The following is a 70,306-nucleotide window of genomic DNA, read 5'->3' on the forward strand; positions in this document are numbered from 1 at the left end:
ACCTGTGGTCCCAGCTACTCAGGAGGCTCAGGAGGGATTGTTTGAACCCAGGGGGTTGAGGCTGCAGTAAGCTATGATCACACCACTATACTCCAGCCTGGGTGACAGAGCAAGACCTTGTCTCAAATAAAAAAATAAATAAAATAAGATAAAATAAAATCTCTCTGGAGTGATGGCCAGAACATATTGTCTAGTGAAAAGTGTGAGGTAGGGAAGTGACTCTAACATGCTACCATTTATCTAATACAGAGACAGGATACACACATACATGAACCAGCTTATATTAAAAATGGAAAAGGAAGGGTGTTCTAATTACCTGAAGCAGCATAACAAACTACTTTTTGGTGGGTCTGAACAATGATTTTATTGCATAAATGATTATTTGGGTCAGGAGTTCAGGCAGGGCTGGCTGGGTGGTTTTTCTTTCCCATGCGGCGTTGACGGAGATCACTCATTGACATCCAGTTGGAGGATGGGCTGATCTGGAGGCTCCATGATGGCTTCACTCACACAGCAGTGTTTGGTGGGACATCTGGAAGGCTGGGCTCAGCGGATGGACCCAGGTGCCTACACGCGGCCTCTCCAAAAAGGGGTCTTGGAGTGACTGGACTTCTTCACGTGATGGCTCAGGCGGCTCCAAGCATGAATGCCCCAGGTGAGCTGGGTGGAGTCTCTAAGGCATTTTACAACCCACCTCAGAAGTTTCTGAGCATCATTTCTGCCACAGTTAAAGCTAAAGCAGTCACAAATCCTCCAGATGCAAGCAGAGGAACATAGACCACATCTCTTAATGGGATGACTATCCAAGGATTTGTGGCCATGTTTTACAAATGCCATGAAGGATAAACTGTATATTGTGTATAATGGTTACATATGGGGAAGAGTGGGGACAGGGTGGGACAGACAGGGATAGAAGTTAGGCTTCTCTGAATATAAGTCATTCTGTAGATTTGATTTTAGAAACATGTAAGTATGTCATATAATTATAAAAGTTTTACAAATCCCCTAAACGTTGAAAGCAAAAGGGAACAAATGAACCTCTATATACACTTTTTTTTTTTTTTTTTTTTGAGACAGAGTCTTGCTCTGTCACCCAGGCTGGAGTACAGTGACACCATCTCAGCTCACTGCAACCTCCACCTCCTAGGTTCAAGCAATTCTTCTGCCCCAGTCTCCTGAATAGCTGGGACTACAGGCATGAGCCACCACGCCCGGCTAATTTTTGTATTTTTGGTAGAGACGGGGTGTCACCATATTGACCAAGCTGGTGTCAAACTCCTGACCTCGTGATCCGTCTGCCTCAGCCTCTCAAAGTGCTGGGATTACAGGTGTGAGCCACCGTGCCCGGCCTGTGTATACACATTTTACAACCACATTGAGAGGAAGTATTCCAAGGAACTTTAAAATACCATAATTTGACTATACGTTTCTAGTGCAATATGCCCTAAAGACAAAAAGAAAAAAATCATTTTAAACTGTTTCAATCACTGCATTATGCTGATGATGGTGCTGGTATTCTGATATCATTGTGTGTGTACAGTGGCTTCATGCAAATGATTTTCTTACTCTGTTAATATGTGTCATTGAGAACCAGATTCTTTCCTAGAGAAAATGAATACAAATAAATGATAGAAGTTAAGTGAAAGCCCTGCGGTCCTAAATTTGAATGGGAAGTATCATTATGATTTAATGATGTAGAAATACTGACCACAGGCTGGGCGTGGTGGCTCAAGCCTGTAATCCCAACACTTTGAGAAGCCGAGGTGGGCAGATCACTTGAGGTCAGGAATTCAAGACCAGCCAGGCCAACATGGTAAAACTCCGTCTCTACTAACAAAACAAAAATTAGCCAGGTGTGGTACTGCACACCTGTAATCCCAGCTACTCGGGAGGTTGAGGCCAGAGAATCGTTGGAACCCGAGAGGCAGAGGTTGCAGTAAGCGGAGATCATGCCACTGCACTCCAGCCTGGACAACAGAGGGAGACTGTCTCAAAAAAGGAGGGGAGGAGGGGGAGGAGAAGGGAGGGGGAGGAAGGGGAGGGGGAGGAAGGGGAGGAAGGGGAGGGGGGAGGGGGAGGGGGGAGGAGGGGGGAGGAGGGGGGAGGGGGGAGGAGGGGGGAGGAGGGGGAGGGGGGAGGAGGGGGGAGGAGGGGGGGAGGGGGGAGGAGGGAGGGGAGGGGGAGGGGGAGGGGGAGGGGGGAGGGGGAGGGGAGAGAGGGAGGAGGGGGAGGAGGAGGAAGAAGAAGTACTGACCACAGCAGCACTGTGACCACAGCAGCAATGTGCACCCCTGGTACCCAAGTTGTGGGTTTTTTAAATTTTATTTTCCTTTTTTTATATTTTGTTTTACATGCTATTTTGACAAAGGTTGTGGTTTCTAAACAACATTTCTCACTAAAAGGAACTAGGGCTCCTGGGAGAAATGGCTGACTCCAGGTCTAGAGCAGTAAATGCACACAATAAACCTGCAGCATCTTGCCAAACCAGAGAGCAAGTACATTCTCAAAGACCACTGGGGTCATGTCCAAAGTACACAATAGCCAGCTTGAAAGACGGGACAATTTGAACTTCAATAAGGGCAATTAATGCAATCAATTAAAACACATAAAATGTCTTTGAACTCACAAGTTTGTACTTTTTTTTTATCCCTACTTGATCACCGTTGGAAGAACAATTTAATTTAGAAAACTGTTAGAGGAACCAGATCAAGCATATATCACTTTATAAACTGTACCTCCAGGTAGCCAGCCAGGTAGCCAAATAGCAGAAGTTTGGTTGAGGGGAAGTTTCTCTCTATAGAAACACTTCAGCGAATACACGAAGGAATGACAGAATATCACCGTTATGCAACCACTAATTTGTTTTAAATTTATTTGCAACCACTAATAAATTAATGAGTCCAGGCACTGAGCATCAGCAGCTGCTAATACCACAAAGAGAGGACAGAACACTGCCTCCCAACAGAAGAGCACAGAACTCTGCACCAAGCGTTCTTGCCAAAAAAAAAAAAAAAAAAAGTCCAACCTGATCTGGTCAAGTCACTAGACCAGCTACTGATTTACCAGAAATACAGATTATGGGAAACTCTACAATCTAACAACCCAGTTTCTTCAACAAATAAATTATGAGGAAGAAAACAGGGAGGGGCAACCACTAAATGAAAGACACCAAGGCAATCCATCAGCCAGCCGAGACGTGGGGTCTTATTCAGATACCAAATCAAACCATTCTTTTGTTAATTCTATTATTTATGAGACATTTGGAAATTTGAACAGAGACTGGATGGTTGGTGATATTATGGGATGGTTGTTACTTGTGCAAATACTAAAGACTGTTATTGTCATTTTTTAAGATCCTAATCATCCAGAGCTATGCTCTGAAATATTTGTGAATTAAATTATGCTGTGTCTGGGATGAATGGAACCAATGTTTAGATAATTTGGGAGTGGAAGTAGCTGAGGGTAGAGATGAGACAGGACCGTGTGCGGGCATCACTGCAGCAGCTGGTGCTGGCTTCCTGAAGGTTCTTTATGTGACTCTCTGTTTCTGTGTATGTCTTAACCTTTCATAATAAAAGGCTCGTGTATGTAAATTTTCACACAATAAAAAATTTATATTTAGAAAAAAGGCTAGAAGGATATAAATCAACATGCTAGCAGACAGGATTACAGGTAAAATTACTTTTTAAATTGCTTAGTATCTTCAACAGTACTTTAAAAATCTGGGTAAGAGATGAAACCAAACTATCCCACCCTTCCCCGAGGAAGGTTTTGCCCGTGCTCTGCAGGTGGTCGAGTACATTGGCACCACTGGACCAGGCAGACATTTGGCTGTACCAACCACGGCCCTTACAGGCAAATGCACTTCCCCTACCCGACTTCTCTTCTGGGAATCATGCCCGAGGAAATCATCTCAAATCTGAAATGCCAACAAAGCTGCCTGCGCAAGGTGTCCACGTCGGGGCTATTTACTGGAGTGGAGGCTGGAGTCAGAGGCCGCATCCAGGGCGGGGAGTGTCTCGGGGAAGCCAGGGAAAACGGTAACCACGGGGCAGAAGGCTGCAGACTATGCTGGGGCGCCAGGGATGTGCATTGCACATCTGACACATTCGTTTTGCAAACACGTGTGGGAAATGCACGGGAGCCAGTTATCAGCCTCCCGGGACATCCTGCTAATATTTAAAATGGAAACGCCTCTGACCCCTCCTGGGGGAACCTGGCTTTCTCAAACTGCCCCGGAAGTTCCCAGGAGGCCTAGGGTCCCTCACCCCACTGCTGCCATGTTCCGTGTCGTTACACTCGCGACCTAGCTTTATCGTTTTCTACTTGTCCCTGCCCGCCTGGAGGGCTCCGTCTACACCCGCTCCTTCTCCCCACCTCCGACGCCCCTCCCAGGCTGCTGTCTGTGTCCACTTTCCCTGAAGATGGAAGAAGGTCGGGTTTCCCTAGGAGGGTCCTCATAGGACCTGCCTGGCCACTCCTTGCCCCAGGACGCCCTGGGCTGGGCACCTCCAGAAACATGTTCCCGCATCCCCGGCAAGAGCTCCGTTTCCACGCCCACAGAATCCTCTGCATATTTTCTTACATGAAGACCATTCTTTCTAAAAGAATCTTGTCCCCGCTTTAAAGTTTGTGCTCCCTCCCTGCAGACGGAATGACAGCCCCCACCCCTAATCCCCTCCCGCAGCCATGGACCCCACTGTCCCGAGAGCGGCTGGCTCCCTTATAAAGACTACATTTCCCAACCTCCTTTGCGGCCACGGCTGGCCATGTGACCCAATACTGCCAATGGGGTGCGAGTGGCGCGAGGAAAGGGATGAACCCACACCCCGCAGGGCAGAAGGGGGATGGAACCCAGCCCGCCGTCGCCACTGTGCACCGCTGACTGCTACAGGAGCGAATAATCGTCTACCTTGTTTAAACCATCATTAACTTGGGTTTTGGTGTGTGTTTGTTTGTTTTTCGAGACGGAGCCTCGCTTGGTCGCCCAGGCTGGAGTGCAGTGGCGCGATCTGGGCTCACTGCAACCTCCGTCCCCGGGTTCAAGCAATTTCTCCCTGCCTCAGCCTCCCGAGTAGCTGGGATTACAGGCACCGGAAACCACGCTTGGCTAATTTTTGTATTTTTTAGTAGAGACAGGGTTTCATCATGTTGGCCAGGCTGGTCTTGAACTCCTGACCTCAAGTGATCCGCCCGCCTCGGCCTCCCAAAGTGCTGGGATTACAGGCTTGAAATACTGCGCCCGGCAGGTTTTGTTTTTTAATAAGTAACCAAGCGTGCATTCTAACCAATAAACTCTATTAAAACCCGCCTATGGTGCCCAGGGCCAGCAGGTTGTCTCATGTCAGGTTCTCCCAGAAGCCGAGCCTGAGAGCAGGATTCAGGTGCAAATGTTTCCCTAGGGAGTTTCTCCCAGCTGAAACCAGCGAGGGACCCAGGGAAAAAGAAGGAGAAGACAAGCAAGGGTTTCTTCAATTTCCATCCCTGCCGTGGCCTGAGCCCAAGGGAGCTCTGCAGCACAAATTATGCCTCTGAGTTTGTCCTGCCTTAAGGCAAGGGGCTAGGCTTTCCTGCTGCATACTTCCCTGAAGCAGGTTTGAGATGCAAGGGTTAGCAGCACAGCACAGAGCAGGCGGGGAGCTGGCTTGTCCCAGTAAGGAGGTCTGCAGGCTCTGGTCAAGGCATCAACATTACTCTATGCCCAGGAGTCCCAGACTCTTCGCAGCAGCTTTCCAGGCCCTCTGTGATTTCCACACCTGTCAACTTCCCCCACCCACCTCGGCCTACCTCCTCACACCTTGGCCTAACAAGATGAATGACTGATAGCCCCACAAACACTTCCCCAGGACCTTCAACCAGGAATGCAATACCCCCACCCCAGCAGCCTTCGTCCCCAGGACCTCCAGCCAGGCACACTAACCCCCAGGCCTTCATCCTCTGCCTCCCAGAGATTTCTGGCAGATGCCACAAGACCTGGGATAGGACTGCTTAGCAAAGCATGCTGGCATTTGCCCAGAGAGGGTGTCAGGTCCCAGCCAGGGGGCTGAGAACGTGGAGAATCAGAGAGGTGCAGTGGCTTGCCCAGGGCCACACAGCTAACAGGAGGGAGGAGCTGAGATGGTGAGGAGAGGAGAAAGCAGTGCCACAGAGAAGTCTAAATGTGCGAGAGAAGCTGGGGGATGTAGACCTCAGACTCTGTGGGGAACCACCAGCGGCTGGTGTGGAGGACGTGGTCCAGTGGGGCAGCAAGGATCCTTGTAACATCAGGCGTCATTTGCCAAGCCCTTTGTCGTCAGGTCCTGTACTCCCCACCATGATTCTCAGAGGCGCTGCCTCCTTGGGTTCTCCCAGTACACTCTCAGACACTGAGAAGCTTTGGACTCAAGTAAATCCTAGGAAATACCCAAAGGGAAGTGGAGAAGTGAGACAGGGAAGAGCCAACCAAGGCCATGTCATCAACAGAGCTACGGCTGGGTGCAACTGGAGCTCCATCCCTTGGAGATGGTGCAGAATATACACTTCCAGGTCTCCTCTCTCGGCTGGACGGATGCTCCTGAGGAACACCAGCCTCAGCTGGCTGGCTTTGCACTCACGCAAGCAGCCTTGACCCCTCCGCTCCACTTCACAGCAACCAAACCGTGAGGGAAAGTCATCCACAGACAGAAGGGACCAAGTGGGCCCCAAGAGGGGGTCTGGGTACCTGGCCAGGCTCTGCCCTAGATCCAATCAGGGCTCCAGGACTCCAAGATGGCAGGTCTGTGCCCACTTACAAGCACAGCCTGTGAAATCTCAGAGTCCCAGGACAGATGCCTCCAGCATCCTAGCCCAAGGTTTAAGGACAAGCCCAGCTCTGCCATGGATGTGCATCCTGAGGGACCCCACGGGGACAGATCGTAGTTGAAGGCGACTATAGGAAGCAGAATAAACTTGGGTTTGGCCCAAGAGGAGGCAGTGGAGGCAGGGACCAGGGGGACAGCATTATTCATGGAGTGCCTACTGTGTGCCAGCCTGTTCCATGCTGCAGGGTTCTGTTGAAACCATCTGCAATCCTGCCCCAATTTGCAGATGAGGAAACAGTCTCTGAGAGGTGCAGTGACATCTTCAAGGTCATACAACCTGGGGTGAAAGTGTCAAATTCAAGGTTGTCTGACCCAAGGGCTGGGGACAGTGGGGGCTGAAGAGGCACAGAGTAGGGCTTTGAGGGCAAACAGGCGTGATCTTGCTGCTGCTGTTGTTCTTAATGCAATCAGATGACATCTCTCCCAGGCTCACAGCCCTCCAGTGACTTTTGCCCTGAATATGAAGTTCAGCCTCTCTGCCGTGGCCTGCAGGGCCCGTGCCATCTGTCCTTCAACCCCTTGGTCTCTTGGGTGGCACGAAATCCCTGTCTGCCCCAGGGGCTTTTAAATTCAAATGTAAAAAATTTAATTAATTAAATGTAATCATTTAATGGTAATTAAGCTTAACTAGTTTAAATGACTTTGCTAATTAACTTAGATAGAGTTCCCTGCTTCTCCTTAGGGAGTGATCATGGGGTGATGCTGGAAGAATGCAGGGAGCACGGCTTTCCGCGAAGGTGAGTGCCTCCTCCCTGCCTGACGCCCTGGCTGAGCAGGTCCAAGTCTGTCTGAGCCCCGCTACAGCTCTGGTTCTAGAACACAACGTGGCACATAGAAGGTGCTCAGATAACGCGTGCCATGGGCCAAGCCCTGTGGAGAACAACCCAGATAAGGCCCTGCTGTCAAGTTCATGCTCTGCCTCCTTTTCCTTGGATGTTGTGGGAATAGGGAGCCATGGACGGTTTGGGAGGCAGATAAGGAAAGAATTTCCTAGGCCAGTTCACAGAGCAACTCCCCCATCCCCAACCAGAGCTTGCAGCTGCTGCTGCCTCCCCAGGCCTCCCCAACTCAAGTCCCCAATAAGGCTGGCCCAGAACAGGAATAGAGCAGCCCACGGCTTCTGCGAGGACAGAGGGGGTGGCTGCAGCTAAACCTGGCTTGGCAGGTGGCTCATAGGGGCTGGGCAGAGCCTCAGCTGGGGGTAGGGACTAGGGGCAGGACACCTGGGTTTCTGGGCTTCCCTGGCTCTGCCTCACTCTCTGGTGGCCCCAGGAGGGGTCAGAGCCTCGCTGAGCCTCTGTAACCTCCAGGAGAAGCCGGCTGCCCTGGGCATGAAGATACACAAGCTCTGATAAACATAGTACAGCCAATGTATATATAGACCCTCCCACCTGGTTTCCAAAAGGATTTGCAACAGCTTTCACAAGAGGCGAAGAAATGAGCATTGAGAGTGAGCCAGGGTTTACACATGGGCCCCTCACGTCACAGGCCTGGGGAACTAGAACAGGGACAAAAAGATGGAGCCCAGATCCCTCCAGGAATCACGTCTGTATGGGAATGAGCTCCCCATCAGGGCTGGTATGCAAGCAGAGGCTGGCAGGCCTTGGTGGGGGTGTAGTCGAGGGGATTGGTGCATCAGGGAGAGGTGTGGTCAGATGCGAAGCCCCTGTTGGAAGATGAGGTGACTGGTCCTGCCTGCCCACCACAGCCCCCGCCCACAGGGAAACCAGGATGAGATAATGCTGGTGTTGGGGGCCTGTATTCATCTGTTTCATTGTTGCTATAACAAAATACCACAAACTGGATGATTTCTTCTTATTTTTTCTTTTTCTAAATCAAGACAGGGTCTCAATCTGTCACCCAGGCTGGAGTGCAGTGGCAATCACCACTCATTGCAGCCTCGAACTCCTGGGCTCAAGCAATCCTCCCACTTCAGCTCCTGGAGTAGCTGGGACTACAGACATGCACCACCACACCTGGCTTTTTTGTACAGATGAGGTGTTGCTATGTTGCCCCAGATGGTCTCGAGTTCCTGGCCTTAAGCGATCCTCCCACCTTGGCCTCCCAAAGTGCTGGGATTACAAGTGTGAGCCATGTGCCCAGCCCAGACTGGGTACTTTCTAAACAACAGAAATTTCTCAGGGTTCTGGAGGCTGGGAAATCAAGATCCAGGCCGGCATCTGACAAGGCCTCCCTGCTGTGTCCTCCCATGGCAGAAGGAAGGCCGAAAGGCAAGAGAGTGCTGGAGGGAGCAGGGGAGGACAAAACGCCCTTTTATTACAACCAACCCCCTCAGTAACTGACCCACTGGGAGATGGCTGGCAGCATTCATCCATTCAGGAGTGCGGGCCCCCAGGACCTAATCCTGCTGCGAGGCCCCACCTCCAAACACAGCAGCTTGGGGGACACATTCAATCCTTCTGGCCCCTGCCCATTCCCTGGGGGAAGAGGGACTTGACCACAGTTTCGGGGCTGCTGGAGCCTGAGCAGCCAGGTGGGCAGCACGGGCCTCCTTGGGCTCTGCCCTCAGAAGCAGAGCTCGGCCCCGAGGGAGGGCATGGGAGCGGGAGCGCAGCCGGGACGCTAACCCCCGGCATGGGTGCTGCCTGCTGTTTGACTTGGAGCTCCTGGCTTCCCTTCTCGAGGTGCAGAGTCCTCAGCCAGCACAACGCGCGTATCGGCTCAGTATCGGCTCGCTCCTGGAGAGCCTTCCCAGGGCAGAACCCCGGAATAAACAGAATGGCAGCACCGTCCCAGACCACCTCCTGCACAGCCCTGCTGCCTGCTGCCTGCGCTGGGCCTTGCAGCAGCCTTCCTGCACCTGCCCTGTCTCCTGTGAGCAAGGCCGGCTCCTCCTGGTCTTGCGGGGGAGGTGGCCAGTGGGCAAGAATGAAAATAAATAAATGTGAAGAAAGTGCTGCAGGACAAGGGTGGTCAGGGAGGCATCTGAGCAGACCCCTGAGCGGGAGCACACCTGGGGAAGAGCGTTCCGGGAGGAGAACAAGACAGCTCGTGCAGAGGCCCTGAGCCGACAGGCTCGGGGTGAAGCGCAGGGAGCCAGGTGCAGGGTACAGGGGAGGCAGGGGCGGGCGCCTGGGGTGGGGCACTGTGGACCATGAGAAGTCCCCCACCGAAGACCGGAGCTGCAGCAGGGATCTGGAGGAGAGGCTTCCTGCCCTGGCTTCTAGAAGGGAATTCGCCAAATCCTCCCTCCGCAGCCTCCCTGCTCCTGAGCAGGCCTGTCTGCTGCATTTTTCTTTTTCTTTTTTTTTTTCTGAGACGGAGTGTCACTCTGCCACCCAGGCTGGCGTGCAGCAGCTTGATCTCAGCTCACTGCAACCTCTGCCTCCCAGGTTCAAGCGATTCTCTTGCCTCAGCCTCCCAAATAGCTTGGATTACAGACGTGCGCCACCACGCCCGTCTAATTTTTGTATTTTTTTTAAGTAGAGACGCAGTTTCACCATCTTGGCCAGCCTGGTCTCGAACTTCCGACCTCAGGTGATCCACCTACCTCGGTCTCCCAAAGTGCTGGGATCACAGGCGTGAGCCAACACACCCGGCCTGTCTGCTGCATTTTTAGTGCTGCCTGATGAGGAGGCTCTCACGGCTGTAATTGAACAAAGTCCACATGCCTCTGCCATCTCCCAGTTCAGAGACTCATTAATCCCGGGCCTGGAAGAGGCGCCTGCCTGAACCCTGCTGCCTGACAGGAAATGCGGGCGTCCGGCGTCGGGGGAGGGGGTGCCCGGCCGCTCCCCATCCCCATTCCCCCACCTCACGGACAGGGAACAGGAGAGAGGCGCCCTGCCTCTTGAGACCTCCACGGAGGCCCGGGCTTTGTAAATGTTAGTGATCTGTACACTGGCTTCCCCACTCTGATGGCTGGACACGCTCTGTAAAAGCCAAAGGGTCCTATAAATGGCAAGGGAACTGCAAACGACTGGGGCTGCAGCCGTGCGCGGAGGAGCCTGCTCTCTGTGAAGGGCTGAGGCATTCAGCCAGGCCTGCAGCGTCCAGCCAGGCCTGCGAGCCGCGAGGGGCGTGGTGAGCTGCGGGGCTCTGGGTAACCTCACGGGCGCGCATGGTAAATCGCTAGGCGTTGGGTCTGCTGCTGTCTGCAGGCTGCAGAGTCCCCGGAAGCCCCGAGGGCCGGGCCGGGGGGTGCACACGGGCAGGACAGCCGCGGAGACCGAGAACTGGGCTGACGCGTGGCAAGCCCGCGGCCTCCAGCTGCGCCGAGGACTCACGAGGACGCGGACAGGCGCTCGGGGCCGGGCGGGGCTCCAGGGCAAGCGGTTGAAGCCGAGCTCTACCGCCCCCTGGCGGCTACAGGAGACGGAGCCTGGGGCCGCGCCCCGGCAAGGGATTCATTCCCTTCCTCCCCCCTTCCCTCCCTCCTGCTCATTCATTCTTTCATGTGTTCATTCAGCATAAGCCGAGCGCTCCCTCGGTGTCGGCAGCATTCTCAGCGCTGACGACACAACAGTGACAAGTCAGGTTTCGGCCTGGATAACCCAGGATAATAAACTAGATTGTCTAAGCCTAGTGGGCGGAGGCTATTTGAGCCAGAGTGGTCCTGGAAGACCTCGCTGAGGAGGTGACATGGGAGACCGGGATGGGGTTGAGGGGAGCCAGCCACAGGAAGACGGGGGAGGGGGTGTTCTATGCAGAGGGGACAGCCAGTGCAAAGGCCCTGGGGTGAAAACAAGTCTTCATGATTGAAGGATGGAGGGAGGGAGACAACAGCTCCCAGGACCTGTTAGCCCCTGTGCCAGGGAAGGGTTAGTGGGCAGAGACCTGTCCCAGACTGGGGCTGGAGGACAGGAGGAGTGCAGAGACAGACAGACTCCATGGGGACCCTTCTCCTGGGGACACACCCTAAGCTTCCTCAGAGGACCACAGAGACCCCGCTCTCAGACCTTGAGCTGTAGTGGGCTGAGTCCTCTCATGCCTGACCTGACCTGAGCTGTCACACCCACCCTCCTGGCCTGGGGATGAATTCGACTCCTTCCCAGCTGGTAAGAGCCAGTCCTGGGACTTCAGGAGTACCCTGGGCACGGTGTGCCGAGCTCTTGGAGTCCCTGGGTCCTGACTGGTCCCCATGAGGGGGTGAACCTGAGACCGATGAACAGCCAAGGTGGACGCAAGTCCTTCAGGCCATCAGCTGAACTTCGAACCCAACGGTACCTGAAGCTGAGCACACCCGGCTTACGTGAGCAAATTCCCTGCTGCCCCAGCCACGCTGCCAGCGTCACAGGGCCAGACTGCAAGGGCGCCTTCATCAGGCTGCCCCCACTCCCCTCGGAGCCTTCTCCGGAGCCCACCACCTGTCCCCAAGTCTGTTTTTCTGTCTTATAAGCTGTGTGGCTTTGGGCAAGTGATGTCAGCTCTCTGGGTCTGTTTTCCCATCTGTAAACTGGAGGTCACGTAACCTCCATGAGGTCACCGCGTCCAGCCTAGGCACAGTGTGTGGGGTGCTCGCTGCTCTGTGCACCTGGCTGTCATCACTACTCCAGGACAGTGGGATGGGTGGCCGCCACCAGCAGACTGGACCTGTGTGTTCGCTGCTCTGTCCAGCGTCAGTACAGGGCCTGGTGCCTGGATGATCACAGGATGTTACCTCGTCACAGCCCTCTGGGGGCCTCTGTGTCCTCAGATGTAGAAGGGCCTGGTGGGTCAGCAGTCCTCCCTCCCCTGAGCACGACACCCTGCCCCTGGCCCAGAGACAAGGGTCCCTCGAGGGGCCACAACCTTCCCCAAGTAAGAGGGGGGCTCACAGGTGTCATACACAATCTCACACAACCTTTAGTCCTTTTTTTTTTTTTAATTAAAACAGCAACCAGGTAACTGCCCCAACCCATCAGGGAAAGGACCCGGGATGGGCAGTCATTTTTTCAAAAAAATATATTTTCTTTTTTAAAAAACGCCACCAAAGCAAACCCATAGCCCCTGTCAAGCCAGTCCTCAGGGACAGTGAGCTGGAAGGCTCCCCCTGCACCTCTCTGAGCAGAGACCTTGGGCCCCTCCCACTGGACCCCAGCCTGAGCAGAGGGCAAGGCTCTGCCTGCTGGTACCCTAGGGGGTGGGGGAGAAGCAATCAGCTCCAAACCATGCAAGAAAAATAAGCCAAACCCATAAAGCAAAAGAAAAAATCAACAGAGGATAAATTAAAAAAAAAAAACAGAAAATGTGAATGACACCGATAACAGTGGCGGGCAAGACTGGGTGACCCAGTGTGCCCCACAGAGGCCCTGTTTGCCAGTGCCAGGGGAAGGCCTTGGGCGGCTCATGGCATCTCCCTCATGGGAGTCTTGGGGTATTCACACAACTCATCCCCTCTTGTGTACCCCGCACCAAAGCCGGGATAGAGGTGTGGCCACCCTGGGCCAAAGTGTGCAAAGTCCATTCAGTCGAGAGATTAAAAAAATATACAACTTGGATGGCATCCAGGCTGGGCAAAGCAGTGGCCCATCCACCCAGGCACCAGTGGCCCTGCTGTGCAGGGGCAGCAGCATCCACAGGGGGCATCCAGGCCCCTCAGTCCAGGATCTCAGCAGCTGGAGACGGGTCCTTGGAGCAGCAGGGAGAGGCACTGGTGGGGCCAACAAGGGCCTGGCTGGGAGCCCCGATGGTCTGCTTCTTTGGCACTTGGGACAAATGGCTCGCCACAGAGCCAGGTGAGAGCAGCGCCCTCAGTTCCTCCCAGATGCCCTGGGCCAGGATGGCAGTAGCTTATGATGTGGGTGAGCACTGCCCCCGCAGATGGGGCTGTGGGGCTCTGGAGGGCCGGAGTGGGGTCCGAGGCTCAGCCCCTATGAGTCTTCTCCCAGGATCTCCTTCACGAAGGCAGCAATGTCCGTCTTCTTGGTTTTGTGCAAGGTGAAGAAGGGGTGCTCCTGGGGGTGACAGAAGGCACAGTCACCATGGAGGGGTAGCGGGAGGGGGAGGTGGCCACTCCTCCCCAACCAGCTCCAGCCCAAGTGTTCTCCTGACTGGCAAAATCCTACTCATCCTTCTAGGACCTCCACCCCCAGGAGGCCCTCCATGACTGTCACAGATGGCATCTGTGGCTCCTCCTCAGCTCTCTTGTGGTCACTCTCCAGCCACACTAACCTCCCTTTCCCCCCATACGTCAGGCCTCTGCCCATGCTGCACCTTCTTCTTGGGACAGCCTCTCCCTCAGGAGATAACCCTTATTCATCCTTCCAGGCTCAGTTCAAATGGTACCTCCTCCATGAAGCCTTCCCTGATGCCACCCTTGGCCCCTCTGCCCCATTCTGTCACACACCGCCTGTGTACCCTTCCCAGGGCCTGGCATGCAGGAAGGAGGGAAGAGGGAGCCAGGTATGCAGGAGCAAACAAATGACCAAGCACCTAAAGGAGAGAACGTGGGGCCAGCCAGACGAGCCACCCATCTGTGTGCAGGATGCAGCCCTCTCCCCAGAGCCCTACCCAGCCCCAGGCAGCCCTGAAGAGCAGGGCAGGCACCTCCCGCCCATACTCACCATCAGCTCCAGGTAGCTCATACGCTCTGCAGGGTTCTTCCTCAGGCTAGGAGAGAATAGTGCAGCTGTGGCCAGGCTGGCAGGGAGGAAGGAAGCCTGGCCCCCAAGGGCCAGCCAAGCCACCCCAGGATTGCCCCAGGCCTGGCAGCAGGGGACACATGCACCCAGGGAAGAAGGGACAGGACTGTCCAGGGCTTCTTCCAGGGTGGAGGGGCATTCATAGGAGCAAACTAGAGACTTGCAGCAAGTTTCTCTGGCTCTTGGGATCCTGGTTTTCTTGTCTCCATAGTGACCTAAGAATTTCCATATCAACACCAAAATGGGACTGCAATGCTCTGCCTAACAATCACACACTTGGTATCCTTAATCAGGAGAGAAAACTCCTTATCATGGGTTCTGGGAGATGTTAGTCCACAATTAAAGGGGTCAGACTGCCCAGGGACTCTGCTGGACTCCTCTGTTGCTGATTATGGTCAACAATAAAAGTGCTGGGACCATGGGTGTGAGCCACCGCACCCGACCGCTTCTTCCTTACCCAGTTCTTGCTCTATTTAATTATGGTCAGAGAAGTTGCCCTCTTCCTTATCCCTTCTGTAACCTTAAACATGATTTTTTTTTTTTTTTTTGAGACAGTCTTGCTCTGTCGCCCATGCTGGAGTGCAGTGGCATGATCTCGGCGCAGGCTCACTGCAACCTCCGGCTCCCAGGTTCAAGCGACTCTCCTGCTTCAGCCTCCTGAGTAGCTGGGATTACAGGCATGCGCCACCACGCCTGGCTAATTTTCCTATTTTTAGTAGAGTCGGGGTTTCACCATGTTGGTCAGGCTGGTCTCCAACTCCTGACCTTGGGATCCACCTGCCTCGGTCTCCCAAAGTGCTGGGATTACAGGCGTGAGCCACCGTGCCTGGCCTCTCAAACATTATTTTTATAAGGCTCCTATGGGGCATTCTTTAATTTGGTACAAAGTTCTAGATATCAATAAAAGCAAACTTGTTTTTTGTGTTCAAATTTTCCATATACTTTGTTCTCTTTTTCAGTCTATCTGATTTGTCCACTTCTGGAAGAACTGTATTAAAATCTCCCAAGACCATCGTTTTGTCAAATGCTCCTCATGCTCCAGCTGTTTCTCCCTTACATATTTGGATGCCAAGTCATCTGGGGGTTTATTTGCTAAAGGAATAAAGGAACAGGGCCCAGGAAGGTGCAGGGATCTGGCCACGGAGGGGCAGTGGCAGGCGCTCAGCAGCACCCAAGACTCACCACTGAGCAGTGAAGTCCACAAACTCGGGGGAGAAACGGTCGGCTGGGAGCTGGGGGGACGGCTCCTCCACCACCTGCTTCAGCTGCTGGAATGGGGTCCCCCAGGACTCGTAAGGGAACCGCAGGATGGCCATCTCAATCTGCAGCGGGGACAGGGGGGTCAGAGGCCCTGGCCCCAGATACACCCACAGTCTGCACCCAGGAGCGAGGGTTGGGGGCTCCCACCCATCCTGGTACCAGAGCCAGGCCTCAAAGCTGCACAGCTGATCTCCCTACCACATCCCAGCAGAACAAAGGCGAGAAAGCCGGGGATGCCAGCTCTTAGCTTCTCCGACACAGCCAGCAGGACCCAGCTCAGGAAGCAGATACAGCCCACGCTGGGACTGGTGGGGCCATCACTGGGTTTTCAGAAAACCTGAATTCTGAAGATTTTACAAAACAATGCAGGTTCCAGCTGCTCTGGAAAAATCTGAGGAGCTGGCAACCTTGGGCTGCAGCCTCATGAGCCAGGTGGGCAGGTCCCAGGTGGTCACAGCCAATCCCCTTCCCAATATCTGACCATCTCAGACTTCAGCATCTGCTGTCATTTATTTGGGCTGCTGTTTTCACAGAGGAGGCACATGAGAAATGCTACACACACACACACACACACACACACACACAGCTGTCTCCAAGGCCGCGGACAGAGTGTGAGACCATGAGGCTGCTTCGCCTCTGCACCCGTGAGCCTGCAGCCTCATCTTCTGCAGGGCCCCAGCAGTTTCCCTCCTAGACAGGTGGCCTGTGTGGCCACATGTGCCCTGCTGGATCCAGATTTCCTGTGGGTGACATCAGGCCGGTGGGTCTCTGTCCTCGCTCCAAGCTCCCAGCCCTGTGGTTGGGAGGAAGTCATCATGGAAGGGACGGACTAGCTAGCTTACAACCAACTCTGGGCCCCAATCATAATGACTGGATGGGAAAAACAAGTCATGACAGCCCTGGCCCCAGCCTGGAAGAACAGAGAATTCCGAGGCTCCAGCACAAGGGCCCTCGCTGCCGGCCGTCATCACCATGATGAACGGAAGAGACCTCAGCACAAACACCTGGCGCTGGCAACTGGAGCCCGGACAAGACCCTAAGGAGTGTGCTGAGAATGTGCCTCCCATCAGTCTAGAGGCCCTTTCCAGCTCAGACAAACACACCCACACAGGCAGGGCCCACTGCGTGCATGTGCATGTGTGCACGCGTGTTCACAGGACAAAACCGTACCAATTTGGGGGGCTTTTCTCTTAGAATTTTCACTGACTGCAATATGTAGAGCAAGTACCCCATATGAGCTACAGGAGAAGGACCAGCGGCCATGAGAGTTATAATTAGAAAAGCAGAAGTGTGCAAACCTTCAACCTCGTACTCCTTTATTTTTTCTAAAGAGCTCAAAAAATGAAAAACAACAAAAATAGCCTCCGGCACAAAGATGTGCCATATGGTGTTATCTGCCAGGAAATGTGAAGAAGCCTGAATGTCCAGCGCCAGGGGCCGGCCCCACCACGGGGGCGGAGACCCAGCCAGGACAGTAGTCGAACCCCTGTGACTCCCCAGCAACAACACTAATGGGCCAGCACCCAGTCAGCACTCACTCCTGGCCAAGGGCCATCCCCGGCATGACCCCTGTCTGTTCTGGGTGATTCCCACTGGCACCCTGAGGCTTGTGCATTGAGTGGGAAAAAGCCAACGCCAAGAGAGCTCTGGGGCCCTTGCAGGAATGGGGGGAGGCCGAGACCAGAGCCCCACCCAGGGGGACTCTCCCGACTGTTTCACCAGTCACTCCCCCAGGACCGCTGAGAATTTGAAATGGAAGGAAAACGTCAGGAACAAGGGAAACATCCCACACCAGAGGACAGGGTGAGTGAATGGTGGCAGATGGTTATGGAGTCTTTGGAAGGGATACATACAGGAGTCTATTATAATTTAGAGAAATTGGCCAGGTGCGGTAGCTCACACCTATAATCTAAGCACTTTGGCAGGCCAAGGCAGGCAGATCACTTGAGGTCGGGGGTTCGAGACCAGCCTGACCAAAATGGAAAAACCCCATCTCTACTAAAAATACAAAATTAGCTGGATGTGGTGGCGCACACCTGTAATCCCAGCTACTTGGGAGGCTGAGTGAGGCAGGAGAATCACTTGAACCTGGGAGGCAGAGGTTGTGATGAGCCAAGATTGCACCACTGCACTCCAGCCTGGGCAACAAGAGCAAAACTACGTCTAAAAAAAAAAAAAAAAAAAAAAAAAAAAAGAGAGAGAGAGAGAGAAAAATATGAACAATGTGTAATGCTACGAAATTTTTAAAAAGTTTTTTAAAAAGAAGCATTACAAGGCCAGGCGCAGTGGCTCACACCTGTAATCCCAGCACTTTGGAAGGCCAAGGTGGGTGGATCACGAGTTTGAGACCTGCCTGGCCAACATGGTGAAACCCCATCTCTACGAAAAATACAAAAATTAGCCAGGCATGGTGGTGCACGCCTGTAGTCCCAGCTACTCAGGAGCCTGAGGCAGGAGAATCACTTGAATCTGGGAGGCAGAGGTCGCAGTAAGCTGAGATCGCACCACTGCACTCCAGCCTGGGTGACAGAGCAAGTATCTGTTTCAACAACAAAAAAGAGAAGCATTACATATTGTTCATATTTCTCTAAATTATAATAAAATGTATTTATTATATATAATAAAAATATTATATATATAATATAATGCACATGTTGGCACTGAAACGGGGCAAGAGGTGTCTCTAGGTAGAATAACTACAGTCATTTTCCCCTTACTTTGCCTCTGTATTTTTATGTTAGGTTTCCACTACTTTTGTAACTTGTGAGAGGAAAACCTAACCTGTGCCTAAAGTGGCCACCTCCACCTCCCACTGTGTGCACCTGCCAATCCTCCATCAAGCTGGGAGCATTCCCTGCCCTTGAACCTGGGCTGGCCTGTGACTCGCCGACCAACACAATGAGGCAGAAATGATGCTGTGCCAGTTCCAGGCCTAGCACTTCAGAGAACTTCCTTTTAGATGCCAGCCATCATGAAAGAACTCCAACTCTGCTGACACTGCCATGCTCTAAAGCCCAGAGAGCACGCCAATGTGAGTAAGTCACATGGAGAGGCCAGGCATAGGAGGCCCATGTTTGTGAGGTTGTCTTGGGCCTTCCAGACCAGCCCAGCCCAGCCAGGACCCCAGCCAGTCCCAGGTACAGCAGAAGAGCCATCCAACTGAGCCCAGCCACAATGGTGGAAACATGAGAAATAAGAAACTGCTGTTGGTTTGGGTCACTAGGTTCTGGGGTGGTTTGCTATGCAATATTTGATAACTGAAATATGCACTTAGCACACACTTGTCCAAGTTCCACCAGTCACATCAGAAGGCCACTAGCCATGGTGGGCCCAACAATGATGATGGATGGACAGATAGAAGGGAGACAGGGAGGTGGGGAAGGGACATAAGGGTGTGTGTATGTGTGAGGTAGTCATGAGCGGGGTCTCTAATATCCAACCAGTTCTGTGCAGTCTAAATACAGCAAGAACTTGTCCTTTGCATCAAACTTAGGACTTGGAAAACTGTTATTGCAGATACAGCACCTGCCTTCAGGCTGAATATTCCTCTCCACCTCAAAAAAAAAAAAGTTTAATTGAAAAATTACATGTCACCAATTAAAACTGAAGGTATGGCCCAGTCCCACCTCTCTGACAAAATTATTTCGACTTTGAGTCTTTCCCAGTCTACAGATACACTGTTTATAAAGTTACAGCCACAAGCCAGGCGCAGTGGCTCAAGGCTGGGTGTGGTGGCTCACCTGAGGTCAGGAGTTCGAGACCAGCCTGGCCAACATGGCAAAACCCCGTCTCTACTAAAAATACAAAAATTAGCTGGGCGTGGTGGCAGATGCCTGTAATCCCAGCTACTCGAGAGGCTGAGGCAAGAGAATTGCTTGAACCTGGGAGGCAGAGGTTGCAGTGAGCTGAGATTGTGCCATTGCACTCTAGCCTGGTCAACAGAGTGAGACGCCCTCAAAAAAAAAAAAAAAAAAAAAAAGGCCAGGCACGGTGGCTCACGCCTGTAATCCTAGCACTTTGGGAGGCAGAGGCAGGCAGATCACCTGAGGTCAGGAATTTGAGACCAGCCTGGCCAACATGGTGAAACCCCATCTCTTCTAAAAATACAAAAATTTGCCAGGTGTGGTGGCTCACGCCTATAATCCTAGCTACTGGAGAGGCTGAGGCAGGAGAATTGCCTGAACGTGAGAGGCAGAGGTTGCAGTGAGCTGAGATTGTGCCATTGCACTTCAGCTTGGGCGACAGAGTGCAACTCTGTCTCAAAAAAAAAAAAAAAAAAGATAGCCAGGCATGGTGGCACGAGCCTGTAATCTCAGTTACTCAGGAGGCTGAGACTGGAGAATCACTTGAACCTAGGAGGCAGAGGTTGCAGTGAGCCGAGATCGTCCCACTGCACTCCAGCTTGGGCGACAGAGTGAGACTCCATCTCAAAAAAATAAAAATTAGAAATAAAGTTACAACCACACTGATGATGATAACAACGGTAGCAGCAACACCAGTAAAACCCACAACACCCGCGTCAACTCGCTACCCACCAGACACTTCTCTTCCCTCGCTCCCAACCCTCCCTCCCTCTCCTCTGACCCGGCCACCCAGGCACACAGCAGGCACATCCCCACCTCAGGGCCTTTGTACTTGCACCCCCTGGTCTACCCTGCCCTCAGGTCAGCAGGGTGCCCTCCTTGCAGAGGCCTCCACATCTGCAACAGTGGCCTTCCACCTGTCCCCAGAGCCACCCCCACCTGCTCCACTCTTCTCCATCCCTGTGGCATAAAAAGAAATTTATTTGGTCTTTGTTCCTGGCATGGAGCTCCTAAAACCCTTGGAATTTCCTGAGTGACAGGAGTGGCTTTGTTATCCACAAGGAGCCTGAGTTTATGCTAATGAGGTGACTCAGGGTAAGGCCCCTAGACAGCCTCAGGATGGGGCTGCTCCCCAGAAAACCCAGCTGATTATAGAGGGTGGGAACTCTCAGCATCACCCGCCAACTGATGCTGAGAGGAGGGGAGCCTGGAGACTGTGCTCTATAAAAACTTTCAGTGGGTGCGGTAGCTTGTGCCTATAATCCCAGCACTTTGGGAGGCCAAGGTAGGCAGATTGCTTGAGCCCAGGATTTCAAGACCAGCCTGGGCAACATAGTGAGACCCTTTCTCTACAAAACATTAAAAAAGTAGCTGGGCGTGGGGGCACACACCTACCTGTAGTTCCAGCTACTCAGGAGACTGAGGTGGGGGGATGGCTTGAGCCTGGGAGTTCAAGGCTGCAGTGAGCTGCGATCATACCACTGCACTCCAGCCTGAGCAACAGAGTGAGACCCTCTCTCACAGAAAACCTCTCCATGTGAGGCTGGGTGTGGTGGCTCATGCCTGTAATCCCAGCACTTTGGGAGGCTGAGGCAGGCAGATCACTTGAGGTCAGGAGTTCAAGACCAGCCTGACCAATATGGCAAAACCCCATCTCCACTAAAAATACAAAAATCAGCTGGGCATGGTGGTGCCTGTAATCCCAGCTACTCGGGAGGCTAAGGCACAAGAATCGCTTGAACCCAGGAGGCAGAGGTTACGGTGAGCTGAGATTGTGCTACTGCACTCCAGCCTGGGTGACAGAGTGAGACTCTGTGTCAAAAACAACAAAATTCCATGAGCTTGAGAAGCCTGTAGATTGGCAAGCACAGGGAGGTACCAGGAGGGCACCAGGCCCCGAGAGGGCACGGCAGCTCTGCACCCCACACTCACACCCCTCCCCCTGTGACATCTGGCTGGTCCTGAGTTATATCCTTTCTGATAAACCAGTAAACACAAATAAAGTGTTGTCCTGAGTTTTGTGAGCCATTCTAGGAAATTATCAAACTTTAGCAGAGGGTCGTGGGGACCCCCAATTTGTAGCTGGTCAGTCCAGTAGTATGGGAGACCTGCTACTTCCAACTGGTGTGTGACATTGGGGGCAGTCTGGTGGGACAGAGCCCTTAACCTGTGGGGTCTGTGCGAACTCCAGGTAGCATCAGAACCAAACAGAACTGCAGGGCACTGGGTGGGTGTCTGGAGAATCCGAGAATGGGTTGTGGTGTTGGAAAACACCCCGCCAACGCTTCTCACCATATCTTACTGATTTCATCTGACGGCCTCATCCCCAACACCAAACAGTCAAAGGGACTAGGGACAAGCAGGAATGTCCTGGGCCAGGCTTCTCTGGGCAGGGAAGGAGCTGACACCCAGGACACTCCATTGGTCCCAAGCCACTCAGCTGGCCAAGGCCACCAGCCTGAACCCTACCTGCTGATGGCATTGTCCTTCCACATGTCTCCTGCACAGCTTCCTAGCCCTGGCTGGGGGACACATCCTGGTGGTCTTCCCATCCCTCCAATCCACTGTCCACAGGGGAGCCAGAGCGGGCTCACCCACACCTTGACCTGAGCGCCAACACAGAAGGCAAGGGGTTCTGCCAGGCAACTCCAGAAGCAACTGCTCCGGGCCCATCCCTACACCTGGACTGCTGCCACATCTGCCCTCACCCTACCCAAGCCAGGGATGCCTTTGGCCTCCGCAGGCCCAAGATTGAGAGCCCACCCATCCCTCCTACCACCCCACAGCAATGTACCAGGACGCCACTGGCAACAAACCTTCTGCCATGAAATATTTCTGAAAAGATCTTTACCATCTTGCTTTTGCATGATTTACATACCAGGAACTCACGTAATTTGGGATTGGCTGTGATTTCTCAACAAGCACCAAGAACTCCAGAGAAAGCCCTGTGGCCACCATATCACAAAGCACCCAGGACTTCACGATCAGTGACCCTGACCCTAGGATGTTCCCTTAAATAGATGGTAATTTCTGATGGCACATTTTCTTCTCAGATTTTGAAGCCAATACTTCTTTCCAGAACCAAAACTATTTGATGAGTCCCCCAAAAGCTCAAGGCCCCAGGCATGGCTCTACCCACCCCACCTGACCACCAGGGGCAGGCCCTGGCCCCACACAGTACCATGGTGATGCCCAGGCTCCAGACGTCGGACTTGACATTGTAGCCCTTCTGGTTCAGCTCCGGGTTGATCCTCTCAGGCTGCAGGAGGGAACAGTGAAGCGTCAACACCCACCCCAGGTAAGCTCCCATGGCTAGGCCTTGCCTCCCAATCCCCAAACTGAGTGCTCAGCTTAGCCCACCTGCCCCTGTGACGGGGGAGGAAACTGGGGCTAGGAGGGCCTGGGTCATGCTTAGAAGGCCCAACCCTTGCCTCGGGCTGACCCTACCTGGGAGCAGGCCCCTAAGGCCCTCCTGACAATAGGGTGGGGCGCGACCTGCACAGCCCACCGGTGTCCCCCGCGGAGGTTGTCCATGAGCTTACCACCCAACTGGGGCGCTGTGGGGGTCAGTTAACTACGGGGTACATAAGGGCTGCCCCTGGGCAGCAAGACACAGGTGGCCCCACTATGGTAGGAAATGCAGTGTGGGGAGGCTCTGCCCCTATGGACAGAGGGCATGGCCGGGGTGGCCAGCCTGGGCAGATCTCTCCCCGCCCCATCCTCTCCTGAGCCTGGGGGGCTTGGGGACCACTCACAGCCATGTAGGGCTTGCAGCCGGCATCCATCGTCTTGGCCACAGAGTCCACCAAGTAGCCACTGATGCCAAAGTCACACATCTTCACATGGCCCTCCTTGTTGATAAGGACATTGGAGGGCTTCACATCTGCCAGGGAGGGACATGCCTCAGCCACATCTGTGGAGCACGACTGGAGGCAGGTGCCATGCTCTGCATGGCTGTGCCCCCCTCCCTCACCCAAGACCCCTCCTGTGCCCCCTACCATGCCCCAGTGGGCAGGTTCCACCAGGGTCCCAAGGGTCGGACCAGGGAACTGAGGCTACAAGAGGTTCCGGGCCAGCTGAGAGTCATACTTGGTCCTCAGGGAACAGCCAGGACGTGCCCAGCCTGGCCCGGCCACTGCAAGGAAGGCAGGACTCTAGGTGCTTTGCTGGGGGTGCCACGCCTGCATCTGCCCTCCAGACATGAGGTCCAGTGAGAGCCTGGCTTGTGTGGGTGCTCCCAGAGGGCAGCAGGATCAATTAAAGCCTGGGAGGCAGGATCTGCGTGTTTGGACATGGAGTCCCCACAGACCAGCACGGGAGACCAGCCCAGCAGGGATTCTCCACGCAAATGCGCACAGGACACTCGCATCCCCCTGCCCTCCATGGGGATGTGTGTAAAGACGGAAATGCACATAAAAAGGACCAGAAGGTTCCGTGCCAACCACCAACCACAGTGACCTGGGGGCGGGGGCTGGGATGGGCACCCAGTGGCCAACGGGAACTAAGCCTAATTCATTTTTTGAAAAGCAGTAAATCTGGAAAAATAGACTTGTGCTTAGCAGCAAAAAGGAGCAAACCGAGACCACACCAGACCCAGGGGGTCCAGAAACATCAAGTGAGGCTGATGTTCCAGAAAGGGTGAAACCAACCCACCGTGGGGAAACCAGACTTGTGGGTGCCTTAGGCACATGGGGGATGGCAGGGAAGGAGCCCAAGAGAATATTCTGGGCGGGGGTGAGAGAATCGTCTCGCATCTTGGAGGGAGGTGGTTGCATGGGTGTGAACGTGATTACACACACTCTATGCTGGAGTTTCACGATTTGTAAACTATACATTAGAACAGAATCCAGTCCACCTTTCTCAGGACAGAGGTCAAGCCAGTCCTTGCTTCAAGCACCAGCAAACCTGAGGGGAGGCAGCTGCAGGGCTGCAGGTGGAAAGTGGCTGGGACCCCATCAGGCACGGAGCCTCAGTTGCTCATAGGGGGACGTCCACCCGTCTTGGCCTGGGATCCCTCCCACTGGCCACACCGTGCCTGGGTGGCTGCCAGGCACTGACCTCTGTGGATCACCGACAGCTTGCTGTGCAGATGCTCCAGGGCCCGCACGATCTGGCGGTGGGGTGGGGAGGAGGGAAGAGACAGGACTCTGTTATCCCTGGTCACGTCAACAACCACAGAGCAGTAAGACCCCATCCATGTCCACCTGTCTCCCGCTCCCGCTGCACAGGCTAGGCACCCTCTCACTCCAGCCTCCTGCCCTGTCCTGGCATTTGCCCCAGCATCCTAACAATCCTGGGGCAGACACACTCAGCCTCCTGCCTCCTCTCACCCTCTCGGGCTCACCTCCCAGGGAGCCATCATCACTGCCTGCCAGGCTCTTCTTGGGTAAAACCCAGCTCTTGGCAGCCTCCCTATCCCATCTCCCCTCCCATGGCAGAACCGGTATTCTAGCAGCTTGGAGCCATTTCCCTTGGGAAGGCTGGGTGGGGATCAGGGGTTTATTGTAAATGTTTCCAGATGCAGTGCGGATTGAACCAGTGTCACTGGTTCTATTTTCCTTTTTCCTTTGGCTACTGGGATGCTCAAGCCCAGTGTTGCTGTCCTCCCTCAAGGACTTTTTAGACTCAAAAAGCACACATTTTGGATGCTAACCTTTCCCCCAACTTAGCTTGTACCTCTGTGAGCTGCCCGGGGGCATTTTTAGTATGACGCTGTTGTAATAAATTCCTTTTTTGAAAAATGGTCTGGAACTCAAGAGTTGGAATCGATGGCTCAGACACCTGGATCTGCCAAATCTGTGGGGCTCCAGGAGCCCCAGGAGCTGAGGACTCCTAAGCACAAAGGCTCTGGTCTGGGGTGAAGGGCCTATGCAGGGCAGCTGCCCAGGTTCAGGGGGCACATTGATGCCCAGCTCTGCCCAAGACACCATCATCAGGCAGGCTCTGTGCCTGCTGGCAGGGCTGTGCCTCTGCCTATGCACCTGAGACCCCCAGCCCACCCAGGCCACTCACAGACACAGCAATCTCCCCAAGGATGTCCTCTGGAATTGTCATGTTTTTATCCAGCACTTTCCGGTAGAACTTGTCCAGGGATGTGTCCATGAGCTCCATGCAGATCCACACGTCTCCCTGTGGGTGACACCCAGTGCTCAGCCAGGCTGCCAGGCTGCCCGAGTCTGCACCACCTGCACTGCCTGCCCCAGCACCAGCCCCAGCCCCCTCCTCGATGTGTGCCCACCCACTCAGCCACAGTTCACCGGGCTCCCACCCACCACCCCACTTGCCCGCTTCCCCCCCACCCTCCAGCTCTGCCGGTGCTGCCAGGTTCGGGCGCCAGCCTCCTCCATCTGATCCTTAATTCCAGGTGTCTCCAGGGAGGAGGATTAGCACACAGCCTCGCCGGGTCCCTCCACCAGAGCTTCAGGATGCACCTGCACCAGCTCCATGGCAACAGCCGGCCCTGCTGACCAACAGACACCCTCGTGCCAGCTGACCCTGGCAGATGGCTCCCTGCCTGCAAGGACCTGCTCCCTCTTCCCCAGTGAACTCCTGAGGACCCTCCTGACAGCAAGATTGGGAGATGCGCAGGGGGCACCCGCAGGCTGCAGTGTCCCCATCGGCTAGGAGCTGGCACAGAGGATGCTGAGCTCTTCATGAGTGAAGAGTGAGGACAGGTGAGACAGCCCTGACCTTGCCCGACTGCTGGACTCAGACGCCCTGACCTTGCCACAGCTCCTTGAGGGGAAGGTGACCAGTATGAGCCCAGAATCGCCCAGGCTCCCGGCCTCCCTTCTCACCCACACCCACCCGGCTTGGCGGAAGGCAGCTCCGCCCTTCCAGCCTCAGTCACTCTCTCAGCACACACCCCATCCTGCCCACAAACCTAGAACCCAGAATCCAGATCTCATATCTCCATGGCCGCTGCCTGCTCGGGCACCCCATGCCCCATATGCCATGCCCACGCCCTGTATGCCATGGGGATGCGAATGGTCACACAGACAGAACTGAGTGCAGCCGAATGCCAGGCCCCAGGCCATGTCATTTAACTTCCATGTCAACTTTAGGAGGCACCCACAACCACCGGCCTCATTTGACTGACAAGGAAACTGAGGCACTGAGCAGGACAGTAACAGCCAGGAGGCGGGGGAGCCTGGTGGTCTGGCAGGGCCGGTGCCCCTGGGAGCTGTGCTGGCCCCAGGTGGCTCCCAGTGTCCCCAGCACCTGGCATACTGGAGGGACTGAGTGACAGTGGGTTGCAGGCGACTGATGGGTGGGAGGTGGAGCTCCCCAGCTGCACCACACGAGGACGCACCTCTCTGAATAGTGCCCCGTAGAAGGTGACAGTGTAGAAGCAGTCGACCGTGCGCATGTTGATGTCCAGGTCCATGAGCAGCCGCTTCTGCTCCTGTGAATTCACGGTGGCCCGGATCCGCTGCAGGGAAGGACTGCCATTCAGAGGTTGCCGTGGCAGAGGCCAACACCCACACTCATGACCACACTCAGGGGGCCACTGCCCAGTGTGCCCCAAAAAGCCTAGCCTCGGTACTGATCACTGAGAGGGATAGGCAGGGCCCCATGGCAGAGCTCAGCCCGCCTCCTCCAGGGAGCCCTCCCAGCTGCCTCCAGGCCCTGCTCACCTTCACGGCCATGATGGTGCCGCTCTGGGCGTGCCGCACCTTCTCTACCACCCCATAGGCTCCACGGCCCAGTTCCGAGATGGTCACCAAGTCATCAGCCTCCACCTCAAAGTTCTTGAAGGATGGAAAAGAGAGTCAGTGGCCACCAAGCTGGAAGCCAGTCCTCACCCCACGCCCAGTGGAGATACCTGGGCAGCATGAAGAGGACCAGCTGATTAGATCTGGGCTCAAACCTCATATCCACTGCTCCCTGCTGTGTGACCCTCAGCAAGTCATTTAAACTCTCTGAGCCTCACGTTGCCCTCTATAAAACAGGCACAGTGCCAACACCCCAAGGCTGCTGTGGAGTGTGACTGAGACGAAATGCCCTGCCAGCAGGCACAGCTCTGAGAAAGAGGTGCCCCGTCCCTCTTTTCCTGACCCCACTCAGCTGGCTGGAATGAGTCACTCATTCAGAAACTGTTTACCAAGCATCCACAATGTGTTTTAGGCACTGGAGACACAGTAACAACAAAACAAAAGTATTGCCTTCACAGATGTTTCCCTCTCTTGGGAGGGACACAAAAAGGAATAAGCAAGTAGATGAACAGGACAGCAGATGGTGAGTGTCAGCGAGTGCGACAGCCTGGAGGGAGTGTCATCAAGGACAGGCCTAGGGAATGGGGTTTATTTTTTTTAGACAGAGTGTACTCTCATCACCCAGGCTGGAATGCAATGGGGTAATCTTGGCTCACTGCAACCTCCACCTCCCGGATTCAAGCGATTCTCCTGCATCAGCCTCCTGAATAGCTGGGATTATAGGCGCCTGCCACCACACTGGGCTAATTTTTGTATTTTAGTAGAGACAGGGTTTCACCACGTTAGCTAGGCTGGTCTTGAACTCCTGACCTCAGGTGATCTACCCACCTCAGCCTCCCAAAGTGCTGGGCTTACAGGCGTGAGCCACCGCGCCCAGCTCTTTTTTTTTTTTTTTTTTTTAAACGGGATCTCACTCTGTCACCCAGGCTGGAGGGCAGTGGCACGATCATGGCTCACTGCAACGTCCACCTCCTGGGCCCAAGCAATCCTCCCACCTCATACTCTCAAGTAGCTGGGACCACAGGCACGTACCGCCACACTAATTTTTTGTATTTGTGTACAGACAGGGTTTCGCCATGTTGCCCAGGCCTGGTCCCGAGCTCCTAGGCTCAAGTGATCCTCCTGCCTCGGCCTCCCAAACTGTTGGGATTACAGGTGTGAGCCACTGCACCTGGCCTGGAAGTAGGGTTTCTGTTGGGAGGAACTGGGTATAGCACGGTCCCTGAGCCAGGATTCTGAATGGCTAGTGCCCTTCCGAGGCTTCTGGAAGCATAAAATGCAGATTTCCCAGGTGCTGGCCTGAGGGAATGATCCAGCGGGTCCAGGGCAGCCTAGGAGCCTGCATGTTCAATACTCTCCCCTAGGGCTAGGATGTGGTGCAGGGCCTTGCTGTCAGCTCAGAAACCTTCCTACCAGCTCTGGGCTCACCAAGCTCTAGTCCGGCAGCCGATGGTCCTCATTCCCACCAGGAAGGTCAAAGAGTGGGTGGCCCAGGGCCACACAGCCAGCAGCACAGGACAAGGCTCTTCTCCAGAGCCTGACCCTCTCTGACCCCTCAGTCACCTCCCCCCAGAGTGGCCCTGCAGGGTCAGCTCTACCCGCTCGTCAGGTGAAGTGAGAGGCCCTGCAGGGGTGGCAGCTGGCACCTACTCTGTCTCCAATGGTGATGAAGGTCCGGGAGTCCAGGTTCCGGGGGGGTCTGTGGAGAAAGAAGACTCCGTGAGCTGCAGAGAGAACCACACCCTTCCCCAAGTGCAGCAGTAGATGGGCCAGTGTGGGGCCTGGCGTGGGGACGAGATGCCTCCTGCCCCAGAGGTGCCTCCTGCCCCGGAGGTGCCTCCTCGGGCCACCTCCTCTCACTGGCTGCTGAGCATCTACACTGAGCTGGGCATGGCCTCATCGAGCCTCCAAGACAGGGTGAGAAGCGAGCAGAGCACAGCAAATGGTGCTGCATGAACCCGCAGCAGCTATTGCCTAGCTGTACGTACAGCAGGGGCTGCCCAGGACAGGACCAGGCAAAGCAGGGCTGGCCCCACCTGCCTCTCACTCCTTCCACTGAGTCCTGTTCGGGAAGCCTCTCCAGGGTGAGCCAGGGAGAAACTGAGGCAGACTCACGTGGGGTTGGGTGCGGGTGGCTTGGACATGCAGGATATCCGTAGATCCTTCTTCCTCTTGGATTTTCCTAGAATGGAGAGAAGATAAGGCGTCTGGCCTATCCCTCGGTCATCAATGTCCCCTGCACTCCCGAGTCATCAGGCCCTGGCCCACAAGGGTGCCAGCCTCTGCCATCACCCACGCCAGGGGCCCCCTCTCTCCAAGCCAGGCCGTTAGGCCTTCAAAGGGGGAAAGAGGCCCGCCAGCCCTGCAGGGGAGCGGAGCAGGACAGACCCAGGCCTGGAGGCTGGACTCCAGGGCCTTATCTCAGTCCTGCCCACTGGGCACATCTTGAGTACCTCCCTGGGCCTCAGTTTCCCCATCTGTGAGGTGTCCTCACTGCCCTGCCTGACTAGCCAACAGGATGTGGGGTGAGAAGGGGCCCAGCGGGGGTCCAGCCAGCACCTGCCGCAGCCACTGTGCAGGGGCTTCATGGCTGCAGGTAGCAGGATGGGGCTCATACTACATCCAAGATGAGGAAGGCCAGGCCCCCAGAGAGGGCAACAGGCAGTGGAGCAGGTGGGGACTCCAGCCCGGGCTGCCCTCCAGGCTAGCTCTGCTGGGCCCTGCTCACCCTGGAGGCCGACACCTGATGCCTGTTTCTCTCCCTCCCCTGAAAAGCGCTGGCTCTCTCCCCTCCCCTGCACCGGGCAGGCCAGAGTCCCAGGGCAGTACCTTCCTCACTCCACCCCTGGGGACAGGCGAGAGGCCCCAGTGTCCACACCTCTCAGGCTGGCTACAGGAGCCTGGCCAGGTGCACAGCACTCAGCTGGTACTAACAGAGGGTCAGCATTTCTGGGGCTCCAGGCACGGTGGGGCTGGCATGCTGAGGGAACTCCCTGTAGTCAGGGCCGCCCTTTGAAGAAGGCATAGCTGCCATTCCACAGGCAGGAGAAGCAAGGATCAGAGATGCCAGGGTCACCTGGTGCTCTGGCACCATCAGGCAGCAGGGCTGGGAGTGAAACGACTCCCAGAGACCACCCAGTACAGACATGCTGGCCACATGCCTGCCCTTGTGGGAGCTTCTGCCTCATCATTTCCCAAGCATGATCCTGCCACACCTTGGCCCTCACCCACCACCCTCCACTCGCTGCTGCTGGCTCACCCTGGCTGCTGGTACTGGGGTTTGGAAACTGCCCATGGCCCTGCTGCCGCCTGCCAAGAAGACCCCAGTCTCTGAAGCCGCCTCCAAGCCAGGTTCAGATCCAGCCTTGGCCACAGTGCAACACAGACTTGTGGCCCCATCTGAGAGCCACGCACCGGGGCCCAGCAGCCAACCCAGCCCAGATGGAGGGCGAAGGGTGGTTACTGCCACTGGGAAGACAAGGCTGGAACAACAGGAAACAGAATAGCCTTGGCGGGGATGGGGGTCCCAGGGTCCATCCTGGGGCAGGTGGGCAGAGTGCAGGGGCCAGGTAAGCAGATACCTGCAGCCTTTCCACCAAAGCCACCCCAGGGACCCCGCTACCAGGCCCCAGAGGCTTCAGGAAACAACAGCGTCCATAGACAGAAGCAGAAGCAGCAGCAGCAGCAGCAGCTGCCGCCACATGCACTGGGTGCCTGCCTGCTAACTGCTCACCCCATGAATCGATCGCCTAGTCACTACTCCTGTGTGCAGCATTTTTATCTCATTTTAAGATGCAGTAACACCCTGGCTGTCAGGGACCGCGTGGGTCTCACTGCGAGTCTGTCACAGCCACAGCACCAGCCACAGGCAGGGCCCTTCTCATCTGTGACTCCAGATACTCCCACAGCCCTACAGGGAGGGGCTCCCAACCTCACTTTACTTGGGAAACAGGCTCAGAGAGGTGAAGCCACTTGCCCCAGGCTGCGCAGCAAGTCAGGGGTCTGGCCAGGAGTCACTCCTGAGTTTGTTGACTTGGAGACCCCAACAGGCCAGGCCATGGCTCACAGCACCCCTGCCACAGGGAGCCCTCCCTGAGGTGGAAGGACAGGCCCAAGTCTCATGCTCAACAAGAAATGGCAACAGAGTCTGGAGATGCAGAGGCTCAGCACATTCTAACAGGAAAAACCATGGCACACAGGGTCAGCAGCTCCTGAGGCCACTTCTATCCTGCCTCTGGGCCAAAGTCTCTGAACTTCTGGGACTCTGGGCTTGAAGTGGCGCAGCTGTGGTAAACCCCAGCTCTGCGACCCTGGCATGGTGCCCTCCTCTGCACCTTGGGTTCCTCATGTACCAAACAGCTCGAGGCAGAAATGCCACCCACCTGCCCCGCACAGTGCTGCAGGACGAAGCAAGATCATGTCTGCAAGGTGCTCAGCACAGGGTTCACCGCGCATATGGGGACCTGTTGTGGCCCACAAATGGTCACCATGGATATGACCAGCCTCTCTGCAGAGGTGAAAAAAAAAAACTGCCCTAAGTAATGAGAATTATAGGTAGCTTTTATTCCTGATGTCAGGCTTTTTGTAACCAGAATATAAAATATTTTCTGTTAAAAATTAAAGCTCTGCACAGAGACCCTGGGTCTTGACCTTGCCCCCAGCCCCTTGAGTCCCACCCTTTCCCTGTGGGGTCCACGCCACACCCTCCCTGCACTCTCTCTGCTCTTGGTCCCTCTGGCCCCAGCCTGCCACCCACCTCACGCCCTGGGATTTGGGAATGTTGTATCATGTGCCCCCTTCACCAAGCCTCAGTTTCCCCACCTGTCAAGGGCTCTTGCACATATGGGCTGGATGGGTGGGGACCATGCTCCTCACAGGCCTGGGGGGTATATGGACTGGCCTCTGCATCCATCGGCCTGTTGGGGACACTGAGCCTGCATCAGGAGGGCCACAGGCTCCATGGAGAAGCCACCCAGCTGCCAGAGGGAGTGGGTGAGGCCATCATGGAGACAGCCCAGAAACAGGCCTCAGGCTGCTGCAGACGTCAGAGCTGGGCCCAGATGGCCAGGCAGCCCAGGGCTGCCCAGGTGCAGCCGTTGTGGTGACCGTCACCACAACAAACAGAGGCTCTCGGCGGCCACTGGCAACCCATGACAAGCCCGCCTGTCCCGGCTCTCAGCACGGGGTGTCCTGGGGTGTCCTCCGCATACTCCAGCCTCATAGCAGCCCCCAGGCAGAGGCAAGGAAACTGAAACTGACCAGAATTCAGCCACTGACCTGAGGTTACACCACAGGTAAAGAGAGGCGACCCCAGACTAGGACACAACTCTCACTGGCCGTGGTAGCTCTGCCCTATCTCCTCCCACTCACCCCCCACTAGAGCCCCCGACCCTTGAGTGAGCCCTTCTCTGAATGAGACACCTGCTTTCCCACCGCAGGGCCTTCACACATGCCCTTCCCTCTGCCTGAAATGCTCTTCCCTGTGACTGTCCTAGCTGCTACGTGGTCTTGCCTTTCACCAGTTCAGAGAGGCTGCCTGACCATGCAGGCTCTCCCTGTGGCCTGCTGGTTTCTCTGCTGTGGGGTCCCATAGGTGGCCGTTCTGCAGTTACCATCTCAGAGAGCCAGTCAGCAGGTCACCTGTGAGCACTCACTCTGGAGCCAAGGCCTGGGCTCAAGTGCAACTCTGCCCCTTCCTAGCTGTGTGCCCTCAGGCAAGTAGCTTCACCTCTCTGGACATATATAAAGCGGAGACTACAGGCCAACCTCCCGGGGTTATCAGCGCCATGCCGTAGCAGTGCCGGGTGCATGGAGATTAGATGGGGCCATCTGGAAGTGCACAGCTCCCAAGATAACACTGCCCTCAGCCCCAGATCACCCCTGTCCACCCTCTCAGTGACTCCACGAGGGAGTAGGCGAGGTTCACGTATCTGCTGTACCAAGGATGCAGGAGAAGAGGCGACTTAGAGAGGCCACACAGTGGGCATCTGGTGAGGAGTGGCCATAAAGGCAGGTCTGTCTGGCTCCAACGTCCAAACAGCAACAGCCTGAGAGCAGGGCCCCCACTTCGGCTGCTCCCTCTACCCTGGGCCTGGGGAGACCAAGCTGTGTGACCCTCTAAGGGTCACCCACAGGGGAGGGGCAAGGTGACAACCCCTCCTTGCAGCCCCTGCTCCGCCTCCACTCATAAAGGCAGCCCCACACCACGCCACATGCAGGAGCATCACCAAGTTTCTGACGACAAAAGTAATCCCTGCTCCTAGTTCACTGCCCTCACCTGACTTCTGGATGTTCCAGGAGGTCCCTGTTCTACTGCAGAAGCTCTGGGCCCAGCAGGGAAGGAGCCACAGGGGCTGGGAGATGTGAGCAGCAAGAGGCGCCGCCCTGCCCCAGGCCACCTCTATTCCGCAGGGTCCCTCAGAGGGACAGCAACAAGGCCAACGCGCTCCATGGCACGGGGGAAACTGAGGCCCCGAGAAGTGGGCACAGGCTTTTGCGTGGGCAGATATACCTCGACAGTGTGGATGTGTTTGGCTGCGACCTGCCAGACACTGGCCCCTCTCCCCAGGACAGGTGCCATCAGAGGTCCTGAGGTGCTGCAGGCGCCACTGCCAAGCACCTGTGGGCAGCAGGGGGTGGCCATGCACTTTCAGGCAGGGCCCCTTGCCCTGAGGTTCTGGGGGCCCTGTCCTGGGCTCTGGATAGGATGCAGGACAAGGGGAAGGTTCTCCCATCTACCCGAGTGCCTGCTCCATGCCAGGCCCAGGCTGTCCCATCTGGCCTCATGCACGGCCACTGCAGGCCCTACCTTCTCTATCCTCACCTTGTAGGCGCGCAGCAGGCTAGGGTGAGGAGGAGTGACCAAGGCTCTGCCCTCCACAGCCCTGCCCTTCCTCTACCCGTCTGTGCGAGGCCACCTGGCCAGGGCCTGGCCTCCAGGGCCTCACACCCACCCCACCTCTCTACCCTACAGGGACTTCCTCACCTGCAGAGCACTAGGGACCCCCAGCCTATCTACCTGGCAGCGCCCCCTCCCCAGTGATGCTCCGGACCGGCACGGCTCGGGAGCACCCCTAACATCCGGGGGGAAGGCCAGGTGCTCAGCTGCACAGGAGCACCCACGGCTGCCAGAGGGTCTTCCCGCCCAATGCCAACAGCCCAGCAGAGACAACCATGGCCCGCCTGCAACATGGAACCGCTTGTGCTTTGGAGGGAAGGACGTAGGGAAGGGCCAGAGGCGCGGGCCTCGCTGGGGAGGGAAGGAAACAACACAGGTGGACCCTGGGCAGAGTGGCCGGGGCACAAGGCATGTGAAAGACAGGGGGCCCACGGCAGGTGGCTGCAGGCATCAGGGTGCGGCCTGGCCTCCCATGGCCAGACCTCACCGGTCTGGGTCCTCCATGCCCCATGGCCATCAAAATGCCCATTCTTCTGCACCCAGAAATTCCACGTTGAGCAGCTTACCCCCACACTACAAAACCCACTAACATTTAGTGAGTACCTACTATGTGCTGGGGTATCCTGGGGTGTCCTCCGCGTGCCTGGCCTATGCAAATTACTTTCATTACATCTCATTTGATCCTCTCAACAACCCCTTGAGGCAGGTACTAATGTGATCTCCATGCTGCAGATGGGGAAACTGAGGCCCAGGGTTTATAGAATCAAAAGGCTGGCACATGGAATTGGTGAGGATCCTGCAGGTCCTCAGCAGGATGCCAGGAGTGGCCTCCTAGGGACACGAAGAGCCAAGAGCAGCAGGAGTACAGCAGCGTGAGAAAGAAAATGCTGGTCAGAGCAGGTGAGGTGGCTCACGCCTGTAATCCCAGCACTTTGGGAGGCCAAGGCAGAAGGATCACTTGAGGTCAAGAGTTTGAGACCAGCCTGGCCAACATGGTGAAACCCTGTCTCTACTAAAAATACAAATATTAGCACACGCCTGTAATCCCAGCACTTTGGGAGGCCAAGGTGGGTGGATTACTTGAGCTCAGGAGTTCAATGCTATCCTGGGCAACACGACAAAATCCTGTCTCTACAAAAAATAAAACAAAACAAAAATGTAGTGGGTGTGGTGGTGCATGCCTGTAGTCCCAGTTACCTGGGAGGCTGGGGTGGGAGGATCGTCTGAGCTGTGGTGAGCCATGACTGTGCACTGGGCAACAGAGCAAGACCCTGTCTCAAGAAAAAGGAAAAAAAAAAGAGAAGGAGGAGGAAAGAAAATGCTGGAGCCTGCAGAGTATTCCGAGGAGAAGCAAGAGACTGCCTTTTTGTCCCTTTGAGATTCCTGCCCTGTGTGATAAAGGCTACTCAAGTGCAGGCGATTTAAAGAAAAGAAGAAACAAAGAGGCCTGCTTGAAGCCAGCCCCAGCGCCCTGCTCTGTCTGAAGGGGCAGCCAGGCTCACTGAGCACAGTACAGCCCCAGCAGCAGGCTGCTTGGGCTGCAGGGTGCCCCAGAGACTGTCCAGTGCAGATGCTGACACCAGGGGCCCCAGGACATGCCTGAGGTGACGCACCAGGGCAGCAGCAGAGTCAGGCCCCTAGCCTGGGTCCCAGCTCCTGCCTTCCCCGCACCTCAGTGGAGCAACCACCACAGCGTCGGCCCGTGCCAGCCTGGGGGCGAGCCGCACTCCCTCTCTGTGCAAGCCTCGGTTTCCTCCCTTGACATTCTATGAACAGGTGAAGGGGCCATGACCTCTGCGAAAGGATGAGCAAGGGCCTGGAGTTGTAAAGACAAAGCCATGCTCCCAGGACAGTCCTTCGTGACCTTGAGCAGGTCACTGTCCCACCAGGCCTCGGTTTACTCACTCCTAAGATGGGGGTGATGACAACACACCTAGGTTGCTGGGTAGCCGTGAAGACTAAACAAGTCCATGCTCACAAAATCCCCGGCACAAAACGGGTCAGATCGGTGGGACTCTGGCCCCAGGCTCCCACATTGTGGGGCAGGCCCCATGCTCAGGCTTTAAGAGGCCATGACAGGGCAGGGGGACCCACAAGTGATGCTCAGCCCTCCCAGAGCATCAGAAGAATGGGACATTCCTTGCACTAGGATCGTGGGCTGTGCTCCAAATGTCCCCACGTGGGCCTGGCTCGAGGTCAGCAAGGCCATTCCCGGCCACCTGCACTGTTGACAGGCCAGTGCTTCTGCTCCTGCAGAACGGAAAACAAACCTGAACAAATGCCATCTGTGCTTCACTGTTATCACTACTTCTTTTATTGTATTGTATTGTATTGTATTGTATTGTATTTGTTTTTGAGACAATTCTCACTGTATTGCCCAGGCTGGAGTGCAGTAGCGCGATCTCGGCTCACTGCAAGCTCCGCCTCCCAGGTTCACGCCATTCTCCTGCCTCAGCCTCTCGAGTAGCTGGGACTACAGACACCCGCCACCATGCCCAGCTAATTTTTTGTGTGTTTTTAGTAGAGACGGGGTTTTACCATGTTAGCCAGGATGGTCTCGAGCTCCTGATCTCGTGATCCACCCGCCTCGGCCTCCCAAAGTGCTGGGATTACAGGCATGAGCCACCGCACCTGGCCTACTTCTATTTTTTTTTAAGAGACAGGGTCTCACTCTGTCACCCAGGCTGGAGTGCTGTGGCATTCATTGCAGCCTCAACCTCCCAGGCACAAACGATGCTCCCACCTCTGCCTCCTGAGTAGCTGGGACTACAGACGTGTGCCACCATGCCCAGCTAACTTTTTATGTTTTTTGTAGAGATGAGCTCTCCCTATGTTGCCCAGGCTGGTTGTGAACTCCTGCCCTCAAATGATCCTCCTGTCTTGGCCTCCCAAAGGCTGGGATTTATCATTACTATTAAAATCTTACAAAGCATGGGGTTGATGATGAGATACCAAAAACGGGGTTCTTGGTGATGGAAAGGCTAGCACAGACATCAGGTTCAAATTCAGCGCTTACTGGTACCTAGGGGCTCCCTGGACTTGCCAGGTCTCACTCACCCTCAACAGCAGCCCTGAGAGGTAGGTAGGGAGCTGGCCTAGAACCAGCCCTGACACCTGGAAGTCCCTGCAGACTTTCCCAATGAGTGTCTGCCTGCACCATCCTGGGGTCTGCCCGAGCCATCCAGGATGCAGTGTGCCATGCCAACGGCAGGAGGCTATGGGTTGACCAGAAGGCTAAGCCAGGCAAGAGCAGAATGACAAGGGGATGGGAGCTGTCTCCATCCCCATACCCAGAGCCGTCCTGGGCAGGCCTCCAACGTGTGCCTCAGCTGCCAACTGACACCGCCAAAGCAACCCTCCCAGGCAGCAGTGCGCCCCAGCCCCCACACACCTCCTGATTAGGTCTGAACACACTGCTGGTATCCACAGCCCCTCGCAGCCCTGCCCCAGTGAGGCAGCCCCCTGGCCTGTCACCGCATCACCGCACACACTGGCACATGCAAACCTTGGGACGGGCCTTGGAAGCCCTTGGGGGCATCAGCACAGTGATGCAGGCAAGGACAGTCAGGGCACTCGATACAGCCGCCAGGAGGTGTCAGCAGAGCCAGGTGCAATCCTGGCCATGGGCCGCATGGCAGGAGGTGGTGCCGGCCACCCTGGGCAGGGGACCAGCTGGGAGAGGGGCAGCTGGACATGGCCTCCCCAGAGAAACCAGGGAGGGTGGCCCTGGAATGCAGGGCAGGGAGGTGACAAGGACATGTGCCCAGGACTGGGGTCAGGGGAAGAAAGTCTGGGGCCCTCTCTGGAGCTGCTGCAGTCAGGCTTGGTATCTGGAAGCCACAAGGGGCCCAACAAGCTGCTTCTGCCTCCCCTGGCCCTGTATGGCCTTCATGCCCCTGACATGAGGCTGTTTGAGGTTTCCAGGGCCACTGCTTCGGGGAGGCATCTGTAGAAGCCACTGGGCAGACAGGCCTGACGGAAGTGGGCAGCACCAGGAGGCACAGCCAAGGGCAGGCGTGGACAGCATGTGGGCATCAGTCGTGGGGCCCTGCAACAATGCAGTGTCCTCCATGCTGCTGCCCAGCAGCCCTCCTCTGGGACCCCTCCTGAGACACTGGCACCCAGTTGCTCCCCTCAGCTTGGCCCACCACCCCCCAACACCCCTGACTCAGGACCGAGCCCCTAGAACCACAACCCCAGGCCCTCTTGCTTCCCGGGCTGGCCCAGGGGCCTGAGTCCTAATTCCCAGTCCCACCCCACCTTCCCCACATCCGTCCTGTTAATGCTGCATGCCAAAGCCAGGGGCAGGGCAGGCCTGCAGGAGCAGGCCCCAGCTCTCTGTTCCCCACTCATCCTCCCAAGGGAGGCCCAGGTGGCCAGGGGCAGTCCCCAGCCCCACCTTGGGGACCAGTGGGTTAAGAGGCCCTAAAGCGTGGTAAATTCTGGCCTGCGTGAAAGGACCCTACAGCCAAGAGGCCTCATGTCACAGCGCCTACGAGCCCATCGTCATGAGGCCCTGTTACTGTTTATCCACCTACCAATGAACTACACCCACAAAAGTAACAATAATAAAATAATAACAGGTGTCATTCACTTAACAAATGCTATCTTCAATCTCGACCACTATCCTGCAAGGGAGCATGTTTACTCCCACTTTACAGAAGAGGAGACTGAGGGCTAGAGAGGGCACAAGACTTGCCCAGGTTAAGGAAGTAGTGGAGCCAAGATTCGAACCCAGGGCCATCCCAGCAGAGCCCAGGCCCCCCGGCTTCCTGCCTGGCAGAGGCATGCCTTGACTGGGTTCTCTGCGGGCAGAGGGCAGTCTCACTATGACTCGTGTCTGACACTTAGCAAGTATGGAATGGAACTGTCTACATCCAGACAAGCAGGGTCCCCATTCTCAGTCTGCAGATGAGGAAATGGAAGCTTCTCCTCTGACAGCTGGGCCATGCCCAGGGGACAGAAATCATTTACAGAGTGCAGAGAGTGGACCAGATGCAACTTGTCCCATGTCACATCGCAAAAGGGACAGAGCTGGGGTTTGAACCCAGGCAGTCAGGCTCTGGAAACTGAGGTCTTAGCCTCTCCACATCACCGTCTTCCAGGAGCTCAGGCCGGGTCCCACCCCAGCCGACCCCGCACCACCTCTGCTCCTCGCCCTTCCTGAGTCCCAGCTGCACAGCTGAACCTGAGGTGTCCCCTGGGCCAAGGGTGGTAAACAGTCACTGCCACCTGCCCCTGCTCTGTGAGCAAGAGGAAGAAGAGCCCCTTGCCTAATAGAGGAAGCTCCTGGGTGGGGCACTGAGGGCCTGCCCAGGGGTTCCCAGCCCAGTCCAAGGCCCAGGAAGGGGCCACCTCCAGTGCCCCAGCTCAGGGCTAGGTGCCACCTGCAGGACACGTAACCCCCTCCCCACCCACCAGGCTGGCAGGCATCGCCCCTTTAAGCTGTAGGCAGCCGGCTGGCATGCCCAGTGGGTGAGTCAGCACCCAGTGCCCACTGACTCACCGCCGGAAGCCTCCGCTGCCCCGGCCTTCTCCTCACACAGACCAACTGAGAACTTTGCTCCCTTTGGGCCCTGGGCCATGGGTTGGCTGACAGAGAGTTTCCTGTGCGTCACAAGAGGGGTGGGGGAAGTCCCCGAGGTGCCACCTCCAGTCTTTCCGACAGGCGGGGGTTGGGGGGGTGGCCACAGCAGGCAAGGCTAGGATGCAACAGTGCTCCATGAAACCTCAGTGTCACCATCGGGCAGTCAGGAGTCCTACTGCCACAGTCCAAGCTGTGTGAAGATTAGCCATGAAGTGCCCCCACAGGTGGCACTCTTAGGGCAGAAGGGGCAGAACCCATGTTCTGAACGACAATAGGACACGTGTGGTACCCTCCAAGGACAAATGTGGCTTGCACACACGCCCCCACCCACTGGCCCCAGCACCGGCCACTTGGCATCTGACTCCAGCCAGAGATGGCCATGTGGGCAAGGAGGCCAGGGGAAAACCAGCAGAGCTGTGGGCCTGAGGGCCTCACACACTCATAGAAAACTCCCCAGGCCCATGGCATGGAGAACAGGGCAGGGCACCTGCTGCAAGGCAGGAAGCTCAAAGGTAAAGCTCCAGTAAGGTCAAGCGCCAGCCACTCCCTGCTTTGTTCAAATTCCTTGGAGAAGGTGGAGAAGGGCTCAGTGCTGGGAGGCCCAGTGCCCACGATGGGGCGGGCACGGGGTGAAGATCTCCACCTATGGGGGCAGTCCGGCCACTCCTCCATCCAAGCTGAGTTCTGCATCTGTCAAATGAGTGGGATTTTGCAGTGAGTATGCAACAGGCCCAGTGTAAAGCACTGTGCGCAGGAGAGGCATCACCTCTGCCTCAGTCTGTCTTCTAGGTCCGACATGGCCACGAGGACAGGCCCACCGCACATGCTCTGAGCAAGGCCAGGGGTGGGGGCACCCCACCAGCTCAGCTCAGGCATCCAGCATGGGAGGGGCACATAGGAGAGCACCGGGAAGGCCACCGTGGAAACACAGTCCTAGGGGGAACCTTAGCTCCACCTGTCACAGCTGTGTGGCCTCAGGCAAGGCACTTAATGCCTCAGTTTCCTTATCTGTAAATGGGGCTATGAGGAATGAGAAAATGCATGGCACATGGAAAAAAAGAAGGAGCTCATAGGGTTTTTGGTGAACGGCATTGTGGCTCTGCCACCACATCCTTCCCCAGACCCCAAAGAGACAACAGGGCCCTGGGCCTGAGGGAGGTCCCTGACCCTCCATCCAGCCCCCTCAACCTCATCTAGGACCTGGGTCCACATCTAGAAGTTCATTTTGGCCCTCTCACAGCGTTCTCACCACATCTATGACCCCTCTCCTTTCACAACTCTGCAACTGGAACTTTTATTTTGATGAGGCATTCTCTGCCTGGAGAGCTAAAAAGACTCCAAAACAAACAGTGCTTCCTACCCTTCCCCGAGCTCTCCAGAGTAGAGAAGTGTCTGATTTCCTGGTTCCCAAGCTCCACGAAGTCTGTGCAGTGCAAGTCCCTCCCCAGACACCTCCCCCGTCGAGTGCCTCCTGAGTTACTCACAGTGGTTGGGCAATGGTCAGGGATCCAGCCTCCCACTTATGTAAGGCATAATTATCCTGCCCACCCGGCTCCAGCCACCATAGCAGCCAGCAGCAGGGGCCAAGCCCCCATAGGGCTCCCACTGGCCTGCACCCTCCAGAACAGAAGAGCGGCTGACCCCCGATGAGGGGCCCACTAGGTGCCAGCTGCTAGGTGCTTCCTCCTGCTCACTCTGCGGCTGCACTTCCAGCAGTGGAGGCCTTTCAAGCAAGAAGAATGGAAACAATAGTGAGATGTGTGCAGCCAGTGTCCCCTGGTGAGCACCGGCTCTGCGCCAGGTGCTACGCTGAGTGAACGCCTCAGAGCTCTTTAGTATTCACCACCCCACACCACACTCCCGCGTCCACAGAAGCAGGTGTGATTACTTCTAATTTACAAAAAAGGAAACTGAGGCCCAGAGACACCAGGGAGCTTGCTGGGGTGAAGCAGCTGCAGGTTCAGAAAGCCAGGAGGCAGCCCATTCATTACAGCTATGTCCGGTTTGGAAATCTCTCGCACAACCCAGCCTACTGAAACTCCGACGCACCAAAAACATCCTTTCCTCTTCCTGAAAAAAAAAAATTCCCCTTTTGCCCTCCGAGTCTCATCCTTCCCCCTCCGCATGACAAATCCTGCTGCTGCCACCTCACAAAAATTTCCAGGAAGGCCAGCTACTTGGAGAAGAGCAAATCCCTTGCACAGCCAGCACCCCAGCCTGGCGGCTGGCCCAGATCCCAGGCAGCCAGGACAGGAATAAGATGGGGTGAGAACCCCAAGTGCAGGGAGAAGCCTGCAACTCAAGACAGAGAGAAGCCGGTAGAGAGGGGGCTGTACCTTAGGGAGGGGTGGGAGGACAAGGGAGGTTCCTGGGAGCACAGGGCTGCAGGACAGGGTGCAGGCCAGCCAGGGAAGGGGCAACATAGGGCCTATAAGGATAAGAAGAGCTGGAGGAGAGGAGGACGACGGGGAGTTCCGAGCTGGGGTGTAGCCAGAGCACCCGCATAGGGGGTACAGTGAGGTCCGCAACAACAGGAGCACTCTGGGGCCCAGATGGAGACTCAAGTCAAATCCCAGCCTGGATACAGCCCTGGGACCCGAAGCTGGAAAAGGGACTGGGTGCTGCCCAAGGACCCAGGTGAAGGCCAGCGTGAATCTCACCTGGGTCCCGCTGAGGGAGAAGACTGGGAGAGTTCATGTCCAGGCTGCAGCCATAAGGCCCAAATGAGGTCAGAATGAGGCTCCTGACTTGGATGGGGTGAGCAGAACAAAGTCCTAGTCTGGGTCCAGCCTGGGTGATCTCGGGCCTGAGTGCAATCCCAAGGCCTAACCTGGGGGTCCAGGTGAGAGCCCAGGCTGGGGCCGGTCCCGGGACCCCGAACAGGAAGGGGTTCCGGGACCGGACGCCGCTGCCAGGTCGAGAACAGGATAGGGTGGGACCAAAGAAAGGTCGGGGTTTGCAGTCCGGCGTCAGATTGGGCGCGGGGTCAGGCCGAGGTTCCGGCCGGGAGCGCCTACCTTTGGACTGGGGCATGCTGGCGGGCTGGCTCGAGGCAGGCGACTCCATGCTGCAAGCGGGTCCTGGAGGGCGGTGGAGACTAATCTAGAGGACTGCGGGCTCCACCGGGGCCGAGCACGCTCATGGCTGCGGGCAGACGGCCCGGGCCAGGCGGAGGAGCAGAGGCGGCGGCGGCGGCGGAGGCGGCGACTGCAGCGACGACGAGTCCGCGACGGGCGGCGCCGGGACCAGACTGGGCAGCGCCGGGGAGACCCCGGCCGAACTGCGCTGACTCAGGCCCCGCCCCTGCATGCCCGATTGGTCCTTTCGTTTCCAAGGCCCGTCCCCTGCCTATCAGACGCCGGTCTGTCCCTGCCTGTCAATTACACGCCCCACCCTCCGTGGGCCCAGGATCCGGGCCCCTCCCGCTCTCTGTCAAGCCTGCCCGCCGCCCAAAAAAACCCAGGTCCGGTCAGGCTCCGCCCCCTGGACTAAAGCCGCGCCCCTCGCGCTGCCCGTCAACACGCAAGCCCCGCCCACTCCCGGGACCCACTGAGCCCACGGCTCCCTGCAGGCGCCAGGCCCAGCCCGGCACCCCCAGACCCGCAGCCCCGGCGGATGCGATGCGCGGGCGCGTTCTCCTGGGTGCGTCGTCTGGAAAAAACCCGAGATCCCTAAAGGTGGCACGGCTGGGCCTGGCGAGGTGGGCGGGGGTTAAAAGTGCGCTGCTGGGCTGCCTCCTGGCTCTCTGAACCTGCAGCTGCCTCAGCCTAGCAAGCTCCCTGGTGTCTCTGGGCCTCAGTTTCCTTTTCTGTAAATTGGACCCGGGTTCAGATCCGAGTCGGCAACTTTGTAGCGGAACTAGCCTTGGTCAGGTGGTGACACCTGAGCCTCAGTCTACGCATCTGTGAGCGGGCGGCCGTGACAGCCATCTCCCGGCGCTGCTCGCTAACGCGCACTGAGGGCCTGGCGCCAGCAAACGTCCGCCCGCGCCCGCGCTCCAGGCGCCCGGCCAGGGCGCGGGGTCGGTGGTGAGCTCAGCGATGCCCGGTGACGAGGCAGCACGAGGAGTTTTCGTGGCTGGTTACTGCTGCCCCTGTTCTACACAGGGGGAAACTGTGTCTCAGAGGGAGTGAGGCTGCATGCGGTGCATTTTATCCCGCGAGCCCCGAGGCCCCATTCTGGCTCTCTCCTGGACCTTGGTTCTCTCCTCTCCTCCTAGGATCTCAGTCTGCCCATCTGCATAATGGCTGGATGGGCCAGTCCTCCCTCTGCTCCCACACGGAACTTCGGGGGATTTCAGGAACCGCTGACCAATCTGGCGCTGGGATCAGATGACTCTGGATGTAAAGCCAGGGCTAGTGAAGGCAGAATGTACCAGGCAAAGGTCAAGGGGTCAGCCCCTGGCCTCCAGGCAGACATGAGTGTCTACCCTGTCAGGGACCTCACGTGAGGGAAGCAGATTCCACCACCTGCTAGAAACGCTTGAGGCCGGGCCTGACCTCTGCTTGCCCAGGTGTAAAGTGGGGATGATGCAGGGCCCCATGCACAGAGTGGGGAGCCACATGAGATAAGAGGGAAGCCTTGCAGCCATCACCATTCTCTTGCTGCGTTTCCTGTTCACCCTTCCCAGGCAGTGGGATGGAAAATCATGAGTCTGGGGCTCAGATAGGTATGGGTTCCAATACCAATTCCCCCACTTACTAGCTGGATGACCTTAAAGAAGTCACTGAGCAGCTCTGTGCCTCAGTTTACCTATCCCATGGGGACAATAAGGTTTCTGAAAGCATTTCATGAGTTCAGGAGTAGAAACACCTGGCCTAGGGCCTGGCACTCACTAGGTGCCCAGGAAATGTGAGTTCGAAAACACTGTGGGCTGTCTCCATCCTTGCCATATCATCCCTGGTGACTTGCGCTTATCCATCTGTAAAATGGGCATCCAGGAGCGGCTTCCTTTCTACCAGAACTGCAAGGCTAGTCCGGCAAGTTTTCTGGGTTCAGGCACCAGCCAACGGCCTTGACTTCTGCTCCCCCACACTCCGCCTTGTGCGCTCTGCTCCTTGGGATGTTCAAGAGTCTTAGTATTGCCCCTCAAATGTGCCAGGGATGGTCCTGCCGCAGGAGCTTCACCCTTGCTGCTCCTGCCCAGAACATTCCTCCACTCAAGCCTCCTGGGGCTGGTTCCCTCTCATCCCTCAGACCACCTCCTAAATGAACACCCCTCAGAGGCCTTTTCATCATGGTCCCCAAACTGAGGCACAACACTCATGCTGCTGATGCCTTTGTTACTGACTCAGTTTTTAACACAGCTCTCCCTCCAGACCATCTGAGCCTCATTCCCTGCTGTGTTCCCAATGCACAGCGCAGAACCAGGCACATTGTAGGTGCCTGATAAATATTTGAGGAATGAAAAAAGGAAGGAGGAAAGCATCCACAGACCAGGGTGAAGTGACTCCAGTCCCGTGCCAACCTCCTTGGCGGCCAGATGACTCAGACAGGCCCTCGCATACAAAGAGTTTATGGATTAGTCAGGAGCCCAATAAACAGCCCAGGAATCACAAAACTCCATGTGAATGCTATAAATAGGTGCATGAGCAAAAGTCCCAGGAGGGTGCCTGGGTGATGCAGCCATCTCCATCTGGGTGGGGACAGGGAAGGCCTCTCAGAGGAGGTGATTTTGAGACTGGACCTTTAAGGACCAGTAGGAGCTTACCAGGCAGAGAAGCAAGAAGAGCATCCCTGAAAGGAACAGCAGAGGCAATGGGTTAGAGATGTAAAAAGGGCCACACATGAGGACCAGGTGAGGGCCAGACTGGGATGCACAGCTGCACCACTGCAGCTCAAGAAGTACCATCAAGGACCATCAGAGACAAAGGTCTCTTGCTGGCTTGCTATAGTGACATCTCTTGATTTCTTTCTGTCTGTAAGTGGCACAGTCACGTTGGGGAACTCCATGACCATGCAGAAAGCAGAATAAATGTTTGACATGGGTCACAAGAGGCTGCCTCTTACCTTGACTCCTAGGAGAAACGTCCCAAACCCGCTCTCTGCAGATGCAGGAAACTGAGTCTCCGGATGGGAAGGATTGTGTCCAAAGTCAGGATGCAAGCATGATCTGAGATGGGCAGGATCTGGGGTGACAGAGGGCTGTAAAGAGAGGCTGACTCAATAGCATTAACTATGTTTTGTGCTTCCAAATCACTTTTTGGTTTTTAAGAATTTCTTGATACTCATAGCCTGCCTTCGATTTTGATCCTTTGTTCTTTCTGTCAGGTGCACAAGATTACCTTCCTTTTTTAGCCTTCTGTCTTGTCACCAACCATTCCTACTTGGTGGCCATGTACTTGGAAAAAGGCCGCATGATCTTTCTGGCTCCAATCAATGTCTAAGGCACCCTGCTTCCTTTGCTTGCATCCCACAGACTATTTCCCTCATCCTATTTACTGCAGCAAATCTCTCCTTAGTTGATGAGATTGTGTTTATCTCCCTTTAGAACCCTACCTATCCTGAATGGTCTGTCATTGTCTGCCTTTAAAATCCTTCCTCTTTCTTCTTCCTCTATTCTCTAAATAATGAAGGGGCTAAGTTATACCCAAAGCTCACTTTACAAAATATTTCCTCAATACTTTGCAGAAAACACCAAGCAAAAATGCCATTTTAAAAGAGGTGTATTTTTTCTTTTAAAATGTAAGCTCCTCAAGAGCAGGGACAATGTTTTCTGTATGTTCTATTGTGCCCAGTACACTGTAAATGCTCAATAAATATTGATGATGGGAAAAAAAAAGAGAGGCTGACCCAAACCCAGGATGTGGGCAGCTCCTTCATTCATTCAACAGATATTCATTGAGCACTTACTGTGTGACTGGCACTGAGAACACAACATTGAACAAGATGGACACAACTCCCTGGGGAGGTATGACCTGGTGTGTGAGCCAGACAAGCAAAATGCCTAAGTCAAATTAAGGGAGGCCAGGCATGGTGGCTCACACCTATAGTTCCAGCACTTTGGGAGGCCGAGGCAGGTGGATCGTTTGAGCCCAGCAGTTTGAGACCAGCCTGGGCAACATGGCAAAACCTCGTCTCTACAAAAAAAAAAAAAAAAAAAAATAGTTGGCTGGGTATGGTGGCATGCTACTCAGGAGGCTGAGGTGGGAGGATCACTTGAACCCAGGAGGTCAAGGCTGCAGTGAGCCAAGGTTATGCCACTGCACTCCAGCCTGGCGGGCAGCAAGACCCTGTCTCAAAAAAAAAAAAAATTATGACAAATGCTATGGGGGAAAGTAGGGGAGGGGACAGGGTGTGTGTCTGGACATGGGGGCTATAATTTTAAGGAGGGAGGTCAGGAAAAGCCTCCCTGGAAGGTGCCACATAAGCAGAGATCAAAGGACTTAAGGGAAGGACCCACAAAGAGATCCGGGGAAAAAGCATTCCAGGCAGAGGGAACAGTTGTGCAAGGGCCCTGAGATGGATGGCTTGTAGGCGAGTAACAAGCAGACGGATGTGGCTTGGTGGTGGGAGCTGAGAAGTCCCTGTTCTCACCTATATATACCCCCTTGGACGTACTCACTCCCACGTGCCCCTTCACACCTGCACAAGTCCACACACCCCAAATACACATGCACACACACATGACACAAGGGGATGCACAAGTGTGTACGTTCACGTGGAGGGACCACATGGGCACGTCCACAGACACAACCCACAGGCACAGCGGTGCACATGGTATATGCATGGCCTTGCCACCAGCTGGGGCCTCCACTGCTTGCTGCCCCACAGCGCCCTCTGGTGACCAGGGGCCGGGCAGTGCTCTAGAGTGCCTAGGAGTGCAGGATCCACTGCCCTCACTGCTTTGACGGCCATCCAGCCTTCTCTTCTCTGTGCTTCCTGCCCGCAGGCCTTCCACACTGCAGCCAGAGCCTTCCCAAACATGGCTGGCCAAGTTCTAAGTCCTGCCCTGGCTCCCTAGGCAGGGAACTTCCAACACTCCAACCCCTGGTGACTTCTCCAGACATCCCCCAGTCCAGCCACTCTCAATTCAAGCTTTCCTCCTTGAACTTTTCTTTGCAAAGGCTGTTCCCTTGGCCAGGAATGTCCTTCCCTGCCTTCCCACCTGATACATTCCCTCCGCTCCTTCGAGGCCCAATTCTGAAGGTGGGACAGGAGGCCCTGCCTGACACTGCTCTGCCCAGCGCCCCTGCCCCAGCCCCTGTCACCTTGGCTCACCCGCCCCATCAGTGGCTGCACCCCTGTCTGCCTCTCCCATCGGACTCCTGCTGCTTGAAAGCAGGGCCTGCGACTGGTTCTCCCCAGAACAGCATCAGGCCATGCTGGTAGTGGTGGAAAAGTGAAAACTTGAGAAGCTTGGAGGCAGCAATATGTGGTTCCTAAGCATCTTTTACTCAGGGGCTGGTTCTGAAGTCGAAATATAGAGAAGGAAACCTCAACGGAGGATCACCTGCTTTCTTTAAATCATCATCACTCTCAAATATCAAAAGATGAATTCACACAAGTGACTGGCTCCACTAGCAAAACAGCAAGTCCTGTTTTTACAGCTCCTACTATGTGCTAGTCCCTCTAAGCACAGCATCTTATGGACTCACTGTGATGCAAGCTGCATGGGGGCAATGCCTTTGCTTTGGTCACTGCAGTGTCCCCGGCACACAGTAGGTGCTCAGTGAATACTTGCAGAGTGGAGGAAAGTTTTCAATGTCCCAACGAGGTGTCTAGTATTATCATCATCTCCACTAAACGGATGAGAAAGTCGAGGCTCAGAGAGGTGCCCAGAAGCATCCAAGACTGCTAGTAATGGCAGAGCTATTGTTTGAAATCTGTTCTGTCAGATGGAGACAGTTTTCCCTGCCTTTTCCTGCCCACACTTCCACTAAAGTGTTTTGCAACACCCTGCTTCGGAGCAAAACAAACTCCCTTGAGCTCCCTTCACTGCTTTCTGCCGCCAGCTCTGCTTCTAACAGAGCAGTTGAGTCTGGCCTGCCTGGTTCCCTGCAGGGTTGCACAGACAACCCTGTGGCTGTCCCCAACACCAGTCCAGGGGTCCAAGGAGCCTCAGCATGGTGTCTCCCTGCCCAGGGTTCTCAAACGTAGCACTTTCTGCCCAGCAGGCAGGGGGGCAGTCAAGGGGACAGCATTTACTGGCACCTGTTGCATGCCAGGCCTCGTGACCTGACACACACCCCAGGGAAGTGGGTGTGGTTAGACTTTCATCTTAAAGATGAAGAAACAGAAGCCCAAGCCTTCAAGCGCTTGCCCAGGTTCCACCACCAGGAAGGATGACACCAGATTTTTAACCCAGACCATCACTGTAACAGCCTACTGTGTGTCGGCCTTTTTAGTTCAATCCTGTGCTTCATTATCTAGATGCCAAGACCACAGGGCTGTTCTTATTGCTCCATGATGGGTGAAAAGTACTGCAGACACAGAGATGAAGCAACTTGCCCGCAAGATCACACAACCAGGAAGCAGAGAGGCAGAAGCGTCCCAATGGGGCTGACTCCACAACACGGGTGCATCCAGCGTATCTGCCTTCAAAGAGCTGTTTTCTAATCTAGGCCAGGAAGTAGCCAAGTAACTGTGAACCAATGAGTTGTCTCAGCCAGGCCTTGGAGGTCACCCTGTCCGTTCCCATCAATGCTTCTGTCCCTTTTCGGCCATCAAGCCTGGGCTTATGTCCCTCCCACGATGAGTGTCTCACCCTTTCATGGCCGGGTCTTTCGTTCCCGGTAAGCTTGGACCATTATCAGCTTTTTCTTTTTTTTTTTTTTTTTTGAGATGGAGTCTCACTCTGTTGCCTAGGCTGGAGTGCAGTGGTGCAATCTCAGCTCACTGCAAACTCCGCCTCCCGGGTTTAAGCAATCCTCCTGCCTCAGCCTCCCGAGTAGCTGGGATCACAGGCGCACACCACGACACCCTGCTAATTTTTGTATTTTTAGTAGAGACAGGGTCTCACCATGTTGGTCAGTCTGGTCTTGAACTCCTGACCTCGTGAGCCACCCACCTCGGCCTCCCAAAGTGCTGGGATTACAGGCATGAGCCACGGCGCCCGGCTACCACTATCAGCATTTTCTTAAGCAATACTGAAGTTGTGTCACGCTCAAACCCATTCATTCATTCCACATGCTTCCTCAGCATCTGGTTTTGCCTGACATTATGGGAGGCACTGAGGATACAGTGAAAACCAAGACAGACAGGTCCCTGCCTTCATGGGGCAGTGAAAACCTCCTGCCTTTATGGGGCAAGCCTTCTGGAGGAACTTGAGAAATAAGGCAAATTCAGCATGGATGAACATAAATCTATAAAATAATTTCAAATAGCCATAAGGGCTATGAACCAAAGTAGAGCTGAGTGATGTAGCAGAGAAGCACTGGGTAGTCAGGGAGACCTTCCTGGAGGAGGTGTCTTCTCTGCTCAGGCCTGGGTGACAAGAAAGAGCCATGTGAAACTGGGGATGAGGGCTGGCTTAAAATAGGGTGTGGCACATAGTAGATGCTCAGAGAGAATGAGAGGGACTTCTAGCTAACATGGAACGAACAAGGATATTTTTCTCTTTTCCCTCTCCAAACCCCACTAAGAGGACAATATAAGGAAAAATGTTAAAGTCACAAACTTATAAAGAAAGTCAATGACAAGGGCAAAAAGTCTACAGAACTTTTCTTTTGGAGACAGGGTCTCTCTCTGGCACCCAGGCTGGATTGCAGTGGTGTAATCTCTGCTCACTGCAGCCTCAACCTCCTGGACTCAAGTGATCCTCCCGCTTCAAGCTCCAGAGTAGCTGGGCCCACAGGCGTGCGCCACCACACCCCACTAATTTTAAATTCTTTTGTAGAGACAAGGTCTTGCCACGTTGCCCAGGGTGGTCTTGAATTCCTGGACTCAAGCGATCTTCCTGATTCAGCTCCCAAAGTGCTGGGATTACAGACGCGAGCCACCGCGTCCAGCCTACAGAATTTTTGAAGCTGGAAAATTAATAGTAATCACCTAGGCAGGGTGGAGGAAGCTGCAACCAAATTCTGCATGTCGAGGGAACCATTCAAGGCCAGAGGCCCCCCAGAAACACCGCCTGGGAGTCACAAGGTCCCTCTGGAAGTGGAGGGGCAGGTGGGGACGGAAATAAGATGAGTTCAGAGCTTGTAAAAACAGCACTTACGCCTTCCAGCTTCCCAGAACCGAAGGTCATGTCCAGATTTGAAAGGATCCACTGAGTGTCCAGGTTGATGCAAGAAGAAAACAGGCTATTATGAATTCCCAGGAAAACAAACAACACAAAATGGAAAATGTCACAATGTACTGCATAGCTCAGCTGGGAACAATATTTACATAACCATAATACTGTAAGCACCAAATACTGATGCATCCCAAAATTGATGAAATGAGACTTGGAGCTCACAGGAGGCGAAGCACAGGGTTCATACCTAAGAGAACCAAATCCGCACTGAGTGTCCATGGTAGAGAGCCAGCGGATACTGTCTAAAATCGCAAATAAATAAAAGAATCGCACTGTAGCATGCGACTGAGAAATAAGGAGGGAAGAGCTCAAAGGGCCGAAGAGGAGCTGCTGCCAAGTCGCGGCGGGACTGGGTCTGTTGCGGGGCCAGGACCCGGGCTGCACCGGCGATGTGCATCTTGCGGGTGGGGGTGGCGGGTGGGGCAGACCGCTTCGCCGTCTCCACCTTGAGCCCTGCAGCCGCGGGCTCCCACCGCTCCCTGCGCCACTGCCTTCCTACAGACCGAAGGTGGCTGCAGGGAACTGGAAAGGCCCACGTGTCCCCAGCACACAAGACCGAAGGAGCAGAGAAGCAGAGGAGCGCAGGGACACACAGTGAGCAGGCCAACCCAGGTCGTCGAAGTTCAAAAATGCAGTAGAGAATGTTAAGTCACTCGGGCACTCTCCGGCCCGCCACAACCACCTACACAGCCGCGCAAGCAAAGGCTGCAGCGTAGAGGCCGCGGGTACCGCCCGGCCACGCCCCAGCCACGCCCCCCAGCCCGGGACGGCATCCAGGGCGAGCTTCTGATTGGCTGCGCTCGCTCACATGACCGCGCGGGGCTGCGGGGCGGGCTGCGGGGCGGGCTGCGGGGCGGGCTGCGGGGCGGGCTGCGGGGCGGGCTGCGGGGCGGGCTGCGGGGCGGGCTGCGGGGGTGTGCGGCTGCCTTCAGCTTTTCAGCCGCGCGAGTGTGCGGCTGCCTTCAGCTTTTCGGCCGCGAGTGGGGTGGTGTGGAGCGGCGGGGTCAGCGCAGGGCCGGCGGATGGGGCGCATGTGCCCCGGGCAGAGCCCTCCTGGCCGGGAGTGTGGCCTTCGGTCCCAGGTCAGAGCTCAGCCCCCAGGGCCGGGCCTCCCGAGGGCTGCGGACCGTGGGGACATCGGGCAGGCGTGGAGCCGGACCCGAAGCCAAGCCTCAGATCTGTGCGGGTAGCTGCGTGGCCGAGGCTATTAAACCGGTGCTGTAAAGGCCTCGTTTTCTCTCCCTGAGCGCCTCCCCACATCCCCATGCAGAGAGGAGGCCGCTTCTCCTCTCCTGTCAGCTGTGCCCCCGGGTGCAGCAGCTAAAGGTTGAAGACGGTCATGCACCCCATGCTTTCCCAGAAAGGAACAGGTCTTGCTTTTATGAGGGTAGAGAGGACATTCAAGCGGTCGGTCTTGGAAAACTGCCATCCGAAGGATTTCCAACATTCTTGGGTGGAGAGAAGAATTTGTCCCCGGGTGGAGGAGGACTGCTGGGTGCTCGAGGCCGCTGATGAAGGGAATTCATTTCCTCTCCCGGGTGCCCAGGATTCAGACTGATCCAGACATCTGTTGGGCGGGCAGCCAGGATGCCCCCGGCGTGCTTAGAGAAGTGGCTTTCTTTGCCCTCCTGAGGATAGATTTACACTGTCCTGAGTCTGCAGGTTATTTTTTGTGCGTGGGGACTTGAGAGCCAAGAACAGTCTGCAGCAGGAAGGATGCACCGTCTTCAAGTCTGCCCCTATACAACAGAGCAAGTCGGCTGGGCACGATGGCTCACACCTTTAATCCCAGGACTTTGGGAGGCTGAGGCAGGCTGATCACCTGAGGTCAGAAGTTCGAGACCAGCCTGGCCAACATGGCAAAACCCATGGTTTTCTTAGTCTCTACTAAAAATACAAAAAATTAGCCAGGCGTGGTGGCGTGTGTCTGTACTCACAGCTACTCGGGAGGCTGAGGCAGGAGAAACGCTTGAATCCGAGAGGCGGAGGTTGCGGAGTCCACCTTGCCCAAGTGATGTGAATGGCTTGAGGCAGGAGGAACGGCTGTGAGAGCCCCTGCAGTACTCGGTGCAGGGCAGAGAAGGAGCAGCCTTGGGCTGGGGATCCTTAGTAGTCCTGTCTGGGAATGGAGGGCACTGAGCTGGCACCCTCCTTGGAGGCCACATGGCCCAAATATGGGCACTTCTGCTGGTAATGGGATCTCTCCCATCTGCCAGCTGGTCTCTGCCCTGTTTGAGCTGGGAAAGTTTGCTGAAGGCTGCAGCCTGTTCTGAGTTGGATGGTAGAAATGTAGGAAATACACCAACACGTCAACCATGATTATTTCTGGACACTGAAATTACAAAGATGGTTTTGTTTTTGTTTTTTCTTTACACTCTTTCTGTCAAACATTTCTGCAAAAAGTGTGTATTATTTTCAGGATATATTTAATTTATAGTATTTTAATGTTAATGCAATCAATATAATTGTTAATATTTTAATATAAATAAAATATCACAATTATTTCAACTCTGCCTGTTCATTACAGCTCAAATCCTGCCTCTTCCATGCAGCCTTCCAGGATTACCCAAATTGAGGTCCTCATGGGAAGCCAGAGCCAGGAGGAACATGTCACCATCTAGTGACCTGAGACCCCAGACTCAAATGTTGTCAGGGGCTAGGGTGGGTGCAGTGGCTTGGGGGTAGTGCAGGGGGTCCTATCAAATGTACCCTGATTCTAATCCTGCCCCCACTGTTTTACAGGGACACAGAAAACAGTGGATCTAGGATATGATCTTGAACTGCCTGCACAGCCCCTATCCCCTCATGGGTTCCAGCAGATATGTGTTGAGAAAGGAATGATGACCAGGGTTGGGGGAAGTCACAAAATCCCCTCTTTGCTTATCTCCTGCTGTGTCACAAACCACCCTAAACTCAGGGTTATGAAACAGCTGGCACAGTAGGGATGGCCTGTCCCTGTGCTGTAAGGTCCCAGCCTCGGCTGGATTCATGTGCAGATTCCTTCACCTGCATATTTACCTCCTCCTCACCCGGGCCAAGAGGACTCTGGCCCTGCCTGACTGGACTGGAGCACCTCCATCCAGCCTCTGCCTATGACTTCCTCATAGCATGGCAACAGGCATGGAGCACGAGTGTCCCAAGAGAACCAGACGAAGCTGCGTGGCCTGATGTAGCTTAGGCAGCCTCCCAGCATCGCTTCTGCCTCACTCTGTGGGTTGAAGTAGCCCATTTAGATATAAGGGAGGAGACACAGACCCTGCCTCTCAATGGAGGAATGACAGAGAATTTGCAGCCATTCTCTAAAACCTCCAGACTCCTGGAATTTAATGTGAACCATTTCCATTCACAGGGCCACCTGCCACACTTCCCAGTCTGTCAGCATGTTTCCTACAGCAGGGCCCCTGGTGGAGGCTTCTTCCTCTAGTGAGGAGGGGACGGGACCTGAGAAAGATTCTGAGGCTGTGGTGGCAGGTAGGCAGTAGAAGGAGGCTGAGGGAGGAGGCCAGGGTGATGGAGAGGCTTGGAGTCTCCTCCAGATTAGGGTTGGGGAGCCTGCCAATCACACAGATAAAACCAGGCAGGGCAGTGGATGTGGGAAGAGGAGATAGAGCTTGGTGGAGAAATGTGTAGTTGATAGGCTGATGACCACGTCATCTTTCTAGGCCACATGCCAGCACCACCTCCCCTGGGCAGCCTTCCCCGATGCTTCAGCTGGAATTACCACTGGCTCTTCTGGGTTCCTGCAAACCCTGTACTGACCTCGAGCCTGCAGGACCAGGCCAGATACATCTTTGGATTCCTAGTGTCATTCAGAGCAAGAGAAAGGCACCTGCAGGCCTTGGGGCCTCTCGCAGTTGGAAGGGCTGGGCCACCTTGGCCAGTTTCCCTTGGCCAGTCTCCCTCAGGGGCTGCTGTGAGCCTCCGGATGGAGTTCTGGTTCTTACTAACTGCTTGGGTGGGGAAGCTGGTGCAGGAAGCAGCCCTGCATGGAACAAGGTTCAGAGATGGAGCCACATGAGCTTGAATGGGGAAGGAAAGAGGATTTCAAAGGTGAGTGGGAATGGCAGGGCCTCCTGGAGGACCTTTGTGATGATTGGTGAGGGCACACACACAGCATGTGTGCTCCCAGAACTATGGGCCAGATTGGGGCCCATCCCACTGAAGGGACACAGACCATGGATTCAGTTTGGCCCAGCAGTCAGGCACTCAGGCTGAGGAAACAGTGTGCCTAGGTTCAAATCCTGCTCTGCCACTAATTTATTGAGTGAGTCACTAGGTCTCTTTAAGCCTGTTTCCTGGTCTGTAAAATGGGACAATAACACAATAACAGCCACCTCCCTGGAGTGACATCATTTATGCAGTCTGGTGCTTCGTACCTGCTGGGTGCTCAACAGTCGCTGCCTGCCTCTGGCTGCTCTCCCGCTTGGGCGGGCAGCAGGAGAAGTGGATGAGGGTTTGCTGAGTGAGAATGTGAGCAAGTGATGACATGAAAGCCAGAGACCCTGCAATCACATCTCAATGCCAACCCTGTGGGCCGTGGGACTCTCGGCAACCACGTGGCCTCTTTGAGCCTCTGTTGTCTCATCTGGCAAATGGGAATCAGAACCTAGACCCGGGTGCTATGGTGTGGCTCTAATGAATGGGAGATGCCTGCAGGCACCCAGCATGCTGGGCTGTGGGTGCAGGCCAGGTGATGGGGAGGGCTATGATGTTGTCTCTCCCACAGGCCCAGGAAGGGGGAGGCCACCTCCCAGGCCTCCCCTCCCATGAGCAGTGCGGCCGAGCAGCCTAAACCAGCTGGCTGGTTTGGATAAATGAGTATTATAAACACCAAACAACACACAGAGCACATCCCGGTGCTCTGGTGGAAGCTGGGGCTCCTTCGGGGGGGCCTGCTGGAGGGGACCCAACTGGTGGGTATGGGGCACAAAAGAAGCTCCATGGGCAGGTGCTCCTGGCAGTTCTGGGCTGGGAGAGACACATCATCGTATCCACAATGACAAAATGAAGTGACAAATAATAGTAGTAATCATAATAATGATAAGAGCACCCACTGTTGGGTGTTGATGATGTCATTTAATGCTCAAAACAACCCTGAGAGAAGATCTTGGCAGAATACTTCTCAGAGGCTTGCACCCAGAGCATGCAAACAACTCCTACAACTCAATAGTAAGAGAAGAACACAATGAAAAATGTGCTATGGCCGGGCGCGGTGGCTCACTCCCAGCACTTTGGGAGGCCGAGGCAGGTGGATCATGAGGTCAGGAGTTCAAGACCAGCCTGGCCAACATGGTGAAACCCCGTCTCTACTAAAAATACAAAAATTAGTCAGGCATGGTGGTGCGCACCTGTAGTCTCAGCTACTCAGGAGGCTGAGGCAGAAGAATCACTTGAACCTGGGAGGCGGAGGTTGCAGTGAGTGGAGATCGCGCCACTGCACTCCAGCCTGGGCGACGGAGCGAAACTCCATCTCAAAAAAAAGAAAAAGGAAAAAGATAAACGTAAACGTGCTGAAGATCTGAACAGACACCTCCCCAGGAAAGACATGTGGATGGCAAATAAGCACATGGAAAGAGACTCAACCGGGGAGTCACCAGCGGAGTGCAGTTAAAACCAAAATGAAATCCTTACACAGTTATTACAAAGGTGAAAATTTAAATGACTGAAAAACGTGCTAAAGATCTGAACAGACACCTTCCCAAGGAAGACATATGGATGGGGAGTCTCTTTCCATGTGCTTATTTGGAAAGAGACTCAACCCTGGGAGTCATCAGAGGGATGCAGTTAAAATCACAATGAAACCACTACACACCTATTAGAAAGGTGAAAATTAAAATGACTGACACAGCCTGGGCAACATAGCAAGACCCAATCCCTACAAAAAATAAAAAATTCGCTGGGTGTAAAGGCTGGGCACGGTGGCTCATGCCTGTAATCCCAGCACTTTGGGAAGCTGAGGTGGGCGGATCACTTGAGGTCAGGAGATCGAAACTAGCCTGGCCAACATGGTGAAACCCCGTCTCTACTAAAAATACAAAAATTAGCAGGGCATGGCGGCAGGCGCCTGTAATCCCAGCTACTCGGAGGCTGAGGCAGAAGAATCGCTTGAACCCGGGAGGCAGAGGTTGCAGTGAGCCAAGATCATGCCATTGTACTGCAGCCTGGGTGACAGAGCAAGATTTCATCTCAAAAAAAAAAAAAAAAAAAAAAAATTATCTGGGTGTGATGGCACCAAAGTGTGGTCCCAGCTGTTCAGGAGGCTGAGGCAGGAGGATCACTTGAGCCTGGGATTTTGAGGCTGCAGTGAGCCATAATTGTGCCACTACCCTCCAGCCTGAGTGACAGAGCAAGACCCTCTCTCAAAAATAGATAAACAAAGAGTAAAAAAAAAAAAATTTTTAAAGATAATTCCAGGCTGGGTGCGGTGGCTCACGCCTATAATCCCAGCACTTTGGGTGGATCACAAGATCAGGAGTTCGAGACCAGCCTGACCAACATGGTGAAACCCTGTCTCTACTAAAAATGCAAAAATTAGCCGAGCGTGGGGGTGCGCACCTGTAATCCCAGCTACTCAGCAGGCTGAGGGAGGAGAATCGCTTGAACCCAGGAGGCAGAGGTTGCAGTGAGCCGAGATCATGCCACTGCACTCCAGCCTGGGTGACAGAGTGAGACTCTGTCTCAAAACAAAAAAAGATAATTCCAAGTATTGGTGAGGATGTGCAGAAACTGGAACTCTCATACATTGCTGTGGGAATGTGAAATGGTAGGATCACTTTGGAAAACAGTTTGGCAGTTTCTTGTAAAGTTAAATACACTTACTTAGGACTCAGCTATTTTACTTCCAAGAGAAATAACTGTGTTTGCACACACACACGAACCTGAACACAAATGTTAGTAACAGCTTTTTCCATAATAGATAAAACCTAGGAAGAACTCAGCTGTCTATGAACTTGGAAAGGGATAAACAAAACATGGTATATATCCATCAGTGCAATACTACTCAGTGACAGGAAAGGAATGCACTCCCAAAACATGCCACAGCGCAGATGGAGCTCAGATGCATTCCGCCGAAAAAAAAGCCAGATTCAAAATGCTGCCTACAGTACGATTCCGTTCACAGGACATTCTGGAAAAAGCAAAACCATAGTGGCACAGAGCCATCAGTAGTGGCAAGGGACTGGGGTGCAGAGGGGGTCAACTGCAAAGGGGCCTGAGGGAAACTTGGGAGTAAAGGAAATATCATGTATGATGATTGTAGTGGTGGTTACACAACTGTTTACATTTGTCAAACATCATCAAACCATGCACTTAAATGGCTACATTTTATTATATGTAAATTATCCTTCATTAAAGCTGAGGGAGGAGCAGAGAAGTCTTTTCAATGAAGGGAAAAAATGGTGAGCATTTGGGGCCATTACTACCATGTTACACACAAGAAAACTAAGGCTCAGGCGGTGACATGATGGGCCCAAGGTCAAGGAAACAGAGTCTGTGGTGAGACCGGGATTTGCCTGCACTCTCGCCCTCAGGACTCTGCCCTGCATTTGCTGTATGATTAGAGGCTGGTCTCAGTTTCCCATTCTTTAAAATGGGTAGGCGGATGAGCAAAACCCAGGCCCTCTCAGGCAATGGAGCAAGAAAACCCACACCCACATAATGGTGGCACTCAGAGGGACTGCGGGAGCCACTGGGTAGTGCCTGACCCAACCTGGGCTGAGGATGGGGAAAAGCTTCTCAGAGTGAGGATATTTAACCTGAGCTTCAGAGGATAAATAGGAGTTCGCCAATTGGAGTGTAGGAAAAAGGACATTCCAGACAAGGGGTGAGAATGTCCCATATATCTCCCCAGTCGCTCTGCCTCTTGCTGCCTGAAATTCCACTAGTTTATGCCATCCCTCAGGGCCAAAGCCTGGCTAGTGGCAAACCCTGACAGGAAGAGACATGCAGAAACCTATACAGAGGCTGGAGGGAAATAGCAGCAAGTGGGGCAGGGGCCATGGCAATCGCTGGAGATTCTGAGATTCCAGGGACTGCAGGGACAGAGGAATATGTGACAGAACTGACCGTGTGCAGGGCAGCAGGGCAGGAGCCTTCTCATGGGTCACCCCATTAACTCCTCATCCCTGGAGCAGCACAGAGAGGTCAGATGAATCCCCCAAGGTCACACAGCAAAACTGGGGGCCAGGCCGGGCCTGCTGATCCAAAGCCATTGCCCTTGATCTAGGGATTGGAGGAAGGTGGAGGCCTAGGGACCAGTTTCCCACCCCAGCTCAGTGTGTGGCTCAGGCAGGTAACTTCTGCTGTCAGGCCCTCAGCTTCCACCTCTGTGAAATGGGCTGTAACAGAACCACCCTCACAGAGCTCTGGCAGGAAGAGAAAAGACAATGGGACAGGAAGTGCCAACTCAGCCTCTCCTGCCCAAACAGCTGCTTGCACGAGGTGTGAGGAAAACAGAATTAGGGGGGGAAGTCCGCTCTGAGAAGAGACCCTCCCTCCGCCTCTCTGGGCCTCAGTTTTCCCATCCTGCATTGGGGGAGGATTGGGCTGAATGACATGTCACAAACCAGGGGCCATTTCTAGCACCCATATGTTTTGTTTCACCCCTGTGGTCACTTTTTCCTCCCTTGCCTCTGAATTTTTATTATGTAAAATTTAAGCACACAGGAAGTCAAAAGCAGAATCCACAGCTGCCATCTGGTGCGACCTGCCCAGTGCTGACAGCTCTGCCCGCGTGCATGCTTCCCTCTACATACAGCTATGTGCTGTTTTCGGAATCTTTTTTTTTTGAGATGGAGTCTCGCTCTGTCGCCCAGGCTGGAGTGTAATGGCGCGATCTCGGCTCACTGCAAGCGCCGCCTCCCAAGTTCACGCCATTCTCCTGCCTCAGCCTCCCAACTAGCTGGGACTACAGGCGTCAGCCACCACGCCGACTAATTTTTTGTATTTTTAGTAAAGAGGGGATTTCACTGTGTTAGCCAGGATGGTCTCAATCTCCTGACCTCGTGATCCGCCCACCTCAGCCTCCCAAAGTGCTGGGATTACAGGTGTGAGCCACCACACCCAGCCCTGAATCATTTGAAAGTAAGTTACTGGCCAGAAGCAGTGGTTCACGCATGTAATCCCAATGCTTTAGGAGGCCAAGGCAGGAGGATCACTTAAGGCCAGAAGTTCGAAACCAGCCTGGGCAACATAGCAAGGCCTCCCCCGACTCCTCAATCTTTATCTAAAAATCATTTAAAAGAAAAAAAGGAAGTAAGTTGTTGACTTTGTGATCTTTTGCCCCTAGTCCATCAGCATGCACTCCCTGAGAAGAAAGCCGTTCTACAAGACCATGATACGCGTACCTCACTGTGGAAAACACTGTAATTCCACAGATATCTAACACAGTCCACATTCAAGTTACCCAGTTATCCCCAAAATGTCTTTTATGGCTGGACTTTTTGTTTCAAACTAAGAGCTAGCCAAGATTCAGATGTTACATTTAGTTTTATCTCTTTCAGAGTGAGCAATTTTCTTTTCTTTTCTTTCTTTTTTTAGTTTGAGACAGAGTCTTGCTCTGTCGCCCAGACTGGAGTGCAGTGGCGCGATCTTGGCTCACTGCAACCTTCCCCTCCCGGGTTCAAGCAATTCTCCTGCTTCAGCCTCCTGAGTAGCAGGGACTACAGGCTCCTGCCACCATGCCTGGCTAATTTTTGCATTTTTAGTAGAGGCGAGGTTTCACCATATTGGCCAAGCTGGTCTCGAACTCCTGACCTTGTGATCCACCCGCCTCAGCCTCCTAAAGTGCTGGGATTCAGACATCAGCCACTGCGCCTGGCCTGAGCAATTTTCTTATTTTGAAAAAATTAACACCTCCAAACAAACAGCCAGAATCATGGGTGAATCTGTACATGGCCTTTGCCTGGACCTAGCAAGGGTTTCCTGTTTGCCAGAGTACCCTTCTCCCTCCCCGTTTCTCTGCCTCTGTCTCTCTCTCACTCTCCCGACCATCTAAGTTAGCAGCAGACACACCTACGTGTGTTTTAAAATCAGTTGGCATTTATTTATTTGTTTGTTTACTTATTATTTATTTATTTATTTTTCGAGACAGAGTCTTGCTCTGTCACCCAGACTGGAGTGGAGTGGCGGCCATCTCTGCTTACTGCAACCTACGCCTCCCGGGTTTAAGCAATTCTTGTGCCTCAGCCCCCTGAATAGCTGGGACTACAGGCATGTGCCATCACGCCCAGCTATTTTTTGTACTTTTAGAAGAGACGGGGTTTTGCCATGGTTTGGCCAGGTTGGTCTCAAACTCCTGACCTCAAGTGATCCCCTCCGCCTAGGGCTCCAAAGTGCTGGGGTTACAGGTGTGAGCCACCTCGCCCAGCCTATTTATTTTTGAGACAGTGTCTCACTCTGTTGCCCAGGCTGGAGTGCAAAGACTCAATCTGCTCACTGCATCCTCAACCACCCAAGCTCAAATGATCTTCTCACCTTGGCTTCCCATCCCAGCTAATTTTTGTATTTTTTGTAGAGGCAAGGCCTCACTATGTTGCCCAGGCTGGTCTCGAACTCCTGAGCTCAAGTGATCCGCCCACCTTGCCCTCCCAAAGTGCTGGGATTATAGGCATGAGCCATCACACTCAGCCAAAATTAATTGCCATTTAAACATCAGGAAGTCTCATGTTCTTATTTGATTTCCAGCTCCTACTGAAAACCAGAAGACTTAGCCCAGGGCTCCCTTGTGGAACAACTTGCTGGAAGGAGCAGAAGCTGCCCCGGGACAGAGCAGGTGGTTCCACTTTGCCACACTCCACACTGCTCCCTCCTGTCTGACACCCAGCCATTCCTTGCAATCCTGTAACCTGCCTGGGTCCTGCACCATGGAATTTTTTACCCTCAATTAATTCCACATAATCTTTTTTTTTTTTTTTTTTGAGATGGAGTTCCGTTCTTTTGGCCCAGGCTGGAGTGCAATGGCACATCTCAGCTCACTGCATCCTCTGCCTCCTGGGTTCAAGCGATTCTCCTGCCTCAGCCTCCCTAGCAGCTGGAATTACAGGTGCCCACCACCACGCCCAGCTAATTTTGTATTTTTTAGTAGAGACACGGTTTCACCATGTTGGCCAGGCTGGTCTCGAACTCCTGACCTCAGGTGATCCGCCCACCTCGGCCTCCAAAGTGCTGGGATTACAGGCGTGAGCCACCGCGCTCGGCCAATTCCAGATAATCTTTAAGGGCCTCAGGTCTCTTCAGGGTGGGGGACCACCTCATCCTGAGGAGGCAACTGCCCGTCAGTGCCAGTGGCTTCACAATGCATTGACTTTGTAGCCACTTATTCTCTGCTCAGGAGATCAGACTCCAGACTTACCCCAACTGGGGTTCAGATCCAAATTCCAAGAGCTACCACCAAGGAGACTTTTGGAAGGTTCTCAGGCTCCTCAGAGCCCAGTCCCTTTGTGAGTGTGACTCCTGCTTCCCAGGGTGGGTGTGAGGACTGGATGAGAGAATTCCCAGGAAGCACTTAGCATGGCACCTGGCCTAGGAGGAGCCCTCGGGTGTCATTTTCCTGAGAAGACAATCAGGTGGGTGGGCGGAAACAACTACTAACACACTCATCCATCCCAATGCAGTGAAACACTGGAAATGACCAAAATCCCAACAAGAGGGAACTGGATAGATCATGATCATATCCCTGAGATGAAAGAATCAACAACTGAGACAAAGATGCTGTATATTGAAATGACCCAGATAGCCATCGATAAAGGACTGCTGTATCCAGGAGAATGGTTAAGGTCTTCCAGCTGTGAGTGCCATGTCCCTCCACTCCGTGGACCGCTGTGCTATAGGGAGAGACAGACGGGTCTCCAGGAGAGACAGCTAAGTGATATGCCAACTTGTGGGTTAAAAGTGGGGGGAAAGAATATATATTTGTATTTACTTGTATTTATGTGTGGAAAACACTGGAAGAATTCATGAGAAACAAGTAAAAATGCTTCCCTGTGTGAAGTGAAGGAGCTCTGGGCAGAAGGCAGATGGCAGACAAAGGCAGTGGGTAGATTTTTTCTTGGTACCCACATACACTTCATTTTAGTTTTTGCAACATGAATATATTACCTAATCAAAATTATCTTTTAAAATATTCTTTTTTTTTTTTTTTTTTGTAGAGATGTTTCCCAGGCTGGTCTCAAACTCCTGGCCTCAAGCGATCCTCCTGCCACAGCAGGAAGTGCTGGGATTACAGGTGTGAGCCAGTCCACTCAGCCTAAAAATATTCTTATAGAATAATTCTGTGGTTTCCTATATATTAACAAAGGAAAAGGCCGGGCGCAGTGGCCCACGCTTGTAATCCCAGCACTTTGGGAGGCCAAGGCGGGCGAATCACGAGGTCAGGAGATCGAGACCACGGTGAAACCCCGTCTCTACTAAAAATACAAAAAATTAGCCAGGCGTGGTGGCGGACGCCTGTAGTCCCAGCTACTCCGAGAGGCTGAGGCAGGAGAATGGCGTGAACCCGGGAGGCGGAGCTTGCAGTGAGCCGAGATTGCACCACTGCACTCCAGCCTGGGTGACAGAGCAAGACTCCATCTCAAAAAAAAAAAAAAAAAAACAAAACAAAAAAAACAAAGGAAAATGATCACAGCATATTGTTAAATTGAAAATAAAAAACAAGCTATAAAACAGAGAATCTGATTTGATTACAATTTTGTTGGAAAACTTTTTTTTTTTTTGAGAGGGGGCTCCCTCTGTTCCCCCAGGCTGGATTACAATGGTGCGATCTGGGCTCACTGCAACCCCTGCCTCCCAGGCTAAAGCGATCTTCCCACCTCAGCCTCCCAAAAAGCTGGTTCACACCACCATGCTTGGCTAGTTTTTGTATTTTTGGTAGAGCTGAGATTTCACCATGTTGCCCAGGCTAGTCTTGAACTCCTGGACTCAAGCAATCCACCTACCTCTGCCTCCCAAAGTGCTGGGATTTCAGGCATGAGCCACCGCACCCAGCCTTGTTGGAAAATGTTCTATTTGCATATAAAGAGCTCCATGTGTGCAGGGCTTTGTGTGTCTGTGTTCACTGCTGTGTTCCCAGAGTCCAGAACATACCTCAATTGCTCAATAAGCACCGTGTGAGTGAGCAAGTGAATGAGTGAATGAATTAGTGAATGAATGAGTGAATGAGTACATGAATGGATGGTTACAGGATCAGGAAGATGTCTGAGGGCATGTGGCCAAATTGAACAGTGGTGGATTTATGACTTTTACCTTCTTGATATTTTTCTGTGTGTTCTGAAAATTTTAAACGAGCACTCCTCATGCTTCTAATCAGAAAAGAAAACAGTAAAGGCAGGCCAGGCATGGTGGCTCATGCCTGTAATCCCAGCACTTTGGGAGGCCGAGGCAGGCAGATCACTTGAGGTCAGGAGTTCGAGACCATCCTGGCCAACATGATGAAACCCTATCTCTACTAAAAATACAAACATTAGCCAGGTGTGGCGGCACGTGCCTGTGATCACAGCTACTCAGGAGGCTGAGGCACGAGAATCGCTTAAACCCAAGAGGCAGAGCTTGCAGTGAGCCGAGAGAGTGCCACTATACTCCAATCTGGGCGACAAGAGCAAGACTCTGGCTCAAAAAAAAAAAAAAAGAAAAGAAAAACAGTAAAGGTATGAAAAGAAAAAGCAAATGCTCTGTCTGCAGGTGTCAGGGCACTGGGATCTGGGCAAGGGAAAGGAGTAGACTCACAGGGAAGAAGCTTAGGCTGGTGACCAGCACCTGTCCCACATGCCTTGCCCACACTATTCTGCCCCAGCAGCAGAGCCAAGATTCCCGGAGCGGGCAGCTCAGAAGCACAGAGAATCAGGACTGCAGGAGCCCTGTGGTGGGAAGATGAGGCCCAGAGAAGGCCTGTGACTGGCCTCAGGCCACACAGCAGGGCCAGGATGGAACCAGGCCTGCTCAGGTGTCAGCCTCCAACACCAGGACACTTTGATACTGGATGAAGTAATTCACACTTCTTACCTCTGGTTCACAGTTGGGGAGCAGAGCTAGAGGCTCTGAAGACAGACTCAGCGTCTCATCCTAGACTGATCTGTCACTAAACTTTTATTGGTGCTCCTCCCCCTCCTGCAATTGGGCAGTAGGATCTGGGCCAAGTCCAGGAGCTGCCTGCACATGCGGGGGTCCTCAGGCTGCAGTTGGCTGTTAGGATTCTGAGGTCAAGCTTGGCTGCCTCTCTGGAATCGGTTCCCTGGCCCCACAGTGGGGATCAGAAAATCTACAAATGTCCATGGAGCCCCTGGGAAGCCTTGTAGAGACTGCACACTCCTGGAGACAGAACACAGAGGGGCTGGGTTTGAATCTGACTTTGCCACTTGCCAGCGTGTAACCCAAAGAAGTTACCTCCCCTCTCTGAAAAGTAAGGCTGAACTGAGCACAGCACCTTCTGCACAGCACTGCTGTGAGAGAGAAGAGCTCAGGGCCACAGGCTCTGCCATTGCTGTCACTGTGTGTAGGGAGAGGACAGGGGTCCCCTGCTCTCCCCCTTCCCCTCCAGGGTTCATCCCCCACAAGGAGGGCAGAGTGGTCTTCAAAACCAAGGCCAGTACATCATTCCCTGGAATCCCATGCAGCTGTGAAGGGACAGACTGCTGATCCATGCAGCACCCAGGTGGCCATTCTCTTTTTTTCTAATTATTATTATTATTATGTTTTATTATACTTTAACTTCTAGGGTACATATGCACAACATGCAGGTTTGTTACATAGGTATACATGTGCCATGTTGGTTTGCTGCACCCATCAACTTGTCATTCTTTTTTCTTTTTTTGAGACAAGGTCTCACTCTGTCACCTAGGCTGGAGTTAAGTGGTACAATCACTGCTCACTGTAGCCTCAACCTCCTGAGCTCAAGCAATCTTCCCACTTCAGCCTCCCAAGTTGCTGGGGCTACAGGCACATGCCATTACACCTCGCTAATTTTTTTTATTTTCATAGAGACGGGGTCTCACTAGGTTGCCCAGGCTGGTCTCAAACTCCTGGGCTCAAGCATCTTCCTACTTCGGGCTCTCAAAGTGCTGGGACGATAAACTGTTTTATAACTTGGTAGTGGTCATGGTTAAATAATTAGATATGTTTGTCAAAACTTGCAGAACATGCTGAAAGAAAGAATTTTTACTGCATATAAACAGTACATTAAATTTTTCTCTCTTTCTTTCTTTTTGATACAGAGTCTCACTCTGTCACCCACGCTGGAGTGCAGTGGTGCCATCTCAGTTCACTGCAGCCTCCACTTCCTGGGTTCAGGCAATTCTCCTACTTCAGCCTCCCAATTAGCTGGGACCATAGGCGCATGCCACCACACCCAGCTAATTTTTGTAATTTTAGTAGAGACAGGGTTTTGCCATGTTGGCCAGGCTGGTCTTGAATTCCTGGCCTCAAGTGATTGGCCCACCTCGGCCTCCCAAAGTGCTCGGATTATAGGCATGAGTCACCATGCCCAGCCATAAACAGTACATTTAATTTTTTTTTAATGAAAAGAAAACCAAACTCCTCAACCACGATACAGGTACATGGGCTTCATTTTCCTCTTGTATATATTTACATATATCTTTGAAATTTTCTAAAATTAGGGGAAAAATTCCACTAAGATTGTTACTGGAAATGGGTCCCAAAGGAGGGTTCTTGGATCTCACCCAAGAAAGAATTCAGGGCAAGTCCACAGAGTAAAGTGAAAGCAAGTTTACTAAGAAAGTAAAGGAATAGGCTGGGCTCAGTGGCTCATGCCTGTAATCCCAGCACTTTGGGAGGCCGAGGCGGGTGGATCACAAGGTCAAGAGTTCGAGACCAGCCTGGCCAACATGGTGAAACCCCCATCTCTACTAAGAATACGAAAATTAGATGTGATCAGCTTCCCATGCAGGGCAGAAGGCCCAGGCATTCCCTGAGCCTAGGGAAGCCTGCTGTCCCGGACTGACCCGCTCTGGGAGAGCCAGCAAAGGACACATTCAGCCTGGCCCAACCCCTGATGATTTCAGTGTTATTTTCTGCATGCACAAAACATCTAGGGGGGATGGCAGTGGCAGTGGCATCTGAGCTTTGCAAACTCCTGAGGTCTGGCAATCCAGCCGCCTCGGCCTCCCAAAGTGCTGGGATTATAGGCGTGAGCCACCGTGCCCGGCGCAGTTTAACCTTTCTTTTCAGACCTCTTTGTTGATGCAAGTAAGCCTGATGACCTGTTTCTTGCTGGCACTGAGGATTATATCCATATAAGAATTCAACAGAAAGGCCAGGTGCGGTGGCTCACACCTGTAATCCCAGCACTTTGGGAGGCTGAGGCGGGCAGATGACGAGGTCAGAAGTTCGAGACCAGCCTGGCCAATATGGTGAAACCCCGTCTCTACTAAAAATACAAAAAATTAGCTGGGCATAGTGGCGGGCACCTGTAAGTCCAGCCACTCGGGAGGCTGAGGCAGGGGAATCACTTGAACCCGGGAAGCGGAGGTTGCAGTAAGCCGAGATCGCACCACTGCACTCCAGCCTGGATGACAGAGCTAGATTCTGTCTCAAAAATAAAAAATAAAAAAGAAGTTTGCCTGCAACAGTGCTGTAATTGAGCATCCAGAATATGGAGAAGTACTTCAGCTATAGGGTGACCAACACAAGAACATATGCCAGTTCCTCATAGAGATTGGACTGGCTAAGGACGATCAGCTGCAGGTTCATGGGTTTTAAGTCCTTGTGGCTCACTGAAGCTTAAGTGAGGATTTCCTTGCAATGAGTAAAATTTCCCTTCTGTCCCTTGTCACAAGTTTAAAAACCTCATAGCTTGTACAATGTAACCATTTGGGGTCCGGTTTTTAACTTGGACTAGTGTAACTCTTTCATGCAATATACTGAAAAGAGACATAAAAAAATACAAAAATTAGCTGGGCGTGGTGGCGCGTGCCTGTAATCCCAGCTACTCAGGAGGCTGAAGCAGGAGAATCGCTTGAACCCAGGAGGCAAAGGTTGCAGTGAGCCGAGATCACGCCACTGCACTCCAGGCTGGGTGACCGAGCAAGACTCTGTCTTGAGAAAAAAAAAAGTAAAGGAATAAAAGAAGGGCTATTCCATAGGCAGAGCAGCAGCTTGGACTGCTGGACTAAGGATAGTTATAGTTATTTTTTGATTTTATATTAAACAAGGGGTGGATTATGCATGAGTTTTCCAGGAAAGGGGTGAGCAATTCCTAGAGCTAAACCCCTTTTTAGACCACATAGGGTAACTTCCAGACATTGCCATTGCATCTGTAAACTCTCATGGCCCTGGTGGGAGTGTCTTTTAGCATGCTAATATATTCTAATGAGTGCATAATGAGCAGTGAGAACGACCAGAGGTAACTCACATCGTCATCTTGGTTTTGGTGGGTTTTGGCTGGCTTCTTTACTGCAACCTGTTCTTTTTCTTTTGTTTTGTTTTGTTTTTGAGACAGAGTCTCACTCTGTCGCCCAGGCTGGCGTGCAGTGGCGGGATCTTGGCTCACTGCAAGCTCCACCTCACGGGTTGACGCCATTCTCCTGCCTCAGCCTCCCAAGTAGCTGGGACTACAGGCGCCCGCCACCACGCTTGGCTAATTTTTTTTTTGTATTTTTAGTAGAGACGCGGTTTCACCGTGTTAGCCAGGATGGTCTCAATCGCCTGACCTTGTGATTCACCTGCCTCAGCCTCCTAAGGTGCTGGGATTACAGGCGTGAGCCACCACACCCGGCCTACTGCAACCTGTTTTATCAGCAAGGTCTTTATGACCTGTATGTTGTGCTGACCTCCTTTCTCATCCTGTGACTTAAAATGCCTAATTTACTAAGAATGCAGCCCAGCACGTCTCAGCCTTACTTTACCCAGCCCCTATACAAGATGGAGTCTCTCTGGTTCAAACATCAGAAATGGTTCTGACAAGACCATGCCCCAAACCCTCCCAGGTCAGAGTCCAAGCCAAAGGCCCCTCAATCCGCCTGCAGGACCTCTGGTCTCATCCTCTGTCCTCCAGGGTCTCTCTGTCCTAGCCACGCTGGCTTCCCTGTGTTCTGGAAACACACCCCAAGGCCTCTGCGCAGCCACTCTTTCTGCCCTTCCCCGTATACCACCTGATTCATTCCCTCACTTCCTTCAAGTCTTTCTTTTTTTTTTTTTTTGACATCGAGTCTCACTCTGTCACGCAGGTTGGAGTGCAGTGGCACAATCTTGGCTCACTGCAGCCTCCGCCTCCCAGGTTCGTATGATTCTCCTGCCTCAGCCTCCCGAGTAGCTGAGATTACAGGCATGTGCCACCACACCCAGCTAATGTTTGTATTTTTAGTAGAGACAGGGTTTCTCCATGTTGGTCAGGCTGGTCTCAAACTCCTGACCTCAGGTGATCCGCCCACCTTGGCTTCCCAAAGTGCTGAGATTACAGCTGTGAGCCACCACCCCTGACCCCTCCTTCAAGCCTTTCATAAAAGACTCCACATCAGCTGATGTCTGTCCTGGCCACCCAATCTGAAACCATGACCTCCTCCAGGAGCACGCCCCTGCCCCCTGCTGAATCTCCCTCTGGGCCATGTGAATGGCCAGATCATTATTTTCTTCTTTGCTTATTGCCCCTCCCCCCAACTAGAACATCAGCTCCTAAAGGGCAGGGAGTTTTTTTGTTTTGTTCACTGTTGGGTCTCCTTATAACAGTACCTGGCATGCAGTAAGCATCCAATATTTGCTAAATGAACTGATGACTGACTGAACAAATGATATCCTGCGTCTATAACCTGGTCTCCACATGGCCCGGTTTCAGCACATACTGCTTCCCCAGGGTAGGGAGGCAGAGCACATCCACTGACTCAGCAGACAGTAAATGCTCACTTGGTTCTTTTGTTTATCCTTGTTCCAGAAGGGATTTTTGCAAGGTGAAAAGATGCCAGTAAGCTAAGGATATTCAAAAGCAGGGGAGAAGGAAGGGAGCCAGAGACAAGGAAGACCCTGGCTTTTAATTGGTCCTGGTGTGTGCTGGGCTCTGCCAGGGACTGATGAGAGAGGAATCTGTCCTGGATCTAGGATAGCTGGGGGACAGACACTAAATAAATGTGACTGCAGAGATAAGGGCTTCCCAGAGGAGGTGATGTTTGGACAACAGCACATGCATAGGCCCAGAGGAGGGAACAAGTATGGCCTGTTCAAGAAATTTCAGGAGGCCGGGTGCGCTGGCTCAAGCCTGTAATCCCAGGACTTTGGGAGGCTGAGGCGGGTGGATCACGAGGTCGGGGGATTGAGACCATCCTGGCTAACATGGTGAAACCCTGTCTCTACTAAAAATACAAAAAAAATTAGCCGGGCGCGGTGGTGGGCGCCTGTAGTCCCAGCTACTTGGGGGGCTGAGGCAGGAGAATGGCATCAACCCAGGA

The 70,306-nt window shown here is 54.0% G+C and overlaps 1 protein-coding gene across 5 annotated transcripts; it reads right to left on the minus strand.

Annotated features, from left to right (window-relative positions):
• Positions 1 to 12,725: 12,725 nt before the first annotated feature.
• MAP2K3 (mitogen-activated protein kinase kinase 3) lies at positions 12,726 to 51,609 on the minus strand. 5 transcript variants are annotated; one of them, XM_055240727.2, is made up of 13 exons: positions 50,844 to 51,609; positions 45,695 to 45,829; positions 29,316 to 29,382; positions 28,851 to 28,899; positions 27,123 to 27,236; positions 26,798 to 26,917; positions 25,498 to 25,614; positions 24,544 to 24,595; positions 23,241 to 23,368; positions 22,667 to 22,744; positions 15,605 to 15,744; positions 14,345 to 14,390; positions 12,726 to 13,735 (listed from the first exon to the last, which is right to left on the minus strand). In XM_055240727.2, the coding sequence occupies exons 3-13, from the start codon at positions 29,342 to 29,344 to the stop codon at positions 13,652 to 13,654; spliced, it is 957 nt and encodes a 318-aa protein (XP_055096702.1). In that variant the 5' UTR covers positions 29,345 to 29,382; positions 45,695 to 45,829; positions 50,844 to 51,609; the 3' UTR covers positions 12,726 to 13,651. The 5 variants fall into 5 exon arrangements, with proteins under 5 accessions (XP_055096702.1, XP_055096699.1, XP_055096700.2 ...); XM_055240724.2 differs by lacking the exons at positions 45,695 to 45,829; positions 50,844 to 51,609 and adding an exon at positions 42,703 to 42,998; XM_055240725.2 differs by lacking the exons at positions 45,695 to 45,829; positions 50,844 to 51,609 and adding an exon at positions 42,346 to 42,972.
• Positions 51,610 to 70,306: the final 18,697 nt, after the last annotated feature.

Source organism: Symphalangus syndactylus, chromosome 14 (genome assembly GCF_028878055.3).
Source record: "Symphalangus syndactylus isolate Jambi chromosome 14, NHGRI_mSymSyn1-v2.1_pri, whole genome shotgun sequence".
NCBI classification, from domain to species: domain Eukaryota; kingdom Metazoa; phylum Chordata; class Mammalia; order Primates; family Hylobatidae; genus Symphalangus; species Symphalangus syndactylus.

Bases quoted from the DNA above. Each gene is read 5' to 3' on its own strand.
- MAP2K3 (XM_055240725.2), bottom strand. From the start codon at position 42,751: ATGGAGTCGCCTGCCTCGAGCCAGCCCGCCAGCATGCCCCAGTCCAAA. The intron at 26,918-27,122 runs GTGAGCAGGGCC...CCTTCCCTGCAG, and splicing joins GCACCATCATGGCCGTGAAG to CGGATCCGGGCCACCGTGAA. The intron at 24,596-25,497 runs GTGAGTGGCCTG...CCCCACCGCCAG, and splicing joins TTGGGGAGATTGCTGTGTCT to ATCGTGCGGGCCCTGGAGCA.